General features: G+C 36.7%; 1 protein-coding gene across 2 annotated transcripts; it reads right to left on the bottom strand.

Moving 5' to 3' along the window:
* Nucleotides 1-19,453: 19,453 nt before the first annotated feature.
* TMEM168 (transmembrane protein 168) lies at nt 19,454-69,986 on the bottom strand. Of its 2 annotated transcripts, XM_019714239.2 has the most exons (5): nt 69,736-69,986; nt 61,110-62,370; nt 29,840-29,982; nt 27,548-27,822; nt 19,454-22,922 (listed from the first exon to the last, which is right to left on the bottom strand). In XM_019714239.2, the coding sequence occupies exons 2-5, from the start codon at nt 62,235-62,237 to the stop codon at nt 22,375-22,377; spliced, it is 2,094 nt and encodes a 697-aa protein (XP_019569798.2). In that variant the 5' UTR covers nt 62,238-62,370; nt 69,736-69,986; the 3' UTR covers nt 19,454-22,374. The 2 variants fall into 2 exon arrangements, with proteins under 2 accessions (XP_019569798.2, XP_019569799.2); XM_019714240.2 differs by lacking the exon at nt 61,110-62,370 and having other exon boundaries at nt 69,736-69,977.
* Between the last annotated feature and the right edge of the window lie 2,103 nt (nt 69,987-72,089).

Raw genomic sequence — 72,089 nt, 5'->3', positions numbered from 1 at the left:
GATGTTGTGGGAGCTCCTCTTCCCAGCACCAGTACTCCAGTGGGGATCCTGGTGTGAGGCTATGTTCCCTTACTCCAATGGGTGGAGTAAGAATCAGGATAGTCCTCTTGATTCTCAACTGCCACATGGATGGTTGGGGACAGCTCGTTCTGCATCTCTGCCCCTCCTACCAGTCTCAACATGGCTTCTTGTTTATATCCTTAGTTATAAAATTTCTGTCCTGCTAGACTTCAAATGGTTCTCCAGGTTGATTGTGTAACTATAATGTGGTCACTGGAGAAGGCAAGCACAGAGTTTATTTACTTCACCATCTTGGATCTTCCCCCCAGAACTACTTTTTAAAAGGTAATTTCCAGTTACTCTGGAAAACAGTTTGGCAATTTCTTTAAAAACTAAACATACAACTATTATATGGCCCAGCAATTGCACTCTTGGTCATTTATCCCTGAGAAATGAAAACTTATCCGCATATAAAAAGTTGTAAATGAATGTCTATAATAGCCCCAAACTGGAAAATACCCCAATGTTTTTCAATAGGTGAATGGTTAGACAAACTGTAGTACATCCATACCATGGAATACATAAAAAGAAATGGTTTATTAATACATGCAACAAGTTGGATGAATCTCTAGGGAATTTTGCTGAGTGAAAAAAGCCAGTCCCAAAGGATTACATACTATCTATATGATTCCATTGTATAACATTTCTGAAATCACAAAATTATGAAAATGGAGAATACTTTAGTGGTGATTCAGGGGCTGATGGGGGTGGGGCTGGGGTGGTAGGAACAATGGGAAAATAATTGAATGTAGTTATAATAGGGCAACACAGCGATCCTTGTCATGATGAAAATATTCCATATATTTTTTATCCATTCACTAGCAGATGAATATTTGGATTGTTTCCAGTCTTTGGCTACTGTGAATAATGCTGGACATATGTTTTCATTTTCTTAGGTAGATATTGGTAGATATCTAGGGGTAAAATTGCTAGATAATGGTAAATTTACTATGATATTGTGTTTAACTTTTGAAGTAATTGCCAAAATGTTTTCTAAAGTGGTTCTACTATTTTGCATTCCCACCAGCAATGTATGAGGAGTCCAGATTTTTCTCATACTTTCCACCACTTGTTCTTTTGCATTATAGCCATTCTGATGAGTGTGTAGTGGTATTTCACTGTGGTTTTAATTTGTATTTCTCTGGTGACTAATGATGTTGAGTATCCTTTCATGAGCTTGTTAGCCATTCATATATTTTCTTAGATAAATAGACATTCAAACCTTTTGCCCATTTTTTAAATTGGGTTACTTGTATTATGATTGAATTTTAAGAGACCTTTATAAATTGGATATAAACACTTTACAGGTTTTGCACTTCAAATTCATCCTTTTGCAAATCAAAATCACCCTTTGCAATCAAATTCATTTTTTTGCAAGTCAAATTCATCCTTTTGCAGATCAATTTTTTCCCACAAAACTGTTTTCTTAATCTTTGTAATAAAAATAAATCCAATGTTGTTATTGTTAAAATTAAACATTTTATTGCATGTATTTAATAATAAACATAAAATACTTGTACTTAACATCAGAAATACTTATTTACTTATAGCTGCATTTATGTATGATTCTTCTGCTGCTGCTCGTGGTAATTTCATATACCGATACATTAAATAATTATGACAATCTGTAAGAGTAATAGTTGCAAGGGAATGATTAATATCATCTACTAAATGTTCATGGTTTAATGGATCAGTCAAAATATTTCTTGCACAGAACTTAATTTCTGAAAAACAAAGGCGTGATCAAAAGTTAATATACCAGCTCGTGTGACTGTGCCAACATTTAGATGAAATGTTTCTCTAATTGCAGCAATAAACATTCAGGGAATGGTGTGGCACGAATTGCACATTCTATGGTTACTTCAAATATTTTTTGCAAATTTCTTCAGAGATTATTGCAGAAATTGGATGAAGATAATCTGGAGGAAGTGTGGTTTGTTTTGGACATTGTAAGTCTCCACCAAACCCAGGAAGAATGTGATCTTGTTGGTCAGAAAAGACACACTTTATTATTTCTACCACCATACTCGCCAATGATGAACCCCACTGAAGAAGTTTTTTCAAAAATTAAGCACAAGAAATATTTTGGCTGATCTATCAAACCATGAACATTTAGTAGATGTCTCCTACAGATTGTCATAATTATTTTATAAATATGTATATGAAATTACCACAAGCAGCAGCCGGAGAACTATTATACATAAATGAAGCTATAAGTAAATAAATATTTCTGATGTTAGATAGGAGGATTTTATGTTTATTATTAAATACATGCAATAAAATGTTTAATTCTAACAATAACTTAACATTGGATTTATTTTTATTACAAACATTAAGAAAACATTTTTTTGTGGAAAAAATTGATCTGCAAAAGGATGAATTTGATTTGCAAAAATGTGAATTTGATTTGCAAAAGGGTGAATTTGATTTGCAAAAGGGTGAATTTGATTTGCAAAAGGGTGAATTTGGAGTTCAAAACCTGTATCAAATATGTGATTTGCAAATGTTTCCTACTTATCTGTGGCTTATCTCATTATCAATGATGTTTTGGAAGAGCAAATGTTTGCAATTTTACAAAGTACAATTTATCAACTTTTTCTTTCATGGATCATGCTTTTGGAGTTATGTCTAAGAAATCTTTTGAAATCAATGTCACAAAAATTTTCTCCTATGTTTTCCTCAAAAGTTTTATATTTTTAGTTCATATATTTAGGTCTATGATTCATTTTGAATTTATCTTTTTGCATGGTGTGAAGTAAAGGTCTAAGTTAATTTTTTTGCATATATATAGCCAATTGTTTTAGCACCATTTGCTGAAAAGACTTTCCTTTCTGTATTTAATTGACTTGGCACTTTGTCAAAAATTAGTTTGCTCATTAATGTAAATGTTTATTCCTAGACTTTCTTTTCTGTTACATTGATCTATATATCAATCCTCATGTCAATATTACACTATTTTGATTACCTTTATATTACGTTTTGAAATAAAGTGTAAGGCCTCTCCAACTTTTGTTTTTCAAAATTATTTTGGCTATTCTAGGTTCTTTGCATTTCCATATAAGTTTAGCACTGACACGTCCATTTCTAAAAAACAACAACAAAAAACTTGCTGAGGTTTTGATAAGGTTGGCATTGAATTTGGGGGAAATTGTTGTCTCAACAATATCCAATTTTTCAATCTATAAACATGTTATGTCTCTATTTATTTAGGTCTTCTTTCTTTTCTTTTAGCAAAGTTCATAGGTACAGGTATATGCTTCTGTTGCTAAATTTGTTCCTAAGTATATTATTATTTTTTCCCCCCTTCTTTTGCCTCCCCACCCCACTCCGGTTCAAGCCATTGTTTCTTAGTCTAGTTGTGTAGGACACAGCTCCCTGGCCCATGCTGGTATTATGAGCCTTGTGTTCCCCTCAGCTGAGGCAGTTGGTTGCCAGTCATCGGCCGGCTGCTCACAGCAGCTAAAGGCATCTCTCTGTGGCTGCCAGCCACACACAGTGACTGCTGGCCACTCACGCTGGCCACCGGCTGCTCATGGTGGCACACAGCAGCCCACAGCAGCACAGCAGCTCACGCTGGCTGCAGGCCACTCACGTCAACTGCCGGCCACTCATGCCAACCTCCGGCTGCTCACTGCAGCCCAGCTCCAGGGAGAGCTGTTGTTCACAATGTTAGCGGTAGAGGGCACAGCTCACTGGCCCATGTGGGATTCAAAACGGTGACCTCAGCGTTAGGAGCACAGCGCTCCAACCACCTGAACCACCTGGCTGGACCTTCTTTTTTATTCTATTGTGAATAAAATTTGTTTTTAGATTGTTAACTGTTAGTATATGAAAAAGTAATTGATTTTGTGTATTACTTTTATATCCTGAAACTTTGCTAAACTGGTTTATTAGTTTTAGCTTTTTATAGATTTCTTAGGGTTTTCTACATATAACACCATGTCATCTGAAACTAAAAATAGTTTTATGTCTTCCTAATTTGTATGATTTTAATTTCTCTTTTTGCATTATAATGACTAAACCTCTGGTACAATGTTGAATAGAAGTGATGAGAGTGGATATCCTTTCCTTTTTTGTGATCTCAGGAAGAAAGCATTTATTCTTTCACCAGGAAGTATTATGTTAGTTGTTATGTTTTGTGTTTTTGTGTGTGTGATGTAAAGCCTAAAATTGGTCTCAGCATCATGTGCTGCCTGCTCATCTGGTAAAACTGAGGTCCAGATGGTCTAACCATGTTACCTTCCCCATTCTGTTCCCATGGACAAGGTCCCATAGCTTGACCATCAAACAGACCAGGTGCAGTTGCTGCTTCTCTCTCAACAGCAGGTTTCAGTTTCCTGCCAGCCCATGGAATTACTCAAACAAGCAAATCCCATCCTCTTGCATGAAGATGCACCTCACGCTCTTGATACTACAAAACCCCCACAGTCCCTGCTTGTTCACTCGGTTCTCCATTATAACCACTGTGTGGCCCTTCACGGCATGTAGTGTTCTCCTTCCTTGGGCAATGAGTATGTATATATGACTAATAATCTGCTGTTGATCTCATCTGTCAAGGATCAGGTGTTGTATGTTCATTCACCGCCAGAACCCTAGGGTAAGAATTCCTCCTTCACCAATGTGATGACTAGAAGACAATTAATACATTTTTGTAGACTCTGTTTATCAGGCTGAGGAAGAAATCCTCTATTCCTAGTTTAAGAATATGTTCATAAATTGGTATTGGATTTTGTTGAATGATTTTTCTGAGTCTGTTGAGACAATCATGTGTTTTTTGCATTTATTATATTAATATGCTGTATTACATTAGTTGATTTTCATTTGTTAACCAAGTTTGCATTGGTGGGATAAATACCACTTGACCATGGTATATAATCCTTTTTATATGTTACTGAATTCAATATTGAATATAGGAGTTTTGTTGTCTATGTTTATGCTGGTCTGTTTTTATCCTTTCTTATGAAATCTTTGGTTTTGGTCTCAAGGTACAACCAGCCTCTTCAAATGAGTTGGGAAAATTTCTTACTCATTATTTATTTTTCTTCTGTTTGTTTTGGATTTAATTTGCTCTTTGTCTAATATAATAATAATATAAACTTAAGTTAGAAGTTTAGATTATTGATTTGACACTTCCTTTTCAAATACTGGTATTCAGAGCTATACAAGGTCGGACCATTAAGTTCGTGAACTCACATTAGAAGAAGTGATGCATACCACATTGCTGAATATCACTATGGTCACCTTCAAAGTACTACCCTTGGGAAGCTATCCACCGATGTCAGCACCTAGTCCACCTTTTAAAGCAATTTTGGAACTCATTCTGGAATGGCCATCAGAGCTGTCGTCGTCGTATTACTCTTGATGTCCTGAATGTCATCAAAATGTCTTCCTTTCAACATTTCCTTTATCTTTGGGTAAAGAAAGAAGTCAATTGGGGTCAGATCAGGGGAGTAGGGAAGGTATTCCAATACAGTTATTTATTTACTGGCTAAAAACTCCCTCACAGGCAGTGCTCTGTGAGCTGGTTCATTGTCGTGATGCAAGAGCCATGAATTGTTGGCAAAAAGTTCAGGTTGTTTTCGTCTTTTTCACGCAAACTTCTCAGCACTTCCAAATAGTAAACTTGGTTATTTGTCCAGTTTGTACAAAGTCATAATGAGTAATCCCTTTAATATCAAAAAAAGGTTAGCAACATTGTTGCAACAAATTTGCAAACTTGTCAGACCTTCACATACATGTATTTTTGTTGTTATTAGTAGTGCTTTAGCTGCATCCTATACATTTTGAAATGTGCTTTTCTCACTTAGGTCTAAATGTTTTCTAATTTGTCTTGTGATTGCTTCTTAGTTTCATGGATTATTCATAAGCATGTTATTTAATTTCCAAATATTTGGGGATTTCTCAAATCACTTTTGCTATTGATTTGTAACTTAATTGTAGTTAGAGAACATACTGACTACGTAATTGAATGATTGCTTTATGGCTTACCACATAGTCTGTCCTGAAGAATGTTCCAATTGTACTTGAAATGACCATGTATTTCTTGATGGGTAGAATGTGGGTGGCTATATATATCTTAATTTACCACAGTCTACACCAGTTAGGTTAAATGGAGTAGTAGTGTTAATTCTTCTACATCCATTTTGATTTTGTCTATTTTTTCTATTCAATATTGAAAATGGGACATTGAAATCCCTAATTATAGTTATTTATTAATATCTACTTCACCTTTGAATTTTGTCAGTTTTTATTTCTTGTGATTTGAGGCTCTTTTTTATAATAGTGTAAATTAAAAACTGGTTTATTTTCATATGTTGACACTTGTCATTATGAAACACCCCTTTGTCTCTAGAAATATTTATCTTAAAGTCCATTTTGTCTTAATGTGGCCACTCCAACTATATTAATATCGCTTTATTTTCAACAGTTGTGTCTTGGAAACTATATTGTATCTCTTACATATGGCATATAGTTAGATATTGCTTTTTAAATCCAGTCTGACAATTTCTGCCTTTCATTTAGTGTATAATCACATTAATGTAATTATTGATTTCTTTGGAAAAATGTTTTCATTTTGCAGTCTTCAGAATGCTCATGCATTTCTTGTTTATCTGTACCTCCTCAACAGCTTTCTTGTGTGTCAGATATTTTTAGTGTATCATTTTAATTCCTCTGTCAAAATTTTAAGTATACTTTTTTGAGTTATTTTCTTAGTGGTTGTGTTAGAGATAACTGTATCATAATTTATCACAATGTAACATAATTTATCACAATGTACATCAGGTTAATGCAGACATAATTCTGGTAAAATCAGCATCTTTGCTTCTATATAGTTGATTTTCCTTCTTCTTTATGTTATTAGTGTCATATATACTACATCAATGTACATTATAAACTCAACAATACAGTGTTATAATTACAGCTTTATACGATCTAATGTCTCTTTAAGTAATGAAAATAAGACAAGAAAGAGAATTATACTTTTTACACACTTACATAATTACCATTTCTGGTGTTCTCTTCATTTCTTCCTGTGGATTCAAGTTACCAGCCCAAGTCATTTCTTATCAGTCTGAAGAACTTTCTTTAGCATTTCTTGTTAGGCATAGCTAAGTTCTCTCAAACTGTGCTGGGTATAGAATTCTTTGTTGGTAGTTTTTCCTTCCAGTACTTTGATTGTGTTATCCACGGTCTTCTGCCCTTCACTGTTAAGGTAATCCTAAGCAAATTTGGTTCGTATCTTCTTTTTGAACTCAAAATCCAGGTCCTTCCTGCCTCATAATCTTGGCCCTCATATTGTCCTATTTGGGGCTCTCTTGGCCCTATAATTCCTATAAGTTCTGAAAAACCCTCATGATTGTGCCTTCCCACTATTAATGGACTAATCTCTAGAAAAAAAGATGAACTTTATTTTACTTGGTCATAAAAGTAATAATATTACCTTGGCTTGCCAAAAATGCTGCAAGTTAAATTTCATGCAAAAATATAATCAATATAATCTCTTTCTCTAAAGAACTAGTAATTATTCTGTCATCTTTTAATTTTTTTTGTTTGTTTTTAACTATTCTGATAGCAAGTAATAAAAAAATCCAGACTTCTGTTGGGTTTACTTTTTAAGTTTCTAAAATCACCATCTTCATTTTATTTACCAAGTTATCAAATAGAATAATTAGCCCTGGGATCTGGGATTTTTGTAACCCATATGTAATTCATGCAGGCATGATTCATTTACACATTCAAAGGAAGCAAATTACAATTTTACAATAAGCATTTTACAAAAAAGGGGGGGCATAAAACATAGTTTACATTACGTCCTTGTTAAATGAAGCATTGTATTTAACAAAGATTGACTATCATGGGAAGACCTTTGCATTAGTAGCTCAGGAAGAGTGTGTGCCGGGCTTAGGAAGCACACTGTTTCATGTAAGGAAACATATTAAGAGACATGGCCTGTAGCCATGGTAGTCATTAAGATCTAATAAGCAGACAGTAGTTATACTAGTTATTTAATAAAAAAAATATAAGGAATTTTTAAATTAGGTATAATGCTGTTCATTAGGTTATTGAAAAATCAAAAAAGGAACATGAGGAAACAACTATAGGAAGCAGCTCCCCATCCCTATGGCTGAAGAAACAAAGGGAAGAGGTTAGATGTAGTAAAATTTGGGAGCTTGGTGAATAAGCCCCCATGGAGCTGAAATTCAGATCTCTGATGAGAGGAACCTTCAGGTAGTTGGTTCTGTTTTCTCTGAAGAAGGGCAAAATGCAAGGTTTTGCAAATGTTTTTATGAGAAGGAATTGCTGTCTCCGGGAAGGAATTGGTGAAGAAGTGTTGCTTGCTTGACACAGGAAGCAAACAAGAAGGAACATATTTCCTTCCTCTTTCCATCTTACACTCTTCCTCTAACACCTCCCCCCACACACACCACCACACATACACACACCACCACACATACACACACCACCACACATACACACACCACCACACATACACCACCACATATACACACACCTCCCCACACACACACACCACCACAATTGACAAAGATTAATAGGGACCAGCTGGTAAAGCAGAAATGTGGTTTGCAAAGTCCCAGCTCCAGTATCATGTTAACACAGTAGAAAGGGTAGGTTTGGTGCTGAGAGACAAAAACGTAGTAACTGGCACATTCATTTAGTTCTAAATAATAACTAACCCCCTAAAACAGTTTCTTTGTTTTCTATGTGCCTGGGAATGTCAGAATATTCTTATATGAAATAACCAAATATTATGGTGACTTATGGTTTCCTATAATTTTAACAAAGGCTGAATAAGTTTCAATTATTGGTGGGGAGTAATAGGAAAAAGGGAAAGGGTTACTTTCAACTTTCACAATGGACATAGTTTTATTGTTGACTACCTCAAATACGTTGGTGGTACGTGGAGTATAAATTGTAAATAAATAGAACTCAGCTGTGCCAACTGATAGAGATTTCCAACAATTTCCCAACTGTCTAACCTGGGTAAGGGGTGGTGCATTCTTAGTGGTGGATATTTTAAGCTAGATGTCCTGCAGGGAGGCCTGCGGGGTCTCTGCTCCCACTCCCCACATAAGAACGCAGGATATGGTGAGGCCAAAAAGGAACACCCACGGAGCCATAGATGGGGGAGTCATATCACTATATTCTTTCTGGCGGCACTATACTCTCACTGGAGGCTGGATCCACACTGTCTGCAAACCGCCATCCACGCTTGCCAGCGCAGCCGCTATCTTCTTGCTAGCCCCCATTCTTCTCCTCTTTCTGCTAGCGTAGCCACAGCAGTTATACTAGTGGCCAATGGCTCACTGGTTACAGCTGACGGCCAACTAGCCACAGCTGATGGCCATCCCATCACAGTTGATGGCCATTTACTACCTGAGCCAGCACCTGTCTATGTGAGGCCGAGAGCCTGGGAACTTCTTTCTGGGGCTCTGTCAGGAGCTAATGGAAGAAAGAGGAGATATTTTGAGCAGACAGCATTTCTTCAGTCTCAACTGTATTTCTTGTCCACCTAAGGGCCACCAACCTGAAAGTAGTGCCTTCCAATTTCTGGTTGGAAAAGCCACTTGGGAGATGAATGATGAAGAACATACATATTTAAAGTAAAAGCACTAAGATTTCCTTAAATTGAAAGCAAGATGGAAATAATTCTACTCTGAAAAACCTTCAGGAAATATTGTTGAACAATCTATGGTGCATTAATGGGAGTCTTTAAAAATTTTAAAGACTAACGGCATCTTTTCAATTTAAGTATGAAAAAAACTTTAAAATTGCTACAAAAATACATACTGGTACATCGTCTTATTTGATGGTGCTTAAGATAAACAAGATGTTTTTACTTAAGCCAAGGAAATCTTGTTATGTAAATGCATTTAAACATAGAGTCCTCCTCCCTGCCATCAAAAAAAATCCAAAAACCAAAAAAACTTCTATAAATTCCTAAGGTTCTTGAGATTCTTGTTTCAGTTTAAGAATTTTGAGGAAGACGGGAAATGTAGGTTATACTCCTTCCCCCTGCTTCCGAACGGTGGTTTTCAACTAACAGTGATGCATAGGATAGAAGAGTATGAGTTAATTAAAATGTTTCCTATGTGACTTTGATATCCACCCCTGCTCACAAATCAGGTTTAGAATCAATGGAAAAAGGAAATATTGAGGCAAAGGACTGCAATATCAGAAAAGATGTTACCCTTTAAAAAAAGATTTTTATCTGATTATGTTTATGATTATTTTATTATTTTGCATTATAAGCTATCTTACATAAGGATAACCAGAGCACTTACAACCACCACCAAAAATAACAATCATTGATAACCAGGATTAAATGGCCCATCATGGCAGGCAGCTCTGTAGGTGGAATATGCCACAGAGAATATTAGACTGCACCAAACAGTAGAATAGTAATGCAGACAAAATGTAACTAGACAAGGGCTCGTCAAGCTGAGACAAGGCCAAGGAACTGGAGATCAGAGCTGGGGGGGCTCCTCTCACTGGGGGCAGGAGGCTGTGGGCCTGCCAGGAGCTGAAAGTGCCCCAGGCACAGGTGCTTTTTTTGGGACAGAGCCCTGGGTACAGGCTCTTATTTCTCATTTTTTTAAAAAAACAGCCAAAAAGGCTCAGGCTGCTAGGTCACCACGAAGTCACTTTTTCTTTTCTTTCTGAGGTTTGTAATACTACTTCCGCATTTTGGATCCCCTTAACTTATAAAAGTCTCTGAACCAATTAATTTCCACATTATCTGAATGTCATTACCCCATACATCACCTATATTAACTTACCTCTGTTAGAAAAACTAGAAAAACTTTGTTACAGAAAAGAGTGTCAAAATAACTTTACGATGATATCTGCAATCTCGAGTTTTTAACATAAAAATTTCCTGAGTAAATCTGTTAGAGATGTAGAAACATATTAAACTGTTGGCATTTTCAGAATACTTGTGTCCTCTGCCCTCATTTTCACAGAAGTCAAAGTCATGTGTTGATTTAAGAAAATCCTCTGTAACATATAGTGTTGTGAGGATTGAATGATATACAGTAGTACCTCTGTGTTGGAACATCTCTGTTGATTAACATTTCAGTTTACGAAGAACGCCATAAACCCGGAAGTAAATGCTTCAGTTTTTGAACACACCTTGGAAATCGAACATATCACAGGCTTCCGCTGATTGCAAGATCCTGAGGCCTAGCTGTCGGCTGTTTTTGAACATTTCAGAACTCGAATGGTCTTCCGGAATGGATTACGTTAAAAAACCGAGGTACCACTCTAATGGAAAGCACTAAGCAAAAATGTAAATGTCAGCGGCTGAAAGTCTGCAGGTGAAAGTCTGTAGGGTGAAACCCAATGAAAGTCAACTAATTCAATTGATCATTGGCTCCATTTTGAAGATTTGTCAGGGCTTCCCGCATATCCTAGAATTCCTCCAAATATTCTTCTATGCCTTTAATGAAAGAAAGCATTTTACACTCAATTTGAACACTTCAACTGAAGAAACAACTTAGCACAGTGGTTAGAATCAGGCTTCAGAGTCGAATCAGGCTTCAGTAAGGTTGGATCCCTTCCTTTCCTACTGAGTGATCTCAGGTAAGTAGTGTCACCTCTCTGCCTCATTTTCTCATCCCTAAAATAACGATAATAGTACCTCCTTCATAGGATTGTTAAAAGGATGAAATGAGTTAACATATGTAAACGCTTACAGCAGAGGTTAGCTATGTTGGCAAATGCAAGCTATCCTCCGGTGATAAATTCAAAACTATCTTGCAAGTAAACCCAGCTTCTAGAATTTTATTTTTAACTTAATTCCAGTAACAGCAGACCTAGACTTAACAGGTTTTTTTCGGCCATCACTAATTATAAGCACATTTATAAAACCTTGTAAAACCTTATTTTCTGCATACTTTTTAAAAAACAGACTTATTAAAAAAAATTATTCCAAGCAACTCTACAAAGCTCAGTGCAGTGTTTGCTGCATCTATGGAATTGGCACTTCTAGAATCCACTTTGAAAACTAGTGTATTTGGCTCATTTACATTTGCTTTGCTTCGATGTGCAACAATTTCCAAACTGCTATTTTTCTATCAATGACAAATACAGTGTGATACAGATGGCTTCTACTGCAGTATTGTCAGAAATCACAGTTGAAAGACGCCATGGAAATACAATAAAAGAAAGCAATGTTATCTTGATTTTCCAAAAGTATCTTCATATGTTGGCAGTTTTTAAGGTCATTTAAAATGAAGTGGCAATTATAGCTTCCACATTTGACATTAATAGTAATTTGCATCACAACAGTGGCTCATCAAAGTTTGTGTTTGTGAATTTTTCTTTATATAGGTGATGCAGTAAGCATCATGATTAACTAAGTCATCTTATAAAGCTTAATTTAAAATGTATGTAAAGAATAGTAGGAGCTCTTAAATGTTGAACATAGGCATTAAAAATCAGTCGCTGATAGAACTTGGGCATAAAGTTAATGAGGCAGTTTATGTTTTCTGGTCGTATTGCATGGGATTTTCCATTAGAAACAGACTTCAAGGGCTAGTATGTCATGCATTTATCTATTCTAGTAATGATTTTTCTTTCTCCAAATTGATCTCTTGTAATGTTCTTGGGACAAGCTATAGTCACTTCAGCATCATATTGTATATCAAAATAAGTTAACAGATCAGTGTAGAAGACAGTAAGAATCAAGCAGTAAAAAAAGTGAAGGAAACAATAGTGAATGTACCTGGAAATAAATGACCCAAAGGAAAACAATCCAAGTCTTCCTTTTTGTTTGGTCCACAGAGTTCTTCTTTTGTGGCAAACATATAATACAATCCCCATTCCTGAAAGAGCATAAAAAATAGATTGAATACTTTTTAAAAGCAATATGGTTGGAAGGTAACTGTGCTGTGTAAAGAATCATAGCTAACACCTCTTTCTTCCTGGAAGTCATTAAAAGAGAATTGATTAGCAGGTATTCTTTGGCATAAAGTAGATTTTGCACAAATCTTGACTGGAAATGAATTTGCAAATTAAAATGTCTTCTAATGTGATTACATTGTCTCATAGTATAAATCATTTCAGAAGTGAAAACTCTACTTTTAATAAGAAATGAATACATTTTCTTAGCAGAATTAAGTCGTGACCCAAGTAGAAACTGAAATTCATGTGCAGTACGGGCCACAAAATAGAAAAATATAGGATGCATAGCATCTGCTTAAATGTTTGCTTTATTATGAGTAGTTGTGCACAGGGCTGTAGGCTAAATTGGGTACATTTGTTTTAAAGATCTATTTATTTATAATTTGATAAATCTCATAAATTTTACATTTTTAAAGAACGGGTTTGTTGCAAAACGTTGGTACACCTTCTTCTTATCCTTAAGATCTCATAAACATGAATAAACTGTGTTTACTAAATGGTGGGAATTGTGTCATAGTGGGTTGTGTGCTCGGGTTGGGATAAGTTTGAGCGGGTTTGAATCCTGTTTTTGTCACTTACTCTCTGAGTAACTTTAGGCAAATCTCTAAACTGGGGACACAAAACCTACCTTGCAAGTTCATTGTGAGGATGAAAAGGCACAATGAATTCAGGGTGCCTTGCTGGTGGTGCTCTGGTATCTAAATTATCCAAGAAGTAGCAAATTTTAAACTTACATTTATGGGATCTTATTCAATAGGACAAGACAAACTGATGGACTAAATTAGATACTCTCTTTTCTGTCATACTCCCATGTACTATCCTCAAAAGTCTTAAAACACGGGTTTAAATGTACTGCGTTTCCCTGAAAATAAGACCTAGCCAGACAGTCAACTCTAACGCATCTTTCGGAGCAAAAATTAATATAAGACCCGGTATTTTATTAATTATATTATTATATTTATATTAAGACCGGGTCTTATAGTAAGATTAATATAAGACCTGGTATTATATTAATTATATTATTATATTTATATTAAGACCGGGTCTTATAGTAAGATAAGACCAGGTCTTATATTAACTTTTGCTCCAACAGACACATTAGAGCTGATTGTCTGGCTAGGTCTTATTGTCGGGGAAACACGGTACCTTCTTACTGTGCATTCTTTTTATCCTGCCTATTCTGTGTTCTGTTTTTTCACTTTCTTGTTTTCTTGTGATTTTTAATTTTTTTTTTACCTAAGTCTGAAAGTTATGCAATGTTTTACCTTAGAAATTACAAGTTAATTGGTACTTTAACCCTCCAACAGGAAAATATAACCGATATGCTCTTATTTACATGTTAATTATCTATATATTTTAAATCTCACAAGACTTTATTATTCTACTTACATAGTCAATTCTCATTTAGATTTACCCACTTAATTACGGCTTTTTTTTGGTATTCTTTCCTTTCTACAGTAGATAACCTTCTAATTGGTATCATTTTCCTTCTGCCAAACGAACAAAATTATTTTCTTCCTAAAAGTCTGCTGGTAGCAAATTCTGTTTTGTCTGACAATGTCTTTATTTCATCTTCATTCCTGAAGAGTATTTTTGCTGGATATAGAATTCTATGTTGGTCATTATTTTCTTTTAGCATATTGATTGTATACTTCTATTGTCTTTTGTTTTGTCTTGTTGCTAAGTCAGAGCTGCCAGTATATGTTCGCCTCTTTGGAGATATCCTGTCCTTTTTATTTAAATCTAGCTGCTTTGTATTTTTCTCTTTTCTTATTCTGCAATTTCAGTATATGTCTAGATGTAGATTTTTAAAATATTTATCTTGATCAGGACCCATCATTAAAATGATTCTTTCCACATCATAGCTAATGTTATAAGACATTTCTTGTTGGAAACACCTAATTTGAAAAAAGCTAGTTATAACCATAATTTTCTACAATCCTAACACCCTCTACACTCAAAGAAAAAAACTTTGGACTTATAAAATCAGGGAACATTGAAATCCTTTTTATTTTCCTCCTCTCTTCTGAATAACAAAATGTAAATATAACACTTACACTTATTACCTTCTTAAGCATTTCATTCCTAGCGGTGTGGTTAACAATGAAGGGTAGGAAAAATAAGGAGCATGGTGGTGTAAGAGGACCTCTAGTTCTCTCCCCTTGAAGTTACAAGTTGGCCAACTGTAAGTCAACAAAGGATTCCCTGCTCAACACATAAACATGTCTGAGAGATCTGGGCATTGAGACATCTGAAGATGAGATATGGAGGCGAACAGTGGAGACGGAATGAGGTGAAGGACAGACAGAGGCTACTCACAGCCGGTGCTTCATAGCCCCAGCAGTGGCCACAGCAGTGAAGGGTCGGGGTGCAAATCCACTGGGCAATCAGAGGGGCAGAGGGAACAATCCGCCTGAGTGGCCAGCACACATTGAGGCTGGGCCCAGGGTCAGGGTGAGAGACGCGTTGCAAAGAGTGACAGTGGTCCACAGCCCACCACCCTCTGGACAAAGTATTCTGCAGATGCGGGAACCCACCCACCACATCCCTCTGGGGCCAGCTAAGGCAGCAAAATTGTGAAAAGACTGGAAAAAAAACCTTCCCAGCCTAAGTGGTCTGTACTAATTGCAGCTGAACCCACTGGATAGAAGAACAGAGCCACAGATACACGAACCTGCTTCCCTTGGCCCAATCCTTCCCCACCCATCGCAGCCCAGCCTGTTAGATAGCCAGCTTGATTTAGAGCAGCTCCCCTACAGCTTCTGAGATTAGGAAGGCAGCATGGGGAACACACAGGCCAGAAGACCCATAGCCGGCCACTTCCAATCCATGGGGGTCGTCCCCTGAGACTGGGGTAACAGGGTCATAAAGGGGACACCCACCCCCTCGGGGAATATGTGATGCTTTCAATGGCCAAGGTGACACCAACCCCATAGAGATCCAGGAAGCCCCAGTAGAGCAGGTAAGAGAAAATAAGAACTTCTGCTTCAGCACCACCTACTTGAAAAAAAAGAAAGACCTCTTTACATCAACCTGCTAAACAGTGAGTTGTCAAATACTTAAAAAGAATTCTTCCCATAAATACCCAGGGAGAAAAATAATTCATCAAGTAAAATCAATAACCAAGGTAACTGGGAATTCAGAAACAAAATGAAAAACTCCAGAAAATAAACTTAGACATGGAAGACTGTGATTTAAATGACAGAGAATTCAAGATTGCAGTTCTGAAAACACTCAGTGAGATACAAGAAAACTTAGAAAAGAAATTCAACGAGCTCAGAAATAAAATTAGTGAACAAAAGGAGTACTTTACCAGAGATTTTTTTTTTTAATAGTTTCAAACAAATTCTGGAGCTTAAGAACTCAGTAAATGAGATGAAGACAGAACTAGTGAGCTCAGGAAATAGAGGAGACTAGATGAAGGAAGAATTGGTGATATTGAAGATAAGAATCTAGAAATGACTCAGGTGGAAGAAGAGAGACAATTGAGAGAAAAAAAAAAAAGAGAAAAAAGAAAGAACTCTCCATCAACTGACTTCATAAGAAAGAGCAATATAGGACTAATGGGTATGCCAGAAGAAGACAAGAAGGAACAGAGAGGTTATTCAAACAAATAATTGATGAGAAATTCCCAAACCTATGGAAAGATTATTGAATCCAAGAAACAAACGAAACACCAATCTAAAAAAAGCCCTTTCTATAAGGCACATTATATTAAAACTGTCAAAAATTAAAAACAAAGAAATCTCAAAACAGGCAGGGAAAAGAACATGGTTACCTATAAAGGAAACTCTAGTAGATTACCATCAGATTTTTCAGCAGAAACCCTACAAGCCAGGAGAGCAGAATCAAACGCTCAAATTATTGAGAGAGAAATCATCAGCCAAAAATAATATACCCAGCAGATATCCTTTAGATATAAAGAATAAATAAATGCTTTTCCAGACATATCCCAGTTGAGGGAATTTACCACAAGACCTGCATTACAGGAAATGCTTTAAGGTGCTCTTCCTCCTGAAACAAAGACAAAAGGATACAAAGCTGTAAGATGACTAACAGACAAAAGCAGGAAATTGAAACCCTTGTTCAGAATAGGGTATCGAACACATATATATAACATATAGGTTAAAGGTAAAAGCATTAAAAAAAAACAAAAACCTCTATAATTTGGAAATGAATGCACAGCACAAAAAGGGATAATTTTATGACAACAAAAAACATAAAAGGGGAGGGGAAAGGACTGAATTTGCACAGGTGAATGGAGATAAGATGCAACCAGAAGAAAAACAACTATTGTACATATGAAACTTTCTTTTGCAAAATCTAATGGTAAGGGCCGGCCCGGTGGCTCAGGTGGTTAGAGCTCCATGCTCCTAACTCTGAAGGCTGCAGTTCGATTACCACATGGGCCAGTGGGCTCTCAACCACAAGGTTGCTGGTTCAACTCCTCGAGTCCCGCAAGGGATGGTGGGCTCCACACCCTGCAACTAAGATTGAACAGGGCACCTTGAGCCGAGCTGCTGCTGAACTCCCAGATGGCTCAGTTGGTTGGAGCGCATCCTCTCAACCACAAGGTTGCCGGTTCGACTCCCGCAAAGGATGGTGGGCTGTGCCCCCTGCAACCAGAAAACGGCAACTGGACCTGGAGCTGAGCTGTGCCCTCCACAACTAAGACTGAAAGGACAACAACTTGACTTGGAAAAACGGCCTGGAAGTACACACTGTTCCCCAATAAAGTCCTGTTCCCCTTCCCCAATAAAATCTTTAAAAAAAAAAAAAAAAGCCAACCTAATGGTAACTACACAAAAAGATCTAAAACATAGCAAATATTCAATAGATGATAGCCACTGTCATTTTTATTGTTATTGATGAAATAGTGGTTTTATATGGAAAGGAAGAAAGGAATTGAAAGTTAGGTGGTGGAGAAAGAGAAACATCTCTTCTAATTCAGTAGCAATTAGGTGAGTGGGTATCAGTGCACATGTGTGCATTACAAATTAAAATCCCCCTCCCATTTTCCTTACTATCCACCTAGTTGTGTAGAACAAGAAATCAACATGTATAAGGACTCCAAAGAACCCAGAAATATCTATCATCAAGTCGCATTAAATGGCATCCATATGAAATTCCATACATATACAAACTAAATTATTTGGAGAAAATTCATTGTGCTATTTGCATCTCCAAGCCATAAAAGCGGGCTTTTTTTTCTTTATTAAAAAATATTCTGTGCATTGTATCATTAACATCTAATACTGTGTCCAAAAAAATCTTTGGTGTACTGGGGTGAGGAGGATAGAACAAATGATTCAATGCAAGATTAAAACTGCTTTAAAGTCTTGTGATTTATACTAAAAATTTATGAAAATATTGCTCAAAATACTGGTATATTTTAATATAAAACATTTTTACTTCATATGGAATAAATATTGCTGGTCTAAGAAGATATGTCACGTTCCTCACTTATCCCTGGCACCCTGCTAAATATCTTTGATTTCGGACAGATCAGTATTTTTAGGTCTAGACCAAATAGCAACAACAAAAGTTTACAAAAATTGTCACTGATCCTAATTAAGTTCATACTTATAAAATATTATGAAGTCATCACACAAGATGACTGGTCAAGTCGACTTTTTTAATTAAAATGGTCTTTATCATACCATTAAAAAAACCTAGTGCTTACACTAGTTTTCAATTTCAAATCCGTTTTAATCTAATAACAATATTTCCTAATAACATAAATGTGAGTTACTTTATCAACAAAGCAGCTGCTCCAAAACAATTACTACTTAAATTTAATTGTTTCATACTTTATGTATTGCAACTAGTGAATAGAGAAGATACTAAAAAGAATGAGGTATTTGTACTTTCCCTTGCTTGTCCTGAACCTGCTTGTTTATAGGCCAATTTTTCTGACTTTACACTTTAGTTGTCACTGACATGCATAGCCAAATTCCTTCTTTGTTCATCAATTTTCTTATCATTTCAATTTGCGATAAATGTTCAATCTGTCTATATATTGCTAATGAAAAAAATCAATGAAAGATTCAATATATCAGTCATTATGAAAATGACTCAATCCACAAAAAGCCGTTATTTTGTGATACCAGCTGTTTTCCTTCAAACCTGACTGAGTTTTTTTCTCCTTCATCTTGACATTACTCTTTAACTACAAATGTGAGACTTTTTTACTTTTACTGACTCCGTAAGTCTTTAGTAATTATTAACTTAATGTGGATCTTAAAATTGTAAAAAAAACATGTAGTAATTTACAATCAAGTTACTCCAATTTTTCCATAGGATTCTAAATTCATTCACTCAATCAAAAATATTTTAAAAATACCTAATATGGGCAAGGTCCTCTTGTGGGTAACTGTGTACCAGAAATACCAAGATGTCTATAAGCCTCTACCTGAAAAAGAGATGCCAGTCTAGTAGTCTCCAATAGAAAAGATGTTCACAGACGTAACTCCTTTGAACATTTACTCTCAAATACACCTCATCATATTATTCCTAAAATTAAGCCATTTTCTTCTGACATAAATAATATTCACTATCACATCACCTGTGGAAAGGTAATGTAGAACATTACTTTGAAAGAGACTAAGCTCAAATGTGAAAGAATACATATAAAAAGGCAATACCCAGAACAGCAAATGTATTTAAGCCAAAATTTACAAAATTTACAAACAAAATACAGTCACAAATAGATGCCAATGAAAATTTTACTTAAAAAAAAAAAAAAAATTCTACCCATGAATGCACTAAATATAAATTCATTTTAATTAACAATGTAATTTTTTTAAAGCATAGAACTTACGAAAACAGTGGTCATAAAAATGGTCTTCTGAAAAGTCTTTTCTGTAGACTTCTGTATTTATTAAGAGCAAGACAAACTATGCAGAGACCAAGAATTCCAGGGAAAAAGAGTTGAGCCAGAGCAAACAAAACCAAAATTTTGAATAAAAGAATAGTGTAACTGAAAAGTTATGGGAAGAGAAAGAACTTGGCTCCTTAATTTATCACGTAACAGTGTACATTTTTAAAAAAGATGTTTTTAAGGAGTAGTGCTTTTATGGCTTTAGCAAGGTATCACATAAGGAAACAAGTCAACAGTATGTTGAAAAATATCTCCATGTTATCTATTTCATTTTAGTGGAATGGTAGGGTTTTGCCCTAAAATAACTGCTATCACTCCAAGTAACTCCTTCCTAAACATATACATACTCATATATAAATTGAAAGCCATGATAAATTTAGCCTCATTAACTGTCAGATCTATTTTTTAATCTTTAGGTAAAAGTAACCAATTTATCCTTCCCATAATATTCCCTTTCTACACTATCAGTGACATTACTGTTTTAAAATTGGCAGTTTTAACTTAGGATGCCATCTCCTATGAGTCATTTACCGTTTTTTATTTGTTTGGGTAGGAGAATTCATCAAAGTGGACATTCTGTAACTCTTTGGTTAATAAATTGGCTCAAGTCACATTTTTAGCCCAGACAGTTTTTGGTTGTACTTTCATATAAAATATGTGTGGAAATATTATCTTTGTGGCTGCAAAATTGTCTGCTACTTTGCTACTTTTTGAATATGATTTTTATCACCATCTTAATACTTTATAAAGAATGCAGAATGTTTGGCTTCCTCAGAGTACAGAGATATGCTTTAGTTAAAGCTAATTGGCTCAGAAATTTAAAAGATTTTATTTAATATAACTGTGTTTTGTAGCTATAAGCTCATAATTTTAACATTTAGTTTTTCTGTTATACTATTTCTGAATAGTAATGAAACATTATATTCCATTTGGATGATGTTGATATTCAACATGTAACCAAATACTGGAACTTTTCAAATCAACCTGCTACCAACATGAACTCGAATGCATGGGCATTTTTTATGACTATTTTTAATGTACTAAAATATTCAATAACTGTTACTTGCACATTACATGAAAAATTAATTCTTAACAAACTTTTATTCAAAGCATTAGGAAAATCATATTCAAAACACAGAAATAATCAGACTATAACAATGCTGCATAGATAGTGGTATACAAGTTCCCTGACGCTTAGTGATTTCCTCCTATCTAAAACTTTAATTTTCAAGTCATCAGTAGAAAATGGTAGAGACAGTATTTTGTCTCTTTGAGGCTGAAACAATGGCTTTGATGGTGAGAAGTGACACCATTTTAACAACAAAGACTAGATTATCCCCAATTCAATTATATTCCTTTTTTGTTATTTCCCAGAGATGAAAATTTAGAATGTAAGGATTACTAGATGGAAATAGGAGGTAAATTACCTATTAGGAGATATCCTGGTCAGTGCCTGCTTTAATCAGACAAAACACTCAATTAAGTTTTAAAAATTACAGCCATACCATTATGCTTAACTAAAATTGTCAACATGAATACTGTTTTACATAATACATTACATGTATACAAGAAAAAAATGACCTGTTTCCAATCCTTTGTCTTTCAGTTTAAAAAAATGTTATCACTAACGGGGATTTGAAAAATAATTTTCATGTTAGAACATTAACTTTATAGAGATCAAAATCATTTTGGACAAAATAGCCTAAATCAACGAGAAATTACTAACTTTCAAGGTTACTTTTCAAAAGGGAAGACAATTTATTTGGAAGGAATGTGTAGCTGAAAACACTATTCATTAAGAAAGTATGGTTATCCTGAGAAAGAATTAAAATTGCCAGAACTTTCAGAAGGCTTTAACAATGCATGAAGGAGCAACTTGTAAGCTCTAGCTTCTTAAGTTACTACCTACATAAAAAATGTTTTGATCTAAAGAATGCTTTGGGCTTCTCTACTATACTGGTATGTAACAGGTCACAACCAAGACATCTGAAAGTGATGGACTATGAGCAAATTTTGTATTCATTTCAGGCAGACTTCTTCCTTTTTCCGTTCCTAAGAAAGAGTTTTCCAATGGTCTTGGACTCAAACTTACTGTTCACAAAAATATTCTTCTGTAAGCAAATTCATAGTTTTCTTATAACAGTAAACAAATTGTCTGGTCTACATCCTTTAATCTATGCCTAGAAAATAAGGCATTGGTAATGTTTCATTGGCCACTGCAGAGCAGACAAGTGTTTCCTTTCTGATCAGAGATATATGCAAACATTCCTCAAAGTGCATTGTTCTTTTTACAGTCTGCTATGCATTTACAGAGTCAGAATTTATAACTATCTTCATTCTTTTAGTATAAAATAATACTTATTCCCAACACCTTACATATACCATAACACTTGAGAAAAGACAAAGTGAGAGCAGCTACAGAAGTAGCAAGATATTTTTCACAACTAAAAAAATACAAAAAAGGGCAAGTTAGTATGAACTCTCAATAATATTCCACTTTGGGTTCCAAATTAAGATTTGACAAGTTTGAAGCCTTGTCCTGTGTCCAGCACAGTTGGTAGAAACCAACTCATTTTTAACCTTTTCAAGCACCTAAAACAACTTTTGCAGATCCAAAAAAGGTTCAGACCACACAACCAATTTGCCAAATGCACTAGTGGGCATGTAATACGAGGAAAGTGCAACATCCAGTGCTTGGCCACGTCACTTCCCGTGGGCAAGTGCAGCGTGTAGTCGCTCCACTGCTTTGACACACCATACACTGCTTTCACCGTGCGTCCCTTCTCAGTCCAGCAGACGTTACTACTGGAGTTGCAGTTATACTCTACCCAGTCTTTTGTAAAGTCACCCAGCTGTGGGGGGTCAGCTTCTTCGATATCTGTTGACTTTGTCATCTCTGCTCCTTGCACTGCAATGTACTGGTCATTGATTTTTCTAACTTCTTTCACCCAAGGGGTTGAATTCTCACTATCTAATACAATAATAAGTCGGGAACAGAAGGACCCATTTTTTTCTCTCCACCATTCCAAAAGTGTGTCAAAGCGTAGTATGTCTCCACCTGTGAACAAAAGAAAAGTGAATAGAGTAATAATTTCTGAAGCCTCTCATTAAGAATACTCTTTTGTTGTAAGTGTATTTTCTTTAAATTCTTGGAATTAAGTATGTGACCAAAAACAAAACTATCTATTCAGAAAAATTTTTAAAAACAAACTTCAACTTCAGATAAAAAAACCCACAAAACCAATCATCGTTGTTTCTCACATAAAAAACAAGATATGCTAAAATAAATCAAGAAAATTGTTTCATAAAGTTAAACTTGGTGAAAAAATAAAATTATAAAGAAAAGTTAACATTCTACATCAAAAGCAGCAAATAGGGCTTGTGGGCCAAATCTAGCCTGCTACCTATTTTGGTACAGACTGAGAGCTAAGAATTGACTTTCCATTTTTACATGGTTGAAAAAAAAAATCAAAAGAGCAATATTTTGTGACATGGGAAATTACTGGAAATTTAAATTTCATAATTGTTTCCACAAATAACATTAATTTATGTTCTGTCTGTGGTTGCTTTTCAACTACAGCAGCAAAGCTGAGTAGTTGCAACAGGGATCTTATGACATTCAAAAGCCAAAAATAGCTGGGTCTTTACAGAAAAAGTTTGCCAACCCTATTCTACACCACTGATAAAATAATGTTACCTTGTTCTCATATGTAGGTAGCTACTAAATGACAAAGAAACTTCCACCCTGTACCAAGAATGAGTTTAGAATGAGTTTAACTTATTTTTAAATCAGTTTTATAACTGAACAACAACAAAGGATTAAAAATAGTTTACACAGAAAGGTCTAAAGTAAATAAATTTGACCTAGAAACCTGTCTTGTAGCTAATAGGCTAGTTTTGCATTAAGTTTGAGTTTGAAATATGTTACATTAAAATAGCTTGACTATTTAATTTTTGGTACCCTCTTAAATTTCGTGCCTGAGGCAATTGCCATCCTCACCTCACCCTAGTCCTGGCTGTCTCAATGGTACACTGATACTGTCATTCCAATTCTAGATATTTGTCCTAAGGAAAGAGCAGAAATGAGGGCAAAAAATTACATATAAAGACCTTCTTCCCTCTGTTATCTAAGCCAGTATAAATCTGAAACAACTAGGGGCAGTGGAGATAAGTTATGGTAAAAATCTTAGGAGAGAACTTTATAATAAAATGATATTTATGTTTTCCAAAATTTTTACATTGAGCATATGTTACTCTTATAATTACAAAAAATTTTTAACATGCTACAATTTACTGGCGCAGTATCTAAAACCTAACTTCAGAATATACATTTCTACCAAGAGCATCAACTATCCTCTTTGCTAAACTATCAAAATGACCATACCAGAGTCAGAAAGAATCCTTTAGAATCTGGACTCTTAGTCGTATGACATCTGAAGTCAGGGTGTATCACATTCTTTATAATTTTCTTTTATTCATCAGCCTGCTACATTTTAGATGCTGACAACAAAAAACTTGTTTCATGAATTGGTCTTATACAGGCATATCATCTCAAAGGCACTATTTTAATACATGGTCTCCATATATAATACTACTAATGTGTTCCTTCAAATATACTTCCTGAAGATGCCTTTTCAAAAACGGTCAAATGTTAACTTTTTTATTATTGCCAGTTCTATTATATTTCTCTAAAGATCAGAGGATGACATAAATTACAAGAGCTATTTTACAAATTCCATCTACCAGAAAACATCACTATCTGACTTACTTTATATAACTATTTCAGGAAATATTCTTCAGCATGTTCTATACTAATTCTCTTATACATATGCTCTTTAGATATCAACAAGAGACTTAAACCCTTTTAAACCGACTATGTCTTTCCTCTTGTTTTGTTTTGCATTGTTCTATGAATTGGTTCTTGGCTTTTGGCCCAGATACAAAGTACTTACATTTATCTCAAATAACAGTCACCTGATGCAGTCCAAGTACTTGAGATTGCTTTTGAAAGACTTGGTATGTGATAAAGGGCTTTATAGATTATCTACATTTTTTTAATTTGTTCTCTCTTGTCATTACCATCATTTTCACCCTCAAGAAAAAGGCATAAATATCAGGTTCCGTATTATGGGATAAAGGGCAAATATAGATTCTCTTTTTCACAGTGATATTTAGTTCTGAACCTGCTCTTAACTTGCTAATTCAAGTAAAAACCAACTCAAGTCATGATGTTTCCTGTTTTAGAGGTTTTTGGAAAGATAACTATTAAAAAATTCTCAAAGCTTAGAGTTCTTTGAGACTTGCTTTGGAATGAATTAAAGCATTTTCTTCAGAGCAAGGGTGTTCAATACTATTTCTGAGGTAGAATTAGCCTTTAAGGTCGGTATCTGGGTCAGGCTAGGGCAGAAACGGACTGAAAAGAAGCTCAGCCTCTGGGTCTGGTTCAACCTGATTACCAACAAGTGTTACAGGCTGTGAGAGTATGAATATAACTGCTGAATTATGGGAGAGCTGTGTCAAGCTATGCTCTCTTCATTGTTTTTTTCTAATTTTAACAATAAAGTCTCTGACAAAAAGAGTTACACATACAGGAACAAATCTTGTTGGCTGATAGAGAATTCCATAATGGTCGATTTACTGGTGACATGAAAAAAAACGTAAAGATACCGTTCTAGAATGTAACTGCTAAACATTTACCTAAAATATAACCCTATTTTAAAGTTTTTAAGTCTTCACAAATTATGCATTTATCATGGTGACTACTTTTCCTAGGACAAGACAACGCTAATATAAATATTAGTAAACAGAACATCTAGAATTTATTTCCAAAGCCATATTTTAAAAAATACTCGAAATAAATTTTAAGATTTAAGATAAATGCAAACTTTTTCAAAAATGTGTATATTAATAAATCCCTCATGTAAACAACACAACAAGCTTACTTTTAAAATTACTTTCCTGTAATACCTAAAAATAACTAAAGATTTATGCATGACAACGAAAATTATGCCTTCCCCCCATTTCATCTGGGGAGAGTTTATTATTATAAGCATTTCAGTAAATTTTCAATAATGAATCTCTGCTTTTAGGTATGAAAGTCTATGTCTGTAAAGATTTTTTGACTAAAAGTTTTTCTCTTTTTGTGGTCTGAAGTACACAAAATGCTACATTTACCTGGAATTGAAGTAGCCATAAAAGTTAAAAAGTTGTTTTCTATATTGAGTTATTAAAAAGTTAGGTCAAGTAATTTTATAAATTATATTCAAGTAGTTTAATATTGACAAGTTTCTTCTATATTCTAGTATTTTGAAAATGGGTGCACCATGCTAACAAAAATATGTACTTCACCAGAATATGCCATTTCTCCACCTTCATGTTTTTTGCCTTTGGTGGCAACATGGTACATAAAGAAAAACACACTTTAGCAGTCAGGCAGATCTGAGCTTCCATCATGGCTTCCTTACTTCTTGGTAGTATGACCAATAGATAAGTTACGTAACCACTTTCAGCTTTCATTTCATCCTTTGAAAAATGCAGACGATAGAGGTGATAGTATTTACCTCAAAGGATTTCAAGTGAATATTGAATTTAGTGTGTAGAAAGTACCAAGCACAGTAGCTGTGCTTCAAATGTGCCCAATGTTAGTTTGCCATTACTACCAGATAGCCGCTGATTATTCAGTATTTATTTCCAAAAGCAAAAAATAACAAGAACATTTTTCTTTCTGATAAAACCTGGTTATAAATTTGGCATGAAATTACTGAGACCATGGTGGTTTAAAATAATTTCTACTTTAACTTCGTGTTTGTTGTCTTCCTTCTGGAGTTCTGTATTGGCAGTTCCGCCTCTGTCCTTCTGTAATCCTTTTATTTATAACCTAAATGAATTATTTCTAATCTAAAACAAGAAAATTATCTTTTGAATCATGATTCATTCAATGATTTCATCCATCTATCAGTTATTTAAGGATCCCCTACGAAGTGCCAGGCTGTGTTTTAGATGATAAGCAAATAAATCATAAAACAAAGCCCTTGACTTTACAGGGTGCCTATTGTAGTTGGCAAGACCAACAAACAAATTTACATATACAGTACTATAGAGATCTCATTTCTCTCTGGGCAGGAAGATTTAATGCAACCCCCTCACTTTATAGATGAGAGAACCAAAGCCAGAGGTTAAATAACTTGCCTAAAATAACACTATTGGGGCAAATGAGGCCCAAAGCCAAAGTCTCCTGACCCCGGTGCTTCTCCCATCATATCACACTGCCTGCTGTTTAAAATTTTGGTGAGCTTTCTAACATAAATAAAACTGTACATGTGAAGGACTACTAAAGTTAGCATCCATAATATTTAAAGACTTAAAAGTACTAGTCAAGTAAGTTCATTAGCTTTTGAAAAATGTTACTATATTTAATAATTCTGAAAATACTTTAAAGGAAACTGATTATAAGTCTCAGATCAAATAGATTTTTTCCTTCCAATAAATATATGACATAATTCTCAAAACCTTTGGAGATTACTAAACAGGTATGCTAGAGAAAATAAAAAGAGTCATACATATACTTGGTAAACTGTATAGTGCAAAATTGAGAATTCTGGAAATTTAACATTTCGGTGTGAAGGACAGATTGCCATACTAGGTGTATTTTCACCATTGTGAAATTGCCAGAGGTGACTTTACCTGCAAGAGCCCACTCTCCTGTACCATGGGTGTGCCCACTGTAATATAAAACATATGTATCGTGTCTGGGTCCATCCATAGTCCGAAGTTCAAGGAAAGCTTTCAGTTTGGAATGGAGAGTATCAAAAGATAGTCCACTTGTGGAGTAGTCACAGCCATAGGTCTCAATCATATGATACGCAAAAAATCTTTGAATAGCATTGAGCATGCCAGTAGACCTCAAATTTAACTCCTGTACATGTTCTGGTGGAAGAAGTGTTGGCTGACCATCAGGACTGAAGGAGAAAAAAAGATGATTTTGGTTTTCAAGACGTATTCATGCTATGTCACATTTTAATCCTTTATTTATAATTAATTATCTAAGAATCATAATAGTTGCTAAATGGCAGGATTTTAAAAAAATAATCTTTTCTAAAATTCCTTTAGTGCTAAGAACTAAACTTTCAAAAATCAAAGCCTAGTTTCTAGAAATTATATTTCTTGTAAATAAATCAATCACCAAACTGAGAGCTGGGAGAATAGTACCTCCAAATGTACACTACACTCTTCATTCTTTATTCATCTTTTCACCAAATAATATGTACTGACCAAGACATTTTAAAAGCAAAATTATACTAACTTTACCCCAAAAGTGTATTATAAAAAATTTAGTAAAATATGGAAGCAATATTTTAAATTATACACTTAATTTTATATTGGAAGAACTACCTTTATAAAGTTATGTTCCAGTTTTACTAAGCTAAAGTACATAAATTATAAAAGAAATTACCTGAGTAAATGGCACTTAAAAACAATTATTAAAATCTAGATCCATTCCATATACTACTGAATACTAATTGAAGACTTAGATCTGATCCTGGAAGAAATGTAAAATGGTACTCTAGTAAAGATGACAAATCACGTCCTACAACTAGCAGAATCAAAATACTATCGATATTGAAAGGGGAAAAAAAAATCATCACTCCTATCCAGGAAAGGAATTTTGAAAACTTTACATTTTGCTTCATGTGTTATCTATCAATAGTATTCCAATAACACTTTGTTTTCATTAAAAGAATAAAAATTTTGTTCCATATTTGTAACATTTAATAATCACAAAAAAGTAAAATAAGAAATGTATAAATAAAAATCATAATGGAATAACAATCTAACTGCAGATTACTTTTTCCACATATCTTTCTGTAGAGTTGTCACATCTTACTTTATGGGACCCTTCTAAATCTATTTATCTTACTTCTAATGAGAATCTTCAGCTTTTTATTAAGACTTTAACATGGAGGAAAATATTTAATACAAATAGTCTATTTGGGGGTTTTATGTCAAATATTTGAAATCAGATAAAAACTTTTTCATTTCAAGTCCCCCCCACCCGAAGGAAAGTATGCTGAATACTTGGTCATCAGAATTCATTAACGGCAAATAACTCATTTTTTTCTATTTCAAAGGTACTTAACTATATAAAAGAAAAATTTAAATGTGGCAATATTTACAGATTGAGACAGATCTGCCACATACTGGGAGTCAAGAATTATCTTGGAATAAAACTGCAATCAAATATATATTTGCATTGCCAATCTTCTGAATTCCTGATATTTGTATAACATTTTCCAGTGGGTAGTATTTTTATATTCATATTCTCATTAGCTCTTTCTAACACTTCTCTGAGATGGCAGACTAGGTATTGTCATTTGCATTTTATTTTACTTATTTCTATTTTTCTTAAGGAGGGTGCAGCTCACAGTGGCGCATGCAGGGATCGAACCGGCAACCTTAGTGTTATTAGCACCATGCCCTAACCAACTGAGCTAACTGGCCATGCATGTCATTTGCATTTTAGATAAAGATACTGAGGTTCAGAGAGGCTATGAGTTGCCTAAGGTAACACAGAAGTAGAATGTAGGACTCTCAGGTCCAGTGTACATTCTATTATATACGCGTATCACCACAGTATTTCATGGGATGTTTTCTTAAATAAGATACCCCTTTCTAAAGAAAGGGTAGGCTGTTTCCTTAGAAAATTCATTATTTCCTGATTTCTAGCTAAAATACAAACTAATCACATTTATCAAAAAAATATATATATATATATTTAAATTGAACCCTGAAGATTATATTATTATTCAGAGTGAAGGGCTTTTAAACATTTGGATTAATAATAAAAAAAAAGCAACAGTATTATTTCAAAAATATAGTTTTGAAAAACTGAGCTATCACATTTTATAATCATACAAATATTAAGAAAATGTTGAATCAAGAAGATATTACTAATTACTATATACTAGATTACTGTACCTGCAGAAGTTGGTAGGAATCACAATAGCATATCCAACAGATGTTCCTCCTAAACAGTTACCCAATTCATGGAAGAGCCCATGAGCCATGGATTCCAATGGCAAAACAATCAGAAACATGCTCAAGAAGATTCCATTTGTTGGCTGAAAGAAATTTAAAGCATCCTGTTTACACAGTGTGTGTCACTGCATTTAAGTGTGTACATCAGTGTATATATTTACATACATGCATATTTACTTACATTTTTGGCCCTAATTCCAAAAACAATAAAAACGACAATTAATGACCTAAAAGCAATTATAAGTTGAAGCAAACAAGAATATATGGATGAACAATGATCTCTAAGTTTCTTGGAAGTTGTCGTAAAACAAATACAGTGCATATTTTTAAAATTTTTCAGATAACACCCCACTCAAACTAAAAAACAAAACAAAAACATAACCACTCTTGATATGGCTGAGAAAAAGCCAGAAAAGAAATCCTTTCCTGTTAAAACTCATTCCCTAAATCATTTTTCAAATAACACACTCATTTACTTTATCAGAAAAGATATTTTAAAAAGCGTTTTCCCTTTGAAAAGTCCAGAAATAAAGAGAATAAAATCTTAGAGAAAATTTAAGATTCTAAAGCGATCAAAATGAATTCCATCAAAATGAATTCTATTTATTTAAAGCTTAGAATACAGTTTTCCTTTGACAAGGTTTAGACTCTCCACAGACAAAATTAAAAAAAAAAAAGTAAAAGGCATTTAAGTATCATAAAAGCAGAATGGAAAATGGGAGGCATAGGAAATATTAAAAGGAGACAAGATTAGGTAGTAATTGCAATAAAGGAACAGAAAAAATTAAAGGACCCTTGGGGGCTGGCCTGGTGGCTCAGGCAATTGGAGCTCCGTGCTCCTAACTACGAAGGCTGCCGGTTCGAATTCCACATGGGCCAGTGGGCTCTCAACCACAAGGTTGCCAGTTCAATTCCTCGAGTCCCACAAGGGATGGTGGGCTGCGCCCCCTGCAACTAACAAAGGCAACTGGACCTGGAGCTGAGCTGCGCCCTCCACAACTAAGATTGAAAGGACAACAATTTGACTTGGAAAAAAGGCCTGGAAGTACACACTGTTCCCCAATAAAGTCCTGTTCCCCTTCCCCAATTAAAAAAAAAAAATCTTAAAAAAAATATTAAAGGATCCATTTAAATGAAAAGAAAATGGAAGGATGATAGTTACTCAGTCCTGATCTATGTCTTTACCACACTGATACTATTGTACATTCAGTGTTGCTGCTGCACAATCTGCACAGTCATGGGCCTAAGTGCATGAATACACATTTTTCTAATACTACAAAGTAGTTAATTTGATCAGGTTTTAATAAAAAACAGAAAGTTGACCCCATAACAGAAAAATGGATATAATGCCCTATTTTTGATACATTCTATTATCAATTACATAAATAATACAATACATACCCAATTTAGAAACATCAGAAAATACAAATAAGTGAAAAAGATATGTGAATAAAATCATTCCAAGTACCATCATCCATGCACAGGTATTAACTTTGTAAAATGTTTCCAGAGTTCATGCACTATATGTTCACAAATATATATTTATATATTTTTTACCAAAGTGGGATGATATATATGTTCTGTAAACTTTTTAATATATTGTAAACCTATCAACATAGCTCTAAAAATCATTTGTGAACACCAAATAGCGTTCCTATCCTGCATATAAAATCTTAATTAGCTGATTACCTATTATTGCTCTTTAGAGTCCTCTTAATTTTCCATTATGATAAAACCAGAACAAGTATTTAATTTTTTGATTAATTAGGTTACATACCCTTGATCATTTGGGTTTAATCTTTGGTGGTGTTAAATATTTTGCCCAATTTTCCATGGGCTACCTTTTTATTATTGATTTACAGCTCTGTTTGCTCTCAACATATTTTAGATAGAATCTTTTGTTGGTTACAGATTGAAGGTTTGTTACAACTTCCGTTTCAGCTAGTCTGTTGGCACCATTTTTCTAACAGCATCTGCTCACTTCATATGTCTGTGTCACAATTAGGTAATTCTCGCAATATTTCAAGCTGTTTCATTATTATTATGTTTGTTATGGTGATCTGTGATCAGTTGTCTTTGAGGTTACTATTGTAATTGTTTTGGGGTACCACCAAACCATGCCCATATAAGTCGGTGAACCTAATCGATATGTTTTGTGTGTTCTGACTTGCCCTCTCTTCCTCTTCTAGGGCCTCCTATTCTCTGAGACACAATACTGAAATTAGGCCAGTTAATAACTCTACAATGGCCTCCAGGTATTCAAGTAAAAGGAAGAGTTGTATGTCTGTCTCATTTTAAATCAAAAGCTAGAAATCACTAAGCTTAGTGAGGAAGGTTATGTTGAAAGCTGAGAGAGGCCAAAGCTGGACCTCTTGTTCCAAACAGCCAAGATGTGGATGCAAAAAAGTTCTTAAAAGAAAAAAAAATTTTTTTTAAATTAAAGTTTATTGGCATGGCAATTGTAAGTAAAGTTATGTAGATTTCAGGTGTACAATTCTGTAATCCATCATCTATATCACATTGTGTGTTCACCACCCAGAGTCAGTTCTCTTTCCATCACCATATATTTAATCCCCTTTAACCTCATCTACCAACCCCCTCCTCCCTTACCCTCTGGTAACCCCTAAACTACTATCTATGTCTATGAGTTTTTGTTTCTTCATTTGTTTGTCTTGTTCTTTTGTTGTTTTCTGTTTTAGATACCACATCAGAGAAATCATATGGTTCTTGACTTTTTCTGTCTGACTTATTTCGCTAAGCATTATAATCTCAAGATCCATCCATGTTGTTGCAAATGATACTATTTCATCTTTTCTTATGGCAGAATAGTATTCCATTGCGTATATATACCACATCTTCTTTATCTATTCATCTATTGAAGGACACTGGTTGTTTCCATGTCTTGGCCACCATAAATAAAGCTGCAATGAACACTGAACCACATATGCCTTTATGGATGTTTTCCGATTTTTTGGGTAGATACCCAGGAGAGGGATTGCTGGGTCACATGGTTATTCTTAATTTTTTTGAGGAACCTCCACACTGCCTTCCATAGCGGCTGTGCCAATCTGCATTCCCACCAACATTGTATGAGGATTTCTTTTTCTCCACAGACTCTTCCAACACTTGTTACTATTTGTCTTGTTGACAATAGCCATTCTGACTGGGGTGAGGTGGTATCTCATTATGGTTTTTGTTTGCATTTCACTGATGATTAGTGATGTTGAGCATTTTTTCATATGTCTATTGGCCATTTGTATGTCCTCTGGAGAAATGTCTCTGCAGGTCCTCTGCCCATTTTTCAATTGGGTTGTTTTTTTGTTGTTGAGTTGCATGAGTTCCTTATATATTTCGGATATTAGCCTTTTATCGGAGGCACTGTTTGCAAAAATCTTTTCCCATTCAGTTGGTTGCCTCTTTATTTTGTTGATGGTTTCTTTTGCTGTGCAGAAGCTTTTAAGTTTGATATAACCCCATTCATTTATTTTAGCTTTTACTTACCTTGGAGTCAAATTCATGAAATGCTCTTTGAACCCAAGGTCCATAAGTTTAGGACCTATGTTTTCTTCTATGCAATTTATTGTTTCAGGTCTTATGCTTCAGTCTTTGATCCATTTTGAATTAATTTTTGTACATGGTGACAGATAGCAGTCCAATTTCATTCTTTTGCACGTGGCTTTCCAATTCTACCAGCACAGAAATACCTTTTCTAAGGCTGTAACTGCTATAGACAGTGATTCCCCTGAAGGATCTGGGCAAAGTCAATTGAAAACCTTCTGGAAAGGATTCACCATTCTAGATGCCACCATGAACAATTGTGATTCACGGGAAGAGGTGAAAATAGCAACATTAACAGGAGTTTAGAAGAAGCTGATTCCAACCCTCCTAGGGCAAGTTGAAGGGTTCATGACTTCAGTAGAGGAAGTCACTGAAGTTGTGGAGATAGAGAGCTAGAATAAAAGTGGAGCCTGTAGATGTGACTCAAATTGCTGCAATCTCATGACAAAACTTGAATGAATGAGAAACTGCTTCTTACAGATGAGCAAAGAAAGTGGTTTTTGAGATGGAATCTACTCCTGGTGAAGATGCCGTGAAGATTGTTGAGACGACAACAGAGTTTAGAATATTATACAAACTTAGATGGGTTTGAGAGGATTGACTCCGATTTTGACAGGAGTTGTACTGGGGCAGGCCCGGTGGCTCAGGTGGTTGGAGCACCGTGCTCCTAATGCCGAGGTCGCTGGTTCGATTCCCACATGGGCCAGTGAGCTCCACCCTTTACAGCTAAGATTGTGAACAACAGCTCTCCCTGGAGCTGGGCTGCCGTGATAAGCCAGAGGTCAGCGTGGGCTGCTGTATGCTGCCACAGGCTACCGTGGGCTGCCATGAGTGGCTGGCAGCCGGTCGTGAGCGACCTCAGCTAGGGGGAGCGCAAGGTTCATAATACCACCAGCATAGGCCAGGGAGCTGTGTCCTACACAACTAGACTGAGAAACAACAGCTTGAACTGGAGTGGAGGGGGGGAGGTGGAAGAAGAGGGAAAAAAAAAAAAGAAAGAAGTACTATGAGTAAAATGCTTTCAAACAGCATCGCATGCTACAGAGAAATCATTTGTGAAAGGAAGTCAATCAGTGCGGCAAACTTCAGTGTCTTATTTTAAGAAATTGCCACAGCCACCCAACCTTCAGCAACTACCACCCTGATCAGTCAGCAGCCATCAATGTTGAGGCCTACCCTCCACCAGCAAGATATGAAGGCTCAGAGGATGGTTAGCCTTTTTTTTTTTTTTTTTTTAAGCAATAAATTACTTTTAAATTAAGGTACATACATTACTTTATGAGACATAATGCTATCATATACTCAATAGACTACACTATAGTATAAACATAACTTTCATATGCACTAGGAAAACAAAAATTCATGTGACCCACTTTATTGTGGTATTCACTTTATCGCAATCGTCTGGAACCAAACCCGCAATTACCTCTGAGGTATGCATGTACCTTTCCCCCCTGTGACTCCATTAATGCTGTTTTTTGCTTAATGTACGTTCTTAAATGTAATGTAGTCATTTATGTCTTATTAAATAAATCTTCCTCCACCCAAAGGTTAATAAGATGTTTAACATTATCCTCTAAAGGACTTATTGTTTTTGCCCTTCACATTTAGGTAAAAAATGTCATTGGCCTTTATGATAATGGTCCAATTTCATTTTTTCTATATGAACACCCAATTTTCCGTTATTAAAAATATCAACCATTCCACATTACTTTGTCGTGAATCAATTATTCAGGGATCTCTTTTGTACTCTCTTCTGTTCCACTGGTCTATTGGTGTATCCTTTCAAATATTTCCTTTGGCCTGTATTTCCTTCTTTCTGGGACTCCAATAAAACACAGATGAAATCTTTTTAGTGTATCCTCTGAGTTTTACCCTTTTCTTCTGTATAGTATTTTCCCTATTTCTTTCCTCTTTTGTGCTTCTTCTTGTGAACTATACCTTCCAGTACACTAATGCTCACTTCAGCTTTACCTAATCTGTTAAGACTATACACTGAATTTATTTCAGACACTTTATTTTCTGATTCTAAAACTTGTTTAGTTCTTTCTCAAGTCTGCCTTGTCACTTTTGTATAGTTTCTAACTTCCTACCATCATGTAATATTTTGCTTTTATTATCAACTTAGTAAGTATGATAGTATTCTCTGTTTGATAATTACAGTATCTCAACACATTTTGGTTCCTCTCTTTTCTGTTGATTCTGATTCTCTTGAGGCCATGTGTGTATATACCTGATTATATTTATGAACTGATCACTGTATGTTAAAAAAAATTATCATATAGATAATTTCAGGCCTAGGATAATAATACCTTCTCCAAGAGAACTTTTGTTTGTTCCAGGGAACTAGTGGCATTATCACTCTATATATCTTAATCGAGGTTTGACCAGTTAATCCAGGTTGGAGCATAACAGGACACAAGATCAGGATGCAAGTTTTCTCCTTCAGTGTGTCATCTTAAAATGAGAGGCAATTTACCAGCGATCCCACCTCTGAAGGTTCTGAGCTTTCATTTTGGCTGCTCTTGACAGCACCAGAAGTGCAGCTCAGCTCTGAAAACTGTCTCCTCTATACTAACAAATGTCTGCGAGGCACAGTCTTAACTCTTTTTCTCCCAGAAAGTATGGTATATTTTTCCATTACTTCGGGTCTTCTTTTATCACCATCAGTGGAGTTTTATAGTATTTCTTGACAAAAATTTCATAAGTTTCTTTAAACCTCATTTCTAAGCATTTCATGTTTCTTCTATGAATGGAATCATTTCTATAAATGAAATCATTTCCATTATTTTTTATTATTATTGATTTCCATAATGTTGATTTTTGTATATTTACATATCATTTTCCACCAAAATGGTATTAAAAATACATTTTCAGAATGATGTCAGCAACATGTCTTAAATTTACAAGTCAGAGGTCTATAATACAACAAAGGTTCCCCTGTCCAACATACAAACATGCCTAAGTGATCCATAAATTGGCACATCTAAAGGTGCATACTGTAACACATCAGGGAGGCAGGACAAGGGAAGGATAGGGAGAGAGCACACAGACACAGTTCAGTGCCCGCCAAGCCCTAGCTCAGGTGGGAGTGATGGAGGAGGTGTGGTGTGGCCCTGCACTGTGCCCAGTGGAGGGGAGGGGAGCCTGAAGCAGCATCGCTGCTATAGAATCTGGCGTCCTCCTCCATCACTGCCGTGAAGACTGACAGGAGCAGCAGAGAAGTGTCTATGTTCCCCAGGCTACAGCAGCCATAAGGAACAAAGGAGCCATGCTGAGGGCTCATGAACCCAGTTCCCCACTACCTGCTTCATCCCTCTATAGTGGTGGTAGTGCCATGAGACCTAGGGGATCATGACACAGCAGCAACACCCACAAACCTGGTCACCCAGGTGTCAATTTCCATAACCACAGCTACCCCCACTATCACAACACCAGAGGCACAATTAGTGCAGATAAAATACAAACTTGCACTATAGCACCATATTCTGGGAGACAAAAGAAAGACCTCCAATAATAAACCTGTTGATTTGTTAATATCAAAATGGTACCTATATATATGATGTCAGAGAAGTAGTAGATTGAGGGAGGGGGGTTATTATTACTTTGTGAGAGGTGTAAATGTCTATTACATTGTTTTGTACACCTGAAACTCATAAAAAAATAATAATAAAGTTATCACAGTATTAAGAAAACAAGGTAAAAAAGAGGTATCTATGCAAGAAAAAAGTTCACTACCTGAAATACACAGTCAGAGGAATAATCCATCAAGTCCCATGAACAAACCAAGGTAACATGGTAACGCAAGGAAAAAACATGACAAGTTTCCAGAAATCAAACTCAACATCTTGGATGACTGATTTAAATGACAGAGAATTCAAGGCTGCAGTTATGAAGAAACTCAATGAGATACAAGAAAACTTAGAAAGCCAGTCCAATGGGCTCAGGAATAAAATAAATGAACAAAAGGAGTACTTTACCAAAGCCACTGAAACTATAAAAAAGATTCAAACAAACCTGGATTGAAGAACTCAATAATTGAGATGAACAATGTATTAGGAAGCACTGGAAATAGAGCAGACCAGATGGGATGGAATTAGCAAGCTGGAAGATAGAAATCCACAAATGATTCAGGTGAAAGAAGAGAGAAGAGTTAAAAAAATACAACTAAAAGAACGCTATGAAAATTTTGTGACTCCATTAGAAAGAGCAACATTAAGAATAATGGGATAAGGGTATCCCAGAAGGAGAAGAGAGAGAGAAGGGAATGGAGAGCCTATTCAAAGCAATAATTGATGAGAACTTCCCAATATTAGGGAAAGAGCTGGATATTTGAATACAAGAAGCTAACAGAACACCGAATTATCTCAACGCAAAAAGACCTTCTCTAAGACACCTTATATTAAAGCTTTCAAAAGTTAATGATAAAGAAAGAGTCTCAAGGCAGCCAGGGAAAAGAAGACTGTAATCTACAAAGGAAACCCAGTTAAATTTATCATTAAATTTTTCTATTTCTCAGTAGAAACCATACAGGCCAGGAGAGAGTGGAATGATATATTCAAAGAGCAAAAGCAGCAGCCAAGAATAACATATCCAGCAAAGTTATCCTTTAGAAATGAAAGAGAAATAAAAGCTTTCTAAGACAAATAAAAGCTGAGAGAATTTACCAACATAAGACCTGCATTACAAGAGATGTTTAAATTAGTTCTTCTACCTGAAACAAAAAGATAAAAGTATACAACTTTGAGTAAAGTGACAGACAGAAGCAGGAAATTGCAACTCTATTTCAGAATAGGGTAATAAACTATTATAATGCAAAGGTTACAAGGAAAAAAGCATTAAAAATAGCTATAACTATTGCAATCTGGTAACAAACACCCAACATAAAAAGGGACAATTTGTGACAACAAAAAAAAAAAGAGGAAAAGGAAAAAAACTGAACTTATATAGCCAAATGAAGATAAGATGCTATCACAAGAAAAAGGACTTTTATCTGAGACATTTTATATAAACCTCAAGATAAACACAAAACAAAAATCTAGAGCTGAGACACGAAACATAAAAAAAGAGGAAACAGAAAAACAACATAGAAAACCATCAATCTAAAATAGCAGACAAAAACACAAGGGAAAAGAAACAATGGAGATATACACAGCAACCAGAAAACAAAAGATAAAATTGCTGTAATAAATTCTCATATTTCAAAGTCACTCTAAAGGTAAATGGACTAAACTCACCAATCAAAAGGCACAGGATAACTGGATGGATTAAAAAACAAGACCTACATATACTATGCCTTCAGGAGACCCATCTCAGCTCCAAAGACAAACACTGCATCAAAGTGAAGGGATGGAAGATGATACCACAAGCAAATGGTATCCACAGAAAAGCAGCTATAGCCATACTTATGAAAAACATATTTCAAGACAAAAAAGGTAAGCGACAAAGATGGACATTTTATAATGATAAAGGGTACAATCCATCAAGAAGATATAACATTTATTAATATATATGCACTTAGCCTAGAAGCACTAAAACACACAAAGAAATTATTAACATATCTAAAGGGAGAAACACTTTTACAATAGTAGGGGACTTTAATAGCCCACTTACATCAATGGAAAGATCATCCTGACACAAAGTCAACTAGGAAACATTGGCCTTCAATGACACATTAGACCAGATAACCTTAATATTTATAGAACTTTCCGTCCCTAAAGACAGAATACACACTCTTCTCAAGTGCACATGGAACACTGTCAAGGGCTGACCATATGTTGGGATACAAAACAAGTCTCAATACATTTAAGAAGAATAAAGTCTATCAAACATCTATTCAAAACACAACAGTATGAAACTAGAAATCAACTACAAGAGAGCTGGAAAAATCACAAATATGTGGAGATTAAACAAGCTACTGAACAACTACTGGGTCAAAGAAGAAGTAAAAAAAGAAGTCAAAAGATGCATAAAGACAAATGAAAATACAATCCATCAAAATTTGGGGGATGCAGCAAAAGCAGTACTAAGAGAGACATTTATAGAAATACAAGCCTATTTTGCATAAATGATCTAACATTACACTTTAAAGAACTAGAAAAACAAATGAGACCAAAGTCAGTAAAAAGAAGGAAATTATAATAATCAGAGAGAAAATAAATAGAAAATAAAAAGAAAATAGAAAAAAATGACTGAAGGGATTGTTCTTTGAAAAGATAAAAAAAAAAATTGACATACCTCCAGCTAGACTCACTAAGGCTAGCAGAGAGAAGACTCAAATAAATAAAATCAGTAATGAAAGAGAAGTTACAAGGGATACCACAGAATACAAAGAAGTATTTGAGAATATTATGAAATGCCACCAAATTGGACAACCTCAAAGAAATAGACAAATTCTCAGAACCTTTCTAAATTTGAATCATGGAGAACTGGAGAACCTAAATAGACAGATTACTATTAGTATGGCTATTGAAACAGTAACCAAAAACCTCCCAAAAAACAAAAGTCCAGGACCAGATGGCTTCACTGGTGAATGCTACCAAACATTCAAAGAAGATTTAACAACTATCCTTCTCAAATTATTTCAAAAAATTGAAAAGGAATGAATACTTCCTAATTCATTTTACTAGGCCAACATTATCTTGATACCAAAACCAGTCAAGGACATCACAACAAAATTACAGGCCAATAACTATGAGGAAAATAGATGCAAAAATCTTAAACAAAATATTAACAAATTGAACACAACACTACATTAAAAGAATCATACACCAAATCAAGTGGAATTCATTCCAGGGATGCAAGTATGGTTCAATCAATGTGACATACCGCGTTAACAAAACAAAAGATAAAAAAATCATACAGTCATCTCAAAAGATGCAGAAAAAGCACTTGACAAGACACATCATCCATTTATAATTACTCTAAATAAAATGGGTATAGGAGGAAAGTACCTTAAAATAATAAAGGCCATATACGACAAACCCTTAGCTAACATCATACTCAATGGTGAAAAACTGAAAGCTTTTCTTCTAAGATCAGAAACAAGAGGAAGACATGACACCCACTGTTGGCACTGTTATTCAACATAGTACTGGAAATCGTAGCCAGAGCAATTAGGCAAGAAAAAGAAATAAAAATATCCAAATTGGAAAGGGAGAAATAAATTTGTCACTATTTGCAAATTACATGACTTTATATGAGAAAACACTAAAGACTCCACCAAAAATCTGTTACAAATAATAAATACAGTAATGTTGCAGGATACAAAATCAATATAAAAAAAATCTGTTATGTTTCTATATATGAATACCAAAATATCAGAAAAAGAAATTAAGAAAATAACTCCATTTACAATTGCAACAAAATGAACACCTAGGAATAAACTTAACAAAGGAAGTAAAGGATCTGTACACTGAAAACTACCAGACACTAATGAAAAAAACTGAAGACACAAAGACACGGAAAAATAGTCTATGATCCTCAATTGGAAGAATTAACTTTGTTAAAATGTCCATATTACCTAAAGCAATCTAGATTCAGTGGAATCCATATCAAAATCCCAATGACATTTTTCACACAAATAGAAGAAGAAAAATCCTCAAATTTGTATGGAAACACAAAATGTCCTGAAATGCCAAAGTATTACAGAAACAAAAGAAGAAAGCCAGTGATATCACATTCCTTGATTTCAAACTATACTACAAAGCTACAGTAATCAAAACAGAAAAAGATACATTGGCAGAAAAAGAGACATGTAGATCAATGGAACAGAATTGGGGGCGCCACAAACACCCCACACATATACAGACAACTAATTTACAACAATGGGTCCAAGAATATTCAACGGAGAAAGGGAAGTCCCTACACTAAATGGTGTTGAAAAAACTGGACAGCCATACGCAAAAGAATGAAACTAGACTGCTATCTTACACCATATACAAATATTAATGAAAGATGGATTAAAGACTTGAATGTAAGGCCTGAAACAATAAAATACATAAAAGAAAATGTAGGGACTAAGCTTTTGGACATTGGTCTCAGAGGTGTTTTTGTTAATTTGACTCCAAAGGCAAGAGAAACAAAAGCAAAAATAAACAGATGGGACTACAAAATAAAAAGCTTCTATACAGCAAAAACCACCACCAACAAAACAAAAAGGAAACTAACCAAATAGGAGAAGATATTTGTAAACAACACCTCCAATAAGGGGTTAATATCCAAAATATATAAAGAATTCATACAACTCAATAGCAGCAACAACAATAAAATAATCTGATTAAAAAGTGGGCAGAGTATCTAACAGTTTTCCAAGGAAGACATACAGATGGCCAAGAGGCATATGAAAAGATGTTCAACTTCACTAGCTACTAGCGAAATGCAAATCGAAAGCACAATGAGATATCACCTCACACCTGTCAGAATGGCTATTATCAAAATGACAAGACATAAGTGTTGGCAAAGATGTGGAGAAAAGGAAACCCCCCTACATTGCTGGTGGGATTGTAAATTGGTACAGCAACTATGGAAAACAGTGTAAAGGTTCCTTAAGAATAGAGCTACCATATAATTCAGGAATTCCTTTTCTGGGTATTTATCCAAATATGAAAACACTAATTCAAAAAGACATATGCACCACTATGTTCACTGCAGCATTATTTATAATAGCCAACATATGGAAGGAAACTTCCTAAGTGTCCACTGATGGATGGATGGATGGATAAAGAAGATGAGGTGTACATATAATGGAATATTACCCAGCCATAAAAAAGGATGAAATATTGCCATTTGGGACACATGGATGGATCTTGAGGGTATCACAGTAAGTGAAATAAGTCAGCTGCGAAAGGACAAAAACCGTATGATTTCATTTATGTGAAATAAAACAAAAAAGAAACAAACTAGCAAAACAAACAAAATCAAACTCATAGAGACAAGAGAATGGTGGTTACCAGAGGGCAAGGGGGTAGAGAGAGGGCGAATTTGGTAAATAAAAATATAAAAATATGAAACAAAAAATAAATATATGCATTTTTACTACAATCACCTTTTATACCTTCTTATTACAAATTATGTAAGTCCATACAAATTTACACAGTTTTCAATTTGGTGGGTTAATAACTGTTATCAGTAAACAAAAACAATCTTTTACAACTTCAAAAAAGCAAAGTAATTTTCACAACAGCATTTTGAATTGGTTTTTCACTTAACTATTAGGTTTTCCAGGTACAGTGGTACCTCGGTTTTCGAATGTCTCCACTGACGAACATTTCGGTTTACGAACGCCGTAAATTTTATGGATCTATGGTATTATTAGATAGAAAAATTCATGCTAAATTTGCAATTTTAGGGGTTGATTTTAAAGGTCTGGAACGGATTAATCCATTTTGCATTACTTTCTGTGGGAAACCGTGCCTCGGTTTTCAAACGTTTCAGAACTAGGTCTTCCGGAACAGATTATGTTCGAAAACCAAGGTACCACTGTAATCATTTTATCTACAAGTATTGATATTTCATTACTTTCTTTTCAATTTCTATACCTTCTATTTCAGATGTTGCTCTATCATAATAAAAACACTTCGATCATCCTATTCACATAAAAGGATTATTTTCAAATTATGTCAGCCATTCATACAACAAAATTACTAAAAAAAAAAAAAAATTACTAAATAGCATGACCAATACATGACTTTATTATTTCTACCTTTAACTGTATAAAACTAAGGACATTTCTGATCAACACAGCATATAAGAAACTAAATAATTCACCATGTTGTAATTTAAAGTGAGGATCACAAATTCAAATGCCTTTGGAGGCCAGAAAAGCAGATACATGAAGCAGCTGTGGAAGTAAAAATAGTGATGAGGATTCTAAAGGAAGGTGCATTGCTACCTAAAAGCATATATTTAAAAAAATGTCTGGCCAAATAGAATTGGTCTGCTCAATAATGTTATAAGCATGTCTATTTATTTTGCTACACAGAGATAATTATAGGATTTTTTAAAAATAAAATTACAAGGAGCCACTATCCTCTTTAAAAAAAAACAACCCACACATTAATCCTAAAATCAGGATAATTTTTAGAAGCAAGGATGAGAAGTTCAGGTACATAAATAGCCTTTCTACATCAAGAGGTACTAGAAAACTTCACGACATAGAGAAAAAAATATACACATTGAAGAAAAAGCATATGTAAAGATTATGGAATCTGACATTCTACTTTGAATGGGTAAATAATTTTGACATGTAAATGGCAAAAGATTAGAATGTTGTACCATCAAAAAACATTTACTTTCATTTTGTTTAGTCAAACCATTTTTCTTTAGTTAAGACAATAATTTTCTATCATTTTTTTGTATTTCCTACAGGAAAAAGAACGAAAATTGCCGTTCCTGAAAGTAGGACTAGAAATATTTATTTTAAGCTTGGCCCTATTTATTTAAATATGTCAAGTTTAGAGACTGGCCTTTCTTTAAATATTCATGTGTATAGAATACCAATGGTTGTAACTGACTTTTTCTGCATTACCTTAAAGAATTCTATAAAGCTACTAGTAATAAGATTTTTAGTGTGAAATTCAAATATAGTTTCTACCATTAGAAAAATTATTAAACAGTTCATAATTTAGCAGTGAACTCCATAAATGATAAAGTTCAACTGCCAATCAATTTGCAGATGACTCAAGCAGGAAGCGTCATAGTTTAAAGTTCCAATTAAAATGTTCATTAATAATATTACTCAATATGTTTATGTCCATTATATAACACTGACAATATAGAACACAACAGGACTAAATAAACAGATATTCAGATGTTTAATGATCATAATTCATAGACAACAGACGATCTGTTATTACTTGCTCTTTATAATCTTAGCAGAAAATTAATTGAAATTGTTATGTTTTCATTAATTTTAAAAAGCAAATTTATCAGAAAAAATCATTAAATATTTCTACTAGTTTATTTTGAAGAACAACATTATATTATCAAAATAAAACAAACAGAAGTAAACAGTAGAAAAAAATTACAGTCTTAACTGAACAGATAGCAAATATGTGCAGGAGCGCCAGAATAAATTTGGGGCATCTCACCTACTCACCACTTTCAGAAAGCTTCAGTGTTATAGGATTGCAAACTTTTATACTATAGCTTCAACATAAAAGTGATTTTGTGACTTGGGAGACTCCTTAGTTTTTAAACAACCCTCTATAACAAATATGATCAATTTATTTGATAAAAACAAGTAAGTGTAGGTATTTTTCTTTCTTTGCTTCTTCAAATCATACCACGCTCATTACCAAACTTTAACAGTTGGTTCAAATTTCAAAGCAGATATAAACTGAACACAATAGCAGACTAGTAAACAACTGTAAGTAATATTCTTTGCATAAAAGTAGTTACTGGCAATTTGTTCTCTATTCAGCTGGGCTTTCAAACTCATGGTCAAAATAGTCAATGCTTTCATATATTAAAAATTCTCAGGAAATAGGAAGAAAACCAATGCAACATACAGATACTAATGTCAGAATTTCATTTTTAAAAATCTGGCATTTACATGAGAGATATAATAATTGCTTACAAGTTTTTTGTCTGAGTCACCTCAAGTAAATGAGATGTGGAAAATATACATAGAAGTCTAAAGAAAATGAAGCCCAACTAAGACACAGAACATACAAATTTTTTTATAAAGCAAAATACAAATGGAGGTTTTATGCTTTTTAATGTGAGATACCCATACTTAAGAAACAATGGGCAACTTTCAAAATTTTGCTTAGTTAGGATATTTAAGAACATCAAGAAAGCTAACAGTTTTAAAGTGAAGTAATTTTTTTGTAGAGCCAACATGGTGTAGTAGTGTAAAGGACTCAAGCTTTGGAATTAGACTCGCTGGTTCAATCCTAGCTCAGCCACTTATCATCTGTGTTTACATGAACAAATTAATTGACCTTTTGAGTCTGAATCTATAAAATCAGGATACTTATTTGTATTAGCTTATTCTATAGATTAGAAATATGTCTAGCACAAAAAAATGGTAGTTGTATTTTGCAATAAAGCATTTTTAAATCGAAATAGGTCATTATGAGCAAAATAACACAACTCTAAATGACTATTACTTTTTCATCTAAATGACTACCATTACATATGAAATTTTGGTGTAGAGTTAAGGCCTTAGTAAATGCATTAAAAAAATTTTTTTTCTTAGTAGCCTCAAGAGGTAGCAAAAATAGAAACTTTGGGGGACTGCAATCTTAATAAAGGTGAAACAACACTGATAAGGAAATCAAACTCGATTCATCAACTGAATCTTAACTTTCACCATGGGCAAAATAAACAGGTTACACTAAATAATCTCTATGCTCATTTTCAACTCTAAAAATACATGGAACTAAGTAAAGTAGTTAAGAGTGAAGGCTGTAAAGCACATTGCCTGGATTCATACCAGCTAGGTCGTCTTGAACAAATTTCCGAATCTTACAAGCAAGTCCCTTATCTATAAAATGGGATAATGGTACCAATCTCAGTGTCATGATGATTAAATTAATAAACACAAAGTTTATTACAAAATTGTGGATAACACATAGAAAACAATTAATAAACGGTAAGTGTTGTTAAAATGGTAAAATTATCTCGTCATTAAAATTTAGGGGAAAAAAAAAGTTTAAAAGCTGTTGTGGCTCATGCCAGGTGGCCCCAGCTAGGGCACAGGCTGCAGCTAAACTTGGCCTGTGGCAGGGACACTGCCAGGAGGCTCTGTAGCCAGCACACCCAGTGGCCAGCTTTGGGCCAAGCCAGAGTACCACTCAGCTGACTCCACAGGTGACACACCCAAAGGGCAGTCTGGGCAGGCATCAGAGCCCTGCTAAAGCGAAACATGCTCTGTAGGATCAGCCCCTGCATAGCGCTCCTCCACTGTAGTCCTGGCCAGTCCTCACAACCAATGAACCTGAGGGTCAATCACTCCACCTGATGTCCAAACAACAACCAAGGCTCAACTACAATAGGAGGGCACACACAACCCACACAAGGGACACACCTGGAGTGCAAGGCTTAGGTGACCAGAAAGACTGCACCACTGGGCTCCAGAGGACATCTACTGCACCACCTACGCCACAGGCCAGTCTACTAAGACTGGAAGACATAGCAGCCCTACCTAGTACATACAAACAAACACAGGGAGGCAGCTAAAATGGGGAGACAAAGAAACATGTCCCAAATAACAGAACAGAACAAAGCTCTACAAAAAGAACTAACCAAAATGGAGACAAGCAATCTATCAGATGGAGAGTTCAAAACACCGGGTTATAACAATGCTCAATGAACTCAGTGAGAAGTTTAACAAAGTAAAACATAAAAATGGACATAGAAAACAAAAATAGAGCCAGTCAAAAACGAAGACTACAATAACTGAAATGAATACATTACGGGGATCAACAATTAGATGAAGCAGAGGATTGAATCAGCAATTTAGAAGTTAAGGTAGCAGAAAACACCCAGTCAAAACAGCAAAAAGAAAAAAGAATAAAAGAAAAAATCAGGAAAGTTTTAAGGGACCTCTGGGAAATCATCAAGTGTAGCAACATTTGCATCACAGGGGTACCAGAGGAGAAGAGAGCAAGGAATTGAAAACCTACTTAATGGAAAAATGACAGAAAACTTCCCTAACCTGGTGAAGGAAATACTGTTTCTCTGAAAATAAGATCTAGCGGGACAATCAGCTCTAATACATCTTTTGGAGCAAAAATTAATATAAGACCCAGTATTATGTATTACCATATTTATTTATGTTTTATATTATATTAATTATATTTTATGCATTATATTATATTAACTATATTACATTAATTATATTACATTAGTTATATTTATACATTACACTATGTTATATTATATTATACTGATTATATTATAATTTGCTTCCCCTATAGAAGAATCAATTGTGACTTTGGTCTTTCTGGTTTGGGTCAAAGGGCTTCTACAAAAAGTTTGCATCAAACCTCCAAATCTGCAAATGACAGTGGTTGGCAAGGAAAAGCATATGAAATCTCAAAGGAAAATTTCAAAGAGAATCTCTAAATACAAGAGCAAGATGGGATATGCTTCCTTGGGTATCTAGACACTTTCCTTCTTTTTCATCCTTATGAAAATTGTAAGTTATTCAAATTTCAGAAAAGCCGACAGCTGAGTAATAAAACCAAGACCAGACTGACTGCCAGTCAAGATGGCTGAGTAGGTAGATCTGAAGCTCACCTTCTCACATAAATATCCCAAAATTACAACTAAATATAATTGCACCTTCTCTGCAACTATTGCTGAGAACCTGAAGACTAGCAGAACAGAATACCTATAACTAAGGACGGAAAGAAGTCACAATGAAATGGGTAAGAGGGACAGAGACACAGTTTGCTCAGGTGCCACACCCATTGTGCGGTGACTCAGAAATAGGAGGGAAATCATTGGCGTGGTCCCCCAAGGAGTTTGGTATCTGAGCCCTACACGGGCCTCTCTGGAGGACCTGTGCTGGGAAAAGGAGTAGCGACAGTATCTGGTTTTGAAAACCAGCAGGGATTACTTCCAAGAAGACAAAGAGCTATGGGAGACTGAGATGCTGCTCTTCAGGTGGGCTGCACAAACCCACCTGACTCCAAGATCTATCATGGAGGCAGCAGTTTGAGAAGGGCCTGGGTCACACATGGAGAAATTAAATTGAATAACTTTAGGGCCGGTGCCACAGGAGCAGGAATCAGTCGGAACTTTATCCCGGCAAAGAACTGCTGGAAGGTGTCACAGATTCTTTTTGCTACACTTTCCTTCATCAGTGTGTTGGAAAATCTGTCACTCTGCATTAACCAAACACCATTCTCCTCTCCTTGGAATTCCACTCAGATCCTACCCTGGTCCATCCAACACACATTCCAAGGCTAGAGCCCCTCCCAAGCAGCTCCAGACCAGCCATATCCAGTGGCTGGCCTTGGCTCACACTGCAGCCTTTCCTAAGCCAAAATGAAGAAACAAAGGAATATGTTCCAAAGGAAATAGGACAAAATCCCAGAAAAAAGAACGAATCAAAATGGAGACTAGCAATCTAACAGACAAAAGAGTTCAACACAAAGGTTACAAGGCTGCTTAATGAACTTGGGAGAAGAATGGATGAAACCAATGAGAATTTCAACTAAGACAGAAAACATTGAAAAAAACATCAAAAATGAAGAATGCAATAAATGAAATGAAAAATACCCTAGAAGAAATCAAAAGCAAGTTAAATGATGCAAAAGATCAAATCAGAGATCTGGAAGACAAGGTAGTGAAAATCACCTCATTGGAACAGAAAAAAAATTTTAAATGAGAATAATTTAAGGGACATCACCAAGCATAACAATATTTGTATCATGGGAGTCCCAAAGGAGAAGAGAAAGAGACAGAAGACCTATTTGAAGAAATAATGGCCAAAAACTTGCATAACCTGGTGAAGGAAAAAAGACAACCAAGTCAAGGAAGTTCAGAGAATTCAAAAAGAAGATAAACCCAAAGAGGCCCACACTAAGACATATCATAATTAAAATGCCAAATGTTAAATATAAAGCTTGAATCTTAAGAGCAGCAAGAGAAAAGCAGCTGGTTACATATAAGGGAACTCCCATAAGACTATCAACTGATTTTTAAGCAGAAACTTTGGAGGCAAGAGAATGGCACAATATATTCAAAATGATGAAAAGAAAAAACCTACAATTAGGAATACTCTACCCAAAATAGTTACCATTCAGAATTGAAAAGATAAAGAGTTTCCCAGATAAGAAAAAGCTAAAGGAATTAGTCACCACTAAACCAACAAGAAAAGAAATGCTAAAGGGACTTCTTTAAGTGGGGAAAAAAACATTCAAAACTAAGAAAATACAGGGGAAAAAAATCTCACAAAGGCAAACATTTAATAAAAGCAGTAGATCAACCAATTATAAAGCTAGTATGAAGATTAAAAGAAAAAACTACTATAAGATCAAGGGTATCAACAATAGCAAATTTTGGATACACACATACACACAGAAGATGGAAAACATGATTCAAAAACAAACATTGAGGGTGAATAAAAATGCAGGGCTTTTAGAATTTGAATGCATTCGAACTTAAGTAATCATCAATGTAAAATAGACTAATACAAGAACAGATTTGTATATATATGAATCTCAAGGTAATTGCAAAACAAAAATGTATAATAGGTACACAAAAAATAGTGATTAAAACATCACTAAAGAAAGTCATCAATGCACAAGAGAATAGATCAAGAAAAAAAGGAACAGAGAACTACAAAAACCACCAGATAATAAAATGGCAAAAGTACATATCTATTGAAAATTATTTTAAATGAAAATGGACTAAATGCTCTAATCAAAAGACCTAGGGCGGCTCAATTAAGAAAAAAAAAGACCCATGTATGTGTTACCTATAAGAGACTTCACTCAAAAGACCCACACAGACTGACAGTGACGGGATGGAAAAGATAATACATGCAAATGGAAACAAACAAAAAAGCTGGGATAACAATACTCTTGTTCAACAAAATAAACATTAAAGTAGACCGCAACAAAGAACAAAGAAAGACACTACATAATGATAAATGGCTCAATCCACAAGAGGATGTAACACTTGTAAGCATCAATGCACCCAACACAGAAACACCTAAGTACATAAAGAAAATATTAGTGGGCATAAACAAAAAGACTGACAGTATAACAATAACAGCAGGGGACTTTAACACCCCACTCACACAAATGAACAGATCACTGAGACAAAAAATCAACAAAGACACAGTCGCCTTAAATGACACATTAGACCAGGTGACCGTAAGAGATACTTACGGAATTTTTCAGCCAAAACAGCACACTAGATTCTTTTCAAATGCACATGGATTACGTCATAGAATTCGGGGAGTGAGGAGAGCATCTTGAAATCTCCCCTGGAATTAGCAATAAATAGAACAGCTACAATTCCACAAAGGATTCCCTGAGTAGCAGACAGGTAAGACTAAGAGACACACAACTAAAATCATCTAAAGATGGGGAAACTGGACGAGCAGGGAAGGAAGTGGGAAGTGCGGAGATGTGGGCCACGCGGACGCAGGAGCAGACTGGAGCTCGAAGCTCTGAGCTCCCTGCATTCCGGAGGTACCACAGATTCAGGAGAGGGAAGAATTTGACCGCTAGCACTCCCCTTATGGCCCACAGTCCCGCCTGAGGGATCAGCATATAACACGCTGGATCCAATGCTCACAGCAGAGACCTCTGAGCAAAGACTGAGGAAAGAAGGGTGAAAACAGTGGTTTCAGTCCTCAATGCCAAGCAGAAAATGGAAGGCATAGGCATGGAGCCTAGCAGCCCCCTCCCTAGCCTCCCAGAGCTCGCCCACCCCCACCTGTCCAGTGCTAGAAGCAGAACAGTAGCAGTGTCAGATCAAAAGAAAAGACTATTTGCAGTCCTGAGAACTACAGCCAAACTAGTTCTGGCTAAAGGGAGGGAGCCCTGGGTGCAGGACTGGCTGTGCTGGTGGTTGCCGCCATCGTTCACAGCCACCTCTCACAACCCACCCCGTCCCTGTCCCCACCTATCTGGGCAGATCCCTGCAGGAGCAAACAAGAGCCGCTGAAACACAGGCTCAGAAACTGGTGCAAGAAGAACTCTGGAACTTCAGAAGCTCTCCACATCCCCTCATGGAGGCGGTGCCCTGTGATCCAGGTGACCTGCTCACAGAGAAGCCCAACTTACAGGGAACCACCGCCATTCTGTGACAAGCCAGACAGTGCAGAGAAAATATAACACTACAGTGTGAGAGAGAATAAAAGGCTGTAGTCAGAGTGATAATAAAATACTGTACCGACACCTGCTGGAAAGGAAAAGAAAGACCTCTTCCTATTAACCTGCTGCAGAACCCACTCCACTGGATGCCTAAGAAGAGAAATAATAATTCACTGATTGCCATGAATAACCAAGGTAACAAGGCAGCTCAGAAAGAAAATGAAAAGTCTCCAGAAAAGGAACTTAAAGACATGGAAATATGTGACTTAAATGACAGGGAATTCAAGATTGTTGTTCTTAACAAACTAAATGAGATGCAAAAAAACACAGACAGGCAGTTCCATGCCTCACAAACACAATCAAAGAACAAAATGAATATTTTACCAAAGAGATTGAAATTTTAAAAAAGAACCAAATAGAATTTCTGGAGAGTAAGAACTCAATAAAAGAAATGAAGAATGAAATAGGAAGCTTAGGTAGTAGAGTTGACCAGATGGAGGAAAGAATTAGTGACATCGAAGACAGAAATCTGGAAATGACACAGATGGAAGAAGAGAGAGACTTGAGAGTTAAAAGAAATGAAAGAACTCTACAAGAATTTTCTGACTCCATCAGAAAGAGCAACATAAGAATGGGTGTACCAGAAAGAGAAGAAAGGGAGAAGGGAACAGAGAGTATATTCAAAGAAATACTCGATGAGAACTTCCCAAACTTGTGGAAAGAACTGGATCCTCAAATCCAAAAAGCAAATAGAACACATAATTACCTCAATTCCAACAGGCCTTCTCCAAGGCACATTGTATAGAAGCCATCAAAAATTAATGACAAAGAAAGAATTCTCAAAGCATCCAGGGAAAAGAAGATGGTAACTTACAAAGGAAAATCAGATTTTTCAGCAGAAACTCTACAAACAGGAGAGAATGAAATCAAATATTTAAACTATTGAAAGACAGAAATTATGAGCCGAGAATAATATATCCAGCAAAGACACCCTTTAGATATGAAGGACGAATAATGACTTTTCCAGACATACAGAAGTTGAGGAAATTTTTTAACATGACCTGTATTACATGAAATACTGAAGGAGGCTATTCAACCTGAAACAAAGAAATCAAAAGAATACAAAACCATGAGCAGTACTACAGACAGACAGAAGCAGGAAATGGCAACCCCTACACAAAACAGGGCACTACGCACTTAAACATAACATAAAGGGTAAAGAAGAAGAAAAAAAAACACTAAAAAAAGAAAAAAGAAAAAGACAACTTGCTACTGCAACTCAGAAGTTAACTCTCAGCATAAATAGGATAACTCGTAACAACAAAAACAAAAGAGGAGAGAGTAAAGGTCTGAATCTGCAAGAGGGAATGGAGATAAGAAGCATACTGAAGAAAAGGTACTACTGTACATATGAAACTTTCTTTTACATAAACTTAATGGAAACCAGTCAAAAAAAAAGAAAAAAGAAAGAAAAAACAAAAACCCAGAACCGAGACATGTAACATAAAAAGAGGAAACAGAGGAAAAGAAATTCATAGAATACCACCACATTAAAATAGCAGGCAGAAACAGAAAGACGAAAAAACAATGGAGACATCAAACTACCAGAAAACAAAGATAAAATGGCCACAGGACATCCTCACATATCAATAATCACCCTAAATGTAAATGGACTGAACTCACCAATAAAAAGGCACAGAGTACCACACGGGATCAAAAAAAGAAAAAAACCCAACCATATGCTGCCTCCAAGAGATGCATCTCAGTTACAAGGACAAAACTTGTAAGGGTGGAAAATAATACCCCTAGCAAATGGCATCCAGAGAAAAACTGGTGTATTCATACTTATATCAGATGAAACAGATTTCAGATTTCAGAATAAAAAAGGAAACAAGAGACAAAGATGGACATTTCATAATGATAAAGAAGACAATACAACAAGAAAACATAATACTTATCAATATATATGTTCCCAATCAGGGAGCACCAAAATATACAAAGCAACTACTAACAGAACTAAAAGGAGAAATTGACCACAACACAATTATAGTGGGGGACCTAAATACTCCATTGACAGCTATAGATAGGTCATCCAAACAGAAAATCAATAAGGAAATATCAGCCTTAAATGACACATTACCAAATGTACATAATTGACATTTATAGAGCTCTTCATCCAAGAACACCACACCATACGTTCTTCTCTAATGAACACTGAACATTCTCAAGGATAGTCCATGTGTTAAGACATAAAACTAGCTTCAGCAAATTTAGAAAGACTGAAATCATACTGAGCATATTCTCTGTCCACAATGCTTTGAAATTAGAGATCAATTGCAAAAAGAAAGCAGGAAAAACTGCAAATACATGGAGATTAAATGACGTACTACTCAAGACTGTATTAAAAAGAAAATAAGGGTGGGAGATGAGGGTAAGGGGGATCAAATATATGGTGATGGAAGGAGAACTGACTCTAGGTGGTGAACACACAATGGGATTTATAGATGATGTAATACAGAATTGTACACCTGAAACCTATGTAATTTTACTAACAATTGTCACCCCAATAAATTTAAAAAATAAATTAAAAAAAAGAAAATAAAAGGAGATATCAAAAGATACATAGACTCAAATAAGAATGAAACTACATTGTATCAAAATTATTGCTATACTATGAAAGCAGGATTAAGAGGAAAATTTATATTATTACAGGCCTATCTCAAGAAATAAGAACAAGCCCAAGCAAATAACCTAGCATTACATCTTAAAGAATTAAAAAAAGAGGAACAGATAAAACCCAAAGTCAGCAGAAGGAAAGAAATATCAGAGCAGAACTAAATGAAATAGATAACAAAAAGACAGTAGAAAAACTTAATGTAACAAAGAGCTGGTTCTTTGAAAATATTAATAAAATTCACAAACTCTTGGACAGATTCACTAAGGAAAAAAGATACAAATAAACAAAATCGGAAATGAAAAAGAAGACGGATACCACAGAAATACAAATGATCATACAAGAATACTATGAATAACTATAGACCACCAAATTCAATGACCTAGAAGAAATGGACAAGTTCTTAGAAAAATATAACCTTTCTAGACTGAATCACAAAGAACTGAAAAATCTACATAGACTGATGAACAGTAAGGAAATAGAAATAGTCATCCAAAATCTCCATAAAAGCAAAAGTCCAGAACCAAATGGCTTCACAAATGAATTCTACCAAACATTCAAACAGGATCTAATACCTGTCCTCCTCACACTTTTCCAAAAAATTGGAGAAGAGGCAATGCTTCCTAATCCATTTTATGAGGCCAACATTACTCTGAAATCAAAATTGGTAAAAATAACCAAAGAAAAGAAAACTACAGAGCTATATCTATGATTAATACAGATGCAAAAATACTAAACAAAATACTAGCAAATTGAATACAATAATACATTAAAAAGATTATACATCACAATGAAGTGGGGCTCATTCCAGGGGCACAAAGACAGTTCAACAAATGCAAACCGATCAATATGATAAATCACATAAACAAAATAAAGGATAAAATCATGATTCTATCAGTAGATGCAGAAAAATCATTTGACAAGTTACAACATCCATTTATGATTAAAACAGTCAATAAAATAGAAAGAAAGTTCCTCAATAAAGCCATAGATGGCAATCCCTCAGCTGACATAATACTTAATGGTAAAAAAATGAAAGCTTTCCCCCTAAAATAAGGAGTAAGACAGGGATTCCCCCTCTCACCAGTGTTATTCAAAATAGTATTGGAAGTCCTAGCCAGAGCAATCAGGCAAGAGAAACAACTATAAGGCATCCAAATTGGGAATGAAGAAGTTAAATTGTCACTTTTTAAAGATGACACAATTCTTTATATAGAAAGCCCAAAGACTGAACCAAAAAACTGTTGGAAACAATAAGCAAACAAAAAACTGAACCAAAAAACTGTTGGAAACAATAAGAGCCCAAGTAAAAAGTTGCAGTATATAAAATCAATGTACAACAATCCATTGTTTTATGTACTAACAATTAAATTTCATTGAAAGAAATAAAATACATGTTTCTTTTGCAAAGGCAACAAAAAGAATACCTAAGGAATAAACTTAACAAAGGATAGGAAGGACCTATAGAGTGAAAACTGTAACACATTATTAAAAGAAATTGAAGGAGACACAAAGAAATGGAAAGCCATTCTGTGTTCATGGATTGAAAGAATCAACATAAGTTAAAATGGCCACATTAGCCAAAGCAATATATATAGATTTAATGCAATATCCATCAAAATCCTAATAGCATTTTTTGAAGAAATAGAACAAAAAAATCATCAGATTTGTATGGAGTAACAAAAGACCCCGAAGAACCCAAGTAATCCTAAGAAAAAAGAACAAGGCTACAGGTATCACACTTTCTGATTTCAATTTGTAATACAAAACGACAGTAATCCAAACAGCATGGTATGGGTTGTAAAATAGACACACCAACCAATGGAACAGAACTGAGAATCCAGAAATAAACCCACATATACAAGGTATGACAATTAAGTTCGTGAACTCATCCTAGAAAAACTGCTACATACCTCATTGCTGAATATCATTATGGTCACCTTTGCAGTAACTCCCCTTGGGAAGCTATGCACTGACGCCAGCACCTAGTCCACCCTTTAAAGCTATTTTGGAACTCTTTTTTTCTGGAATGGTCATAAGAGCTGTCATCGGATTATTTTCATGTCCTGAATGTCATCAAAATGTCTTCCTTTCAATATTTTCTTTATCTTTGGGTAAAGAAAGAAGTCATTGGGGGCCAGATCAGGTGAGTAGGGAGGGTGTTCCAATACAGTTATTTGTTTACTGGTTAAAAACTCCCTCACAGACAGTGCCGTGTGAACTGGTGCATTGTCGTGATGCAAGAGCCATGAATTTTTGGCAAAAAGTTGAGGTCATTTTCGTGTAACTTTTCCACACAGCCTTTTCTGTACTTCCAAAGAGTAAACTTGGTTAACTGTTTCTCCAGTTGATACAAATTCATAATGAGTAATCCTCCGGATATCAAAAACGGTTAGCAACATTGTTGTAACAAGTTGGAGAACTTAATTGTCCGATCTCATATATTGGCAGATTATTTTCAACAAAAGGCCCCAAAAAAGCACAATGGAGAAAAGAAAGCCTCTTTCATAAATGATCTGGGAAAATTAAATCCAGTGCAACAGATTGAAATTAGACTCCTATCTGTCACCATACACAAAAATTAACTCAAAATGAATCAAAGAGCTAAACATAAGACCTGAAAATATAATAAACTGCATAGAAGAAAGCATAGGTACTACGCTTATGGACCTTGGATTCAGAGAAGATTTTATGAATTTGACATGAAAGGCAAGGGAAGTAAAAGCGAAAATAAATGAATGGAACTAGATCAAACTAAAAAGATTCTGCACAGCAAAAGAAACCACCAACAAAACAAAGAGGTAACCAACTGAATGGAAGAAGATATTTGCAAACAACACCTCTGATAAGGGGCATCTAAAATATACAAAGAACTCATACAACTCAACAATAAAAAACAAACAATCCAGTTAAAAAATGGGCCAAGGACCTGAACAGACACTTCTCCCAAGAAGACATACAAATGGCCAACAGATATATGCAAATCAAAACCACAGTGAGATAGCACCTCACACCTATTAGAATGACTATTATCAATAAGACAAAAAAATAACAAGTGTTGCAGAGCCTGTGGAGAAAAAGGAACCCTCATACGTACACTGCTGGCAGGAATGTAAATTGGTGCAGGCACTATGGAAAATAGTACCGAAGATCTTCAAAAAATTAAGACTACAATTACCATACGACTCAGCAATCCCTCTTCTGTGTATATAACCAAAAAGGCTGAAAACATTCATACATAAAGATATATGTACCCCTACATTCACTGCAGCATTATTCATGGTGGTGAAGACCTAAAAACAACCAGTGTCCTTCAATAGATGATTGGATAAAGATTTGGTACATTATACACAATGGAATATTACTCAGCCATAAGATGAAACATTGCCATTTGCAACAACATGGATGGATCTTGAGATTACTATGTTAAGTGTAATGTCAGAAAAAGTCAAGAACCATATGACTTCACTCATATGTGGTATATAAATCTGAAACCAAAAAACAAACAAGACAAAGAAACAAAAACAGAGATAACAGTTCAGTGGTTGCTTACCAGAGAGTAAAGGGGGGGTTAGAGGATGGTAGAAGAGGGTAAAGGGGGTCAAAAATATGGCAATGGAAGGAGAACTGACTCTGGGTGGTGAACACATGATACAATATATAGATGATATATTATAGAAAAGTACACTTGAAACCTATAAAATTTTACTAACCATTTTAACCCCAATAAAGTTAATCGAGAAAAAAAGACAGGGAACAAAAAAGAAGTTACTTGAATTAAAATATTATTATGCTAAAACTAGTCCTGGCCTAACAAAAGTCTTAAGTTTTTGCATTTCACTATATTATTTTCTCACGTTTCCATCAATCAAAAGGGTTGGAACTTGTATAAATCCAGTAGAGTGTTTTCCAAACTCACATAGAGGTTAATAGGTGTGTATTGGGGGCAATGGGTATATAGTCAATGGACATAATGAGGGATAGAGGCAAGAATTTCATAGTCAAGTTTCAACATTTTTTCTCTGAGTATACACATTAATATTCTCACAGAACACTGGGCAAAGCACTGTTTGGGAACTCTCTAAGATTAGTTGAACAAAACTTAAGTTAAAAAATTTTAATTGCGTCAAAGACACAACGCCTACACTGCAGGCAGCAGTTACCAAATTGCAACTAATTGGGGAATGTGGACAAAACTCAAGTAGATTCCTGTTAGTCTTGAACAGTTAAATACTTTGCCACTCAAATGGTGTACTTGTATCAGGAGTTTCTGCATCATCTTTAAGATTTTTAGAAATGCAGAGTTTTAGGCTGTCTCCCTAAAATAATTTAATTCCAATCTCCAGAATTTTAACAAGATGCCGACATGATTCCTATGTATAATAAGGTTTGAAAAGCACTGGCCTAGAACAGGACTTGGCAAACTCTTTCTGTAAAGAGTCAGATAGTATTTAAGTCTTTGCAGGCCATTATGTCTCTGTTTTAAATACTCAATTATGCTGTTTTTCAGAATGATAAAAAAAGATAAATATATTAGGAAGATATAATAATTAAAGATGTATATACACCTAGAAACAGAAACCTAAAATAAAATATGAGGCAAGAAAATAACACAATTGAAAGGAGAAATAGACAATTTAGCAATTATAATGATTTTTTAATATCCGTCTCTCAGTATTGATAGAAATAGACAGAAAGTCAGCAAAGATATAGATAAATGAACACCACCACCTTGATCTAGCTGATATTTACAGAACACTTTACCCAACAACAGCAGAACACTCATATTTTTAAATGAACATGGTGTATTCTCCAGAATAAAACACATGCCAGGCCGTAAAACAAGTCTGAATAAAAGACCAAAATCATTTAAACTATGTTTTCTAATCACATGGAATTAAATTAGAAATCAGTAACAGAAAGAAATGTGGGAAATCCCCCAAATATTATGATAGCATACAACAAACTTTTAAACAACCCATAGGTCAAAGAAGAAATTTCAAGGGAAATTAGAAAATATCTAGTACTAGACAGCATATTACTAGTATAAGGATAGACAGACAGATGTCTATAGATCAATGGAACAAAAAAGAAAGCTCAGAAGTAAAGCCTTACATTTATATTTAATTGATTTTAGACAAAGGTGCCAAGGCAATTCAGCAGCGGAAAGGATAACCTTTCCAACAAATGGTGCTGGAACAATTAGAAAGCCATATTTTAAAAAAATAAATAAATAAACTTTTACCTCATTTCATAAACAAAAACCAACTCAAAATAGATCAAACATCTAAATGTAAAAGCTAAAACAATAAAACTACTAAAAGAAAACTACTATGGGAGGAAAAATCTTTGTGATCTAGAGTTGAGCAAAGATTTTTTAGATATGATACTAAAAGCACAGTCCATAAAAGAAAACAATAAACTGGACTTCACGAAATTGAAAAACTTGTACTCTTCAAAAGGTATCATTAAGAAAAAACGACATGCCACAGACTGGGAGAACATTTCCAAATCATGTATCTCACAAAAGACTTTTGTACCTAGAATATAAAAAGAACTCTTAAAATTCAATCATAAGAAGACAAATAACCCAATTTAATAATGAGCAAAAGCTGTCAATAGATAGCTCAATAACAAAGATAAGTGGATGACCAACACACACATTAAAAGATGCTCAACATCATTAATCATTAGAGACATGCAAATGAAAATCACAATGAGATACCACTCCACAGGTAGACTGAAAGGCATTCTCAAGCAGATTAGCTTTAAGAAAGAGTAGAAAGGAAGGTGAGAATCTGAAAATTGATTTTCTTAAAATTATCTTTGCTGACATACTCTCTGGAAACCTTCTGTGGACCTCCAGTGATACACATACCATATTTGAAGACCACCAATATTAAGAAAACAAGAAGAATTTGGTGACTCAGAAGATATTTGGTTAACAGGAATTAATGATCTGGAAAGGTGTCAAGCATGAATGAGGCTAATTTGGAAAAGAGAAAGTAGGGCTGGGAAAAAGGGAGGAAGAGGAAGGAGAACTCTTGTTAGAGTTTCCTATATTATCTATCTATCATCATCATTTTAAGAGTCCCTAGCACTGCTAAGAAAAGTGAGGACGATATCCTCAGGCAATAGCCACATGTTTTCATCATTTGGAGACTCCCACACAGGCTCCCTGCTGTACCTCACATTCACTAAAAAGAACCACAGACAAGCAGTCCCCAGGTCTCCCTCCCAATACTCACATCTGGAAATCACTCTGCAGCACCTGACTGGTGCAAAGCAGAGTTGCACTGAGCTGGGGCGACCTCCCTTTACCCAACCTGATATAGGCAAATTATAGCATTTGTCACATAGTAGCAATCATTTGTTCACATGCCTACCTATTCCCCCTCCCATGAGATGTGCCTTCTTTAAGAACAGAGACATTTCTTATTCATCTTAAACTCATCAGCACCCAGTACAGTACCTGACATATAGTGCAGCCAATAAATGTTCCAAGAATGGAAGACTCGGTTTATTAGTACTGTACATATAAACTCCGACCATACAGTTTGAATGGTTAAAAAAACACACCTTTTCTTAACATGCTGTGGGCAGCTAATGTATTGTAAAACCCATTTTTTCTTTCTTAGGAGAGCCTCTAATTGTAATTAAGTACCGGCCATGTTATTACATATCTAATCCCCTTTTAATGTCTATGTTATTATATATCTAATCTCCTTTAGGGAAACGGCTATAGAAATGTGCTATAGTGAGAACAGTGGAACAGATACTCATAGAAACTAGACAATCTGTTCTGGCTATTACAGTGACTCTGGATACGTCTTCTTTGGCTTTCAGTTTCCTCATGTGTAAAACAAAAGGAATAAAGTACAATCTCTAAGCACTCTTGAAATGTTAATATTCCAAGAATGTTTAATCTACAAGTGCTTCATTAATAAACAATCAGAAGAGGCAAAATGTCACATGCTGAGTATTGCTACCATTTTGGTACCTCTTTGCTAGAAATCAAACTAAAATATCCTATCAATATTCATTGAGTACTTCAGTTCCATGAACAAAATTAAGTGCCAAAAAAGAATCTCCTCCTGAAATCAGGAACTTCATCTTTCAATTCTAATAATTCAACACTTGAAGCAAGCATTTCATCACACATCACAGGCACTGAAATAATAAATTGTAAGCTTACCTGCCAGGAAACTGCTCCCAAAATCACTGTTGCAAGAAGACTAAAAAAAACTAACTGCTCTGAAATTAGGCAAAAATGGCGCATCCCTTTGGATGCCATGATTCTATCAAGGCTATTGTTATCTACCCTGTGGGTAAAATATACTTTATGGCAGTCATTTAATTTGGTATGGAATCCCCAAAGAGTTAAAAGAAAAATAATATGGCAAATCAACCAGAAAATCCCAAAAATGGAAAAGCATGGTATTACAAAATACCAGAGATGAGTGTCTCTAAGTTTAAATGCTGAAAGAATAAAAAATGTAAGTTCAATCATTCCACTGAAAACGACAGAAAGTCTTCTGCAAATTCTTCCACGGTACAAAAAGGGTTTCCACCTCTCAGTCACTGAAAGTCCACTAAAATAAATGTCAAGGAAAGGATCGGTTATTAGGCAAATAAAAAAACATGCAAATGCAACTGGATTTTTAGGAGTTTCCAATGAGGAGAAAAAGAGTAAGACCACAAAAATAGCTAAGTTTGGAATAGCGAGGAAAGACTTCATTCTCAGGTCAACAATCAGCATGGCCAAAGCTACAACAAGGAAAATGACGCTCAGAGACTTCTCCACTAGCATGGTTGTGCTAGCAATGGCGAATCCAACAAGTTCCAGAAATTCAACTGTGGTGAGTAAGGTGGGGCGATGACGGACATAACCAGAAATTCTCTCCACCAAAGTGCACAATATCCTTAACACTATGGAAGTCAGAAGCAAATATTTGGTTGATTCTTCTTTCACATCACTTTTAAAGGATGAATTATCAAGAAAGCATAGGAGGCCAAGCAAGAATCCAAACCAGAGATTGGAGAGACTTAAACTTGCTGCTTCCATTGAAAAATAATAATACAGTATGCTGGCAATTCCAAGAACAAAAAGGCCAAGAATAAAAATTACCAAAATTAAGGAATTTGCTGTTTTTTCCCATCTTACATAAAGACCTAAACATACAGCTACAAGTAAATTGATTCTGGCTAAATAGCCAAGATAGCGCACTGAAGAATGCATGTTCACTTCTCTGTTCGCTTCTTCCAGCCTTGTCATTGCTAAATAGAGACAATGACTAAAGCAATAACGCAGTGATTTACACATGTAATCTGGCAATCTGGGCTCTCTCCCCACGTTACAATTATTAACAGCTGTATTTCATCCAGCAAATAAAATCTCATGTATCCGTAACTCTTATTTCAGCATTTTCTCTGGTGGAAGTTTTGTTTATAGTAACCTAAAAAGGAGAAAAAATATTTCAACATTAATTTTACATAATTTACCTTTCACATGTAACTTCTTCATACAAAATAATCAGTAAGTGAGAAATAAAGTTTCTTCTGAAACCCCGTGTCTTAATGGTATTGTCTTTGGCTTAAAAACCTAGCAGTTTATCCAAACCAAAAAGGTTATGCTTTCTATTCATCATATGCTAAGATTGTATGACTAAATTACCATCAATGAATGTGTTTTTCCAGAGGTGGTAAGGAATTCACCTAATTCATTGTTACTCCAATATCTGCTTTTTCAACAACATGCAAATGTGAGATATTTAACTTAGCTTAGATTGTAGCAAATGGGTTTGGCATAATTTAAAGCTAATCAGATCTTAAACAGAATTAAACACTTTAACATTATGTCTAACTTGAAAAGCACCAGCATCCAATAATAGCGATCGTTACTACTTGCCTAAAATCCTCTACATCTTTTGACAAGGCAGCTTTAAAATGCTGTAAAACCTTAGTCTTTATGTGGTTTAACTAATAAACTTACTAGAAGCAAACTTTAACTGTATTAAAGTTATTCAAGTCCCTACAATTGATCCATAATTCTCCCTTTATTTTTATTTCTACTAAATTACTTTGATGATCAAACCTACTTTCCAAATCTAAATAGAGTAGCAAACCTGGCCTTTCTAATCAAAATTGAAAAGTTGTAATGTTGACCAATAGTTATTGTAAAATAAATTTAAAACTTAACAATTTTACTTTTAAAAAGTTACAACGATGATTTGTTAAAGAACCCAGATAATTATTTCAATTTTAAGTGCTCCCACAAGTTGCACTTAAAACATGACAATAGTCTAAAAATGATTTAACTGTCTACGAGATAATTCTTCAACTTTTCTAGTATGCTGTTTCCAAAGGACAGAGCCATAATATCCATGGAAAACTGAACCATATATATATTCAAAAAGGAACTAGTTTGTGATCAGCTCATTTATACTTTCTTAATAGCAAGACACTAACAGAAAGACCCAACAGAAAAATGAGATAACCTGTAATTAAGCCGTAACTACCCATTTGGCTGGAGAAGAATGTCACTGGGTGACAACCTTAGGGTGTCTGGGAGTTTTCAAATATTATTAGTAATTCTTACTAATTCTACTTCTATATGTTCAACAAGTACTGTCATGCGGGGTGTCATGCGGGGTCCCTGGTCCCGCTCCCCACATAGGAATGCAGGATATGGTGAGGCCAAAAAGGAACACCCACAGAGCCATAGATAGGGGAATCATACCACTATACTCTCACTGGCGGCTGGGTTGGAGACACAGGAAGCAGGAGCCACACGATCTGCAACCCACCGTCCACTTGTCTCTGGCAACCAACCTCACTTGCTAGTTGCAATCTGCCTCTCTGCAATCCGCAGTCCACACTCCACCATGCCACACCAACCATGCCACTCCACTACACCACCACTTTGCTAGCTTAGCCACGGCAGTTATATCAGTGGCTAATGGCTAACTGGTAACAGCCAATGGCCAACTAGTCACAGCTGATGACCATCTACCACCTGAGCCAGCAGCTTTCTATGTGAGGCCGATAGCCTGGAAACTGCACTCCTGGCTCTGTCCCTACAAGTACCTTTTTTTTTTTTTTAAACAGCTAAATCTATTTATTAACTAAGTATTGTAACTGATTGTCATGCGGGAGACCCTGCTCGCTGCACCATTTGTCGTGCCGGGCGTCAGGCGGAGTCTCTGCTCCCACTCCCCACACAAGAACGCAGGACATGGTGAGGCCAAAAAGGAACACCCACGGAGCCATAGATAGGGGAGTCATACCACTATATTCTCTCTGGCGGCACTATACTCTCACTGGAGGCTTGTGGGGGCAGAGCCCCAGAAAGTAGTTTCCAGGCTCTCGGCCTCACGTGGAGGAGTGCTGGCTCGGGTAGTAGATGGCCGTCAGCTGTGGCTAGTTGGCCGTCAGCTGTAGCCAGTTAGCCAATTAGCCGCTAATATAACTGCTGCGGCTACGGAGAGAGAAGAGAGGAGAATGGGGCTAGCAAGAAGATGGCGGCTGGGCTGGCAAGCATGGATGGCGGTTTGCGGACAGTGTGGATCCAGCCTCCAGTGAGAGTATAGTGCCGCCAGAGAGTATATAGCGGTATGATTCCCCTACTTATGGCTCCTTGTGTGTTCCTTTTTGGCCTCACCATATCCTGCGTTCTTGTGTGGGGAGCGGGACCAGAGACCCCGCAGGTCTCCTGGCACGACAAATGGCGCAGCGAGCAGGGTCTCCCGCACGACAAATGGCGCAGTGAGCAGGGTCCCCCGCACGACAAATGGCGCAGCGAGCAGGGTATGGTGCCAGCCAAAGCTCCCCGAAGGACGGTGGAGCAGTTTGTGTGTATGAACACTCAGTCTGAGGAAGACCAGGAGGAGCAGCTGCCGGAGAGCTGGACCCCCGTGGAGGGGTGGGAGGACATGGATGGTTCTTCCACCAGCACAGGAAAAGCCATGCAGCTGTTGGAGAGATGGAGCCCCGTGGAGAGGTGGAAAGATGTGGACGGTTCCCCAACCAGCACAGGCCGGAGAAAGCGAAGGTCGTTGCGGCCCTGTGGGCCGGGGAAGTTCCTGCTCAGGCAGCCCGGATGCAGGACTTATAGTCCCAGGAGGTAACGCTTGCTGAGTCCTCCGTGGGAGATGAGGGTGAGGTCAAGGTCGTCCCTCACCCCCAGGACAGCCCTGGTGAATGACTATGGACTATGGGGAATTGCCTTCCATCCCTAATTTAATGGACCGCTTGACTGTTTGTTTGGGAACTGTTGTTAGTGGAACTGGGGGATATTTGCTTTTGTCTCTTGACTGGCCGCCATTGAGAATATGTAAGCACCTTGATTGTGAGTCGCTGTTGTTCCAGCAGGGTACCCTGAGAGGCACAGAGAGAGTGGCAGTGCCCTGAGAGCCCTGGCTGAGTCCAGGAAGTTTGGCTGAGCCCTGAAGATACCCTGGCTGTGCCCAGGAAGTCGGGCTATTCCCAGAGAGAGTGGCAGTGCCCTGAGAGCCCTGGCTGAGTCCAGGAAGGGTGGCTGTGCCCACAGAGAGTGGCAGTGCCCTGAAAGCCCTGGCTGAGTCCAGGAAGTGTGGCTGTGCCCACAGAGAGTGGCAGTGCCCTGAGAGCCCTGGCTGAGTCCAGGAAGTGTGGCTGTGCCCACAGAGAGTGGCAGTGCCCTGAGAGCCCTGGCTGTGCCCGGGGAAACTAGTGGTACCCTAAGAAGCCCAGGAAGTCTGGCCGTGCCCAGAAGTACTGGTGGTGCCCTGAGAAACCCTGGCTGTGTCCGGGAAGACAGGTGGTACCCTAAGAAGTCCAGGAAGTCTGGCTGTGCCCAGAAGCACTGGTGGTGCCCTGAGAAACCCTGGCTGTGTCCGGGAAGACAGGTGGTACCCTAAGAAGTCCAGGAAGTCTGGCCGTGCCCAGAAGCACTGGTGGTGCCCTGAGAAACCCTGGCTGTGCCCAGAAAGCCTGGCTATGTCCAGGATATTGCATTCACCCCCAGGCTCCTCGCACAGGTCCCCTCGCGGAAGACGCTTGTCGCGTAGATTGTGAGGCGAGAGCCTGTAGGGGTGGAGTGTGGGGGCAGAGCCCCAGAAAGTAGTTTCCAGGCTCTCGGCCTCACGTGGAGGAGTGCTGGCTCGGGTAGTAGATGGCCGTCAGCTGTGGCTGATTGGCCGTCAGCTGTAGCCAGTTAGCCAATTAGCCGCCAATATAACTGCTGCGGCTACGGAGAGAGAAAAGAGGAGAATGGGGCTAGCAAGAAGATGGCGGCTGGGCTGGCAAGCGTGGATGGCTGGTTGCGGACAGTGTGGATCCAGCCTCCAGTGAGAGTATAGTGCCGCCAGAGAGAATATAGTGGTATGACTCCCCTATCTATGGCTCCGTGGGTGTTCCTTTTTGGCCTCACCATATCCTGCGTTCTTATATGGGGAGCGGGACCAGAGACCCCGCAGGTCTCCCGGCACGACAAATGGCGCAGCGAGCAGGGTCTCCCGCACGACAAATGGCGCAGCGAGCAGCGTCCCCCGCACGACAAGGCTGGATCCACACTGTCCGCAAACCGCCATCCACGCTTGCCAGCCCAGACACCACCTTCTTGCTAGCCCCCATTCTTCTCTTTTTGCTAGCATAGCCACAGCAGTTATATTAATGGCCAATGGCTCACTGGTTACAGCTGACGGCCAACTAGCCACAGCTGATGGCCATCCAATCACATTGATGGCCATTTACTACCTGAGCCAGCACCTGTCTATGTGAGGCCGAGAGCCTGGAAACTACTTTCTGGGGCTGTCCCCACACTGATTTTCCTCAATTATATTTCCATTCAATTATTTCTTACTTAAGGTACCACACACCTCTACAGAAAATATCTTCCATTGGTATGTTTTGGTTTTATCGTTTTATTAAACTATGAGAAACTGATAAAATATGAAGGGCATTGCATTTTTTTTAAACATCACTCCTGTGTGTTACATAATCATTTAACAAATATGCTGGAATATATATCCTCAAAGGGTTGATGGAACAGTCTGCTCAGACAACTGAACAAAACTGGAGAGAAAAAAAATCACATAATACGTTAAATGGCTGCCACTCAACCACAGACATCCTGCGTTTCTCTGGTCAATACTCATTCCCATTTTGGGAGTACCCAAACCTCTCTTCCTTATCCTCAAATCTCTGACATCCACTTCCTAATGCATTTTCACCATACGTCTTTGTCACCAACAGAATCATCATAAGGGAGTTTACTTGAGTTTCCAACACCACAAACCCATCTCTACTTACATTTCCTGATACAGGGAAAGAAGGGTGTCCCTTTCCCTAGCTGAGGCTAAATCTTTCAGTTATACTATGTATCCCTTCCCCTCTGCCTCTTCCAGAACTTCACATTCTCTCTGCTCTCTTGAAACTTGCACTCTTTTCTTACCCATTAGAACTTAAAACATTTGCAAAGCTCGTTTCAAAAATAATACCAAAATACAAAACAAAAAAACGCCACAGAAAACAAAAAATCCAGAAACAGAAACAACAAACAAAACAAAATAATCCTCACTCATCCTCCATGTCCTCTTCCAAGTTCAATCTTCCATACCTTTGACAGCTAGTATTTGATTGCTTCACTTTTCATACCACTAAAACTGTGGTTCCCACTATAGGACAATAAACTGCTCTCCAAGTTCTGAAATGATTTGTAAGTTCCTAAATCCAATGGGTACTTTTCACTCATTATGCTGCACATTCTTCGAACAAACTTTGACATTGTGGACTCCTCCCACCTTCTGAAACCTGCCCTTCCTTTAGCAACCAAAGACAAGTCTTCAGATTTTATTTCTAACTCACTGGCCTTGTCTCCTTCGTCTCCTTGCATGCTATTCCTTCTCAATCCTACCTTTGAATGTGCACTTCCAAGCCTAGGCATACCTCTTACTACATACTTTTGATGAGCAATCTCATCTATTTCCATGTCTTCAATTATTTCTCCCTAAGTGTGTGTGTGTATACACATTAATCAACTTCATAGAAATAAAAGCACTAACTCAGTTCTGCACTGTTAACAGAGCTAAAAACCTAGGAAAAAGTAAATGTAAACATATAAATGATAAAGTACAACACATCCATATCATGGAACATATGTAGCCACTCTTATCGGCCAAAACCAAGGAGGCAGAATATTATTTTTAAATGGTTAATTTACAAAAGTCTTTCCCCATATTGGCATTCTTCAAAAGACTAATAGCCTGAATGAAAGAGTAAAACAACAAAGCATTAGTCATTTTCAATTGGTCTGCCATCATTGGGGAGTTACTTGAGAGGTAGATACAAATGGATCACAGAGAAGTCAATCTGCACATGAGAAAACTTAACGTACCAACTGCCAGAGTCTGTTTTATAAAACTCACACACCACTCTAAGCCGCTCCTCCTTCACCACTTATATTTAATCCTCACCAAGTACCGTCCACTCTTCTTCCTATATACCTCTTAAATGTTTATACTTCTTTCCGTCCCCAAGGTCACAATCCCAATTTTGGCCACCGTTGTTTCATGCTTGACCTTCTTCAAGAAATGTCCTTTTTAGAACCAAAATTTGTCAACTCAATCTGCTATGTAAAACCGTCCAATGGTTTCCCATTACCCTTAGCAATAAAGCTCCTTAAAATGCCTTATGAAGCTCTCTGCATTGGACGTGAATAACTTCTGCCTTACCAACCCCCTCTTGAACTTTGTATTCCAGCCACACTGACTTTTCAATTCTGAACTGCACCAATGCTATTCCCTCTCCAGGTGCACTCCCTCCCCTCCCCTGGCCTCACCTCAGTCCCCACACATGGCTCACTCCTACTCTTCAGGTTTCAGCTTAAACCGTTTTCTTAGGGAGATCACCCGACCCATGGATATGATCCCTGTACTTCCTCTACCACTTGTCTGCATACCCTACTAGATGACAAGGTCTCGGAAAGTTTGTCTTCAATACTATATGCCCAGTGTCTAGCACAAAGTCTGGCACCAAGTAGGTGTTTAACAAACACTTGTTGAAGAAATAAAGACTAATCCAGAACTAATTATATTTAATTATATCTAGAAATAATTACATTTAATTCTATTTAATAATACCAATCAGTTGTTGGATACTTATTAATACAAAGAGAATAAACAAATTTCCTAATATCCCACAGCTAACAAGTAGTAGAGCTAAGGGAGATTCCATTAAGTTCTGGATTGTTTCTCCGCCTTATTCCGGCCTTCACTTAATTCACCCAAATTCCTCTAAATCAGTAAGTTCTTTTTCATGTCCTACTTCTAGAGAATGGCTCACTGTATCACTTGCATTATCTTTCAACTCAAACTACTTCCGTCCCATCCAGGGATCCAGGGGAAGTGTCAAAAGCTGAAAGGATCATACTGAGCTGCCAGGGTCAGGGAATTCCAGTCCTCTGGTTATGTGAATTCACGGTTACCCTCTGAGTCCATCTCATAAAAGATGAATGATGCCTCGAATATTAATCCCCTCAGCAACAGGACAGCAACAGCAAAATTCTTGCATCCCGCCTCCTTCTAACAACATGTGGCAGACCCGAGGAGCCTAGCAGTCTCTACCAGCCCTCTGCTTTGGGAGGAGGCGACCGTCACCGGGCGCCCAGCTGCATGGAGACACGCTGGGGGTACGGAAAGTACCCCACCGTCAACTTCTCCCGCAGGGGTCCCTACCTAAGGCCCGGGAAGCCGATGGGCGGAGCTCGGCGCCCAGACCACGCGGAGCCCTGGGCGGCGTCGGTGCCCAGGTCTCAACGCCCAGCGGTTCACCCCGACCCCTACCTGACTCGGCCGCCGCCACCAGCGCTCCGTCGACTCTGGGGACAACACAGTAAAAGGGAGGCCTACGGGCTGGGCCTACGACCCAGAACGGGGAACTCGAGGGCTTGAAGCCGCACGCCCTAGCACAGGCCGGTCTCTCCGGGAACTTTCTCCGTTACGGGCCCGGCAGCAGCCGCCATATTTCCGACGCCGAACGCACGACCGTACGGAGCGCCGCCTGGACCACACCGCGCGCGCCTCCGCCCGGCCCGGCCCCTCCCGCCAGGCTCGCGGCGCCGCCGGCAGCCAGGGGCGCGTGCGCGAGCGCGGGCTCACCTACCAGGGCGCAGCCTGGGCGCCGCTGCCCACGCCCGGAGCTTTGGACACCCGCGGAGGAGAACTGGAGGCGTGAGGTCCACGAAGGACCAGACTGATCTTTTCCTTGAAGCATCTAGGCCGCCGCCTCGCGTTGGACCGAAGCTGGGGCACGACGGGCCACACGTGGAGTGTAAATACTGCAGAAGACATTGCTGCTCTTTAATAATATATGGCTTTGTGTCCACTGACCAGCTGCAGCCCAAGCTCTTTCGGCTCGCCTCCTTTTCTAATTCAGATTCTCTTTAATATACCGCCAGTTTCTTTGCTCCACCGACAACCCCACCCTGGCCGGTTCCATTTCCCCAACGCTCCGTCCTTTACGAGTCCACGGCCTCGCGTCCTAAGGGTTCCTCACACTCCAGGGCTGCTTCTCATTTGTACTCTGAACGCACTGAAGACACGTAAGGGCTATCACTGGGAGGCAGGGCGTCACAACAGCTGTGGAGCAGGATGGTCTTGGGGTTTGGATCCGGGTTCCTCTCCGTCCTGTGTGCCACCGAAGATTCTCCATCTAAAATATGGTAATGAAATCTTTCCCTGCAAAGTTGTGAATATTCAGTGAAACGGTGGTTTTTTTTTTCTTTTCTTCCTGGCATAAGGTAGGCCCTCAAAAAGTATGAATTCCCCTTCCGTCTTTTAAGAAGCCCTGCTTGCCTTCTATCCCTACCATCATTTTCTGTTTGTAGCTCTTAGGGAGGTCAGTTAATCGCTCTGAACCCCCGTTTCCTCATGTGAATGGACGTTCATAATGCCTACCTTACTGGGATTAAATAAGATGATGTATGTAGAAAAATCCTTAAAACCTTTGGGTGATTTATCCCCTTTAGGATAAAGCTCTAAATCCTTGAACAGGTATAGACAAGTTGTTACGTAGTCTGGCTCCTTTTTGACTTCTCACCACAGTCCCCCAGCTCTCTGCATCCCAGCCTGCTTTCATTTCCTTAAGTGCAGGGACAAGTCCGGGTATTCACATTGACTTGTCTAGCATAGTCCTGATGTATAGTTGGCACTTAAATATTTACTTAATAAAGTAATAGTTCACCATAGGCCCTTAACAATCACTACTTTTCTCCTCCCGCTTATTTTCTATTAGTGTTATCTATATACTTGTCCTATCTCCCCTAATAGTGTGAATTTCTTCATTTTCATGTAATAGATGTTGAAGGTCGGGGTGGGTGGCACATCTTTAGTGATGAAGCACTGTCAGACTCAGATTCCTCATAATGTAAATGAAAAGTTTGAGTTAGATTCTCTCTAGACTCTTGTGTAACTAAACGTAATCACTACCTAACACCCAGATCTGCAGCTGGCTCCTTGGGAAACAGTGTCACATTTCCAATTGCCTGCTGGAAGTTTCTGTTTGCATACATGGTCATCACTTCTAACTCAACTTGCTTTTAATGGCCAGTTACCCGAATCTTTTCTTTTTTAATTTCCACCAGCTGAACCCCTTTCTGTGTTTAAAAATTCCCTACCTTAGAGTCTTGTCTGACACTGAAATGCCAAAGACTTGCTTAGCCAATCATGTGCACCAGCTGGAAGCTGTTGACAAAAAAGGCACCAAAAGCTGGGCTCCCTGGGTATGTAGGGATGTAGCAAGAAAGCTGCAGGAATGTAGCAAGGTAAGCTCCTAGGGCAGAAGTGAGAATGGTTCTAGTGGTGGCACTGGCATCCAGTATTAGTGGTTCAATGATTCCAGATGCGTGTTCATGGTGACAGCAACCCCAGAGCCCTCGCCTGTCCTGTCTGTGCTCTTCCTATTATTGTTTATAAATTATGCCATGCCAGGTCCAAGCCTCAATCTCCAGCAATCCTCTGAGCTACCCCCAAATAAATTTCTTTCCTGCTTAAGTCAGCTTGTTTTCTGTTCGTCAGCACTAATATCCCTCATTAAAACAGTGCTTTTTCATCTTCCTCAAACATGATTTTCTACCTTGTGACCTTGAAAACATTTTTGATGTTTGTTATCTTGTCAGTATACTCTTTTAAAATAGTTA

This window comes from Rhinolophus sinicus, linkage group LG11, assembly GCF_036562045.2.
Source record: "Rhinolophus sinicus isolate RSC01 linkage group LG11, ASM3656204v1, whole genome shotgun sequence".
In the NCBI taxonomy this organism is placed as follows: domain Eukaryota; kingdom Metazoa; phylum Chordata; class Mammalia; order Chiroptera; family Rhinolophidae; genus Rhinolophus; species Rhinolophus sinicus.
Note: the sequence above shows the minus strand (reverse complement) of the source record. Positions and strands in the feature narration are given on the sequence as shown.

Coding starts and splice junctions, on each gene's coding strand:
- TMEM168 (XM_019714239.2), bottom strand. CDS start 62,237: ATGTGTAAATCACTGCGTTATTGCTTTAGTCATTGTCTCTATTTAGCA. Junction 29,983..61,109: donor TGGGAGCAGTTTCCTGGCAG/GTAAGCTTACAA, acceptor AATTTCTTTCAG/CCAACAAATGGAATCTTCTT. Junction 27,823..29,839: donor ATTCCTACCAACTTCTGCAG/GTACAGTAATCT, acceptor TTTCTCCTTCAG/TCCTGATGGTCAGCCAACAC.